At 39.5% G+C, this 50,974-nt stretch overlaps 2 protein-coding genes across 7 annotated transcripts; one reads left to right on the forward strand and one right to left on the reverse strand.

Moving 5' to 3' along the window:
- Positions 1 to 3,632: 3,632 nt before the first annotated feature.
- Positions 3,633 to 23,207, forward strand: LOC149846199 (acyl-CoA-binding domain-containing protein 4-like). 2 transcript variants are annotated; one of them, XM_089996242.1, is made up of 18 exons: positions 3,633 to 3,884; positions 4,282 to 4,352; positions 6,052 to 6,115; positions 6,201 to 6,272; positions 8,636 to 8,824; positions 8,950 to 9,027; positions 9,407 to 9,517; positions 9,678 to 9,744; positions 9,831 to 9,892; positions 10,394 to 10,533; positions 11,703 to 11,829; positions 11,913 to 12,027; positions 20,014 to 20,102; positions 20,661 to 20,744; positions 20,829 to 21,014; positions 21,142 to 21,297; positions 21,383 to 21,442; positions 22,742 to 23,207. In XM_089996242.1, exons 1-18 carry the CDS (start codon positions 3,720 to 3,722, stop codon positions 22,925 to 22,927), a joined length of 2,022 nt encoding a protein of 673 aa, XP_089852368.1. In that variant the 5' UTR covers positions 3,633 to 3,719; the 3' UTR covers positions 22,928 to 23,207. The 2 variants fall into 2 exon arrangements, with proteins under 2 accessions (XP_089852368.1, XP_089852369.1); XM_089996243.1 differs by lacking the exon at positions 6,052 to 6,115 and having other exon boundaries at positions 3,841 to 3,884.
- Positions 23,208 to 23,388: 181 nt separating this feature from the next.
- Positions 23,389 to 34,494, reverse strand: LOC149846200 (mitochondrial thiamine diphosphate carrier 2-like). 5 transcript variants are annotated; one of them, XM_089996244.1, is made up of 8 exons: positions 34,311 to 34,494; positions 33,511 to 33,644; positions 31,825 to 31,941; positions 31,467 to 31,578; positions 29,729 to 29,856; positions 26,279 to 26,431; positions 25,669 to 25,818; positions 23,389 to 23,716 (listed from the first exon to the last, which is right to left on the reverse strand). In XM_089996244.1, the coding sequence occupies exons 2-8, from the start codon at positions 33,625 to 33,627 to the stop codon at positions 23,498 to 23,500; spliced, it is 996 nt and encodes a 331-aa protein (XP_089852370.1). In that variant the 5' UTR covers positions 33,628 to 33,644; positions 34,311 to 34,494; the 3' UTR covers positions 23,389 to 23,497. The 5 variants fall into 5 exon arrangements, with proteins under 5 accessions (XP_089852370.1, XP_089852374.1, XP_089852372.1 ...); XM_089996248.1 differs by having other exon boundaries at positions 33,511 to 33,637; positions 34,311 to 34,415; XM_089996246.1 differs by having other exon boundaries at positions 33,511 to 33,670; positions 34,311 to 34,390.
- Between the last annotated feature and the right edge of the window lie 16,480 nt (positions 34,495 to 50,974).

A 50,974-nucleotide genomic window follows, 5' to 3' on the forward strand; every position in this document is an offset into this window, starting at 1 on the left:
CCAAGTCTGAGACCCAGCAAGATCCTAATCTAACTAGAGTCCAAATCCAAATACATTTAAATGATGGATTTCAAGTTAGCCAGATCCAGATTCAGTTTCAGCCGATCCCATCCGACTCAGACGCCAAACCCCGATCTGATTAGATCAGATCAGATTAAGTCGGATTCGGTATTGCCTGGACCCAACCAGAGTTCTACCCGTTAAAGTCCCTATTGACAGGTTCCTAAACCCTAATCTCAATAAACAGGGAGACTGATAGATATCAAGCCATTATGTCTAAATGAAGATCTGACAAGGAGCCAGACATAAGTTCGGGTTTGATTAGCCTGGTCCAAGTCCCAAAAAAAAGGTGCAAAACGACTGCTCAAGTCTGGTTTGTTTGCCTAGCTCCAACTAAAACATATATATATATATGTGTGTGTGTTTAACATGGTCGATTTAGTATGAATTGAATCTTGAATCATGTTTTTTCGATCAATTTAGTGGGAATTGAATCTTGAATCATGTTTTTTCATCGAAAAAACATGATTTTAGGAGCCAGTTTTTATGAGCGAGAAAAAACGATACCTTCATGGTCATTGATTTTGGATCACGGAAAAAACTTGCATACAGGTCAGATTCTGGCGATCCAAAAGATGTTTATACTAAAAATAACCTATAGATCACATCTAAAGTGTTAGACCTAAGAAAAAATACTTAAAACTATGATTTTTGAATGGGCCTAAAGATACCTAACTAAAAAAAGTGCCAACGGAACACACACACATATATATATATATATATATATATATATATATCACCCGTTGTGTACCCAGTGAGGAGGTTGTGAAGGTGTTGAGTTGAAGGCCCTGGATCAAACCCCGTTAGCGCACCAGTGTGTCCCTAGCTTTCATAGGTGGGCCACATAAGGCAGGCTGGTCATGGGCCCTACCAGGGGTTTTCCCTCGGGTTCCTTGTCATAAGAGAGAGAGAGGGATATATATCATTAAACCAGGTATGGGTTGGCCAGCTCAAGCCCACACTAAACTCACCTTGGCACATCTTCTCCACGTTAAGCTCAAAGCAAACCAATTTGATAGAGCTGGGTATGGTTTGTGAAATTTCACACTAGACCCATATCTAACCCAAGTTCCAATTGAAACCTGTGATTTTTAATATAAAAAAGATAAAATTGTTTTTTTATTGAGTGTGGACCACATCTGGTTCATGTAATTCTTATAGGGGTACGGTGTTCCTTATGGCAGACTTGTTTGAAACCGAGTCCGGACCTGCTATCAGCACCTTAAATTTAGATTTAGGTTTAGATCTTTAAACCTCTAAAATTACAACCTACCCCACGTGTTAGGGAGACAAGAATGGTGTTGAGAGTGGAGATGAGCTATTTTTAATTACATCCTCACAAGTATATGTTGAAGGTGCAAATCTGAAGTATGGTTGAATCCGGGTCTTACCTATACCATGATACTAGACCCAACAAAAAGATATTAGAAAAAAAAACATTTTACATGCAATAAGTTCAAACGGGTTTGATTTTATCTCACTCTGAACATAGATCTAACAAAAAATGCTTACCCTTTTGGGTATTGTCATTCTCCCTTTGTAAACAAATGGATCGGATCTTAAAAATCACATCTAAGTTAAGCTAAGTCCAGGTTGAAGGCCTTTCAATGGTCGCTAGGGAGATGGCCATTCTGCTGCTGTTCCGGTTGGATCGTATTCTGCAAAATCTATGGTGAAAGACCTAAATCTGGGCCCATAACTATAATTACTTCTAGTTATCTGACTACTTGTGCTGGTGAATCCGGCAGGCTCCACTAGGATGCTGATTGTTTGAGTTTGGACCAGATATCATGATATCCAAATACTTATAGTTGGATTTGGCAGGAAAAATCACATCTAGGTGCGGGTGGATGCCTCCTATAGGTTTCGAACTTATGGCATCCCATGGTGACATTTACAATGACTTTGGGCATCTCTTGGCTCAAAAGTCAAAGCCAGGTGCACTTGGGGTGGGTGGAGCAACATCAAGAGTTTTACTAACTGGGCGTCCACCAAATCACATCAGGAATTTGAATTAAACAGTAAATTTAAAAATATAACTATTCTTTGGGATTTTTTCAGCTTTTGAGAAACATTGTGATAAAATCACAATACTTTAAAATTGTAGCCGATGCATTCATTACATAGCCTCGTAGCAGACACTAAGGGTACGTTCTAGAGATGGCAATAGGCCCGGCCCGACCCGGCCCCGCCTCATTTGGACCGAGGATGGAGGACATGAAACGGGGAATGCACCAAAGATGGAGGTTAAGATCAAAACCCGTGCCCGGAAGGAGGTAAGGATGAACTTATTCTTGCCCCTGCCCGGTCTCACCCCATCCTTCATCCTTGTTAAATAAATTATTATTATACCCTTATGCATATTATAAAACTCTCTCTCTATATATATATATATATATATTCTTAACTCTAACATAAAACTCTTTCTCGAATCTCCCTCTCGCCTTCCTCTTTTTTTTCTAAGGAGTCGTGTGTGCTCTTATTTCTCTCATCTCCTTCGTCACCTCTTTTTAACGGTAAAAGGCGGCAACGACAGCAAAAAAAAGGAAAAACAGGGATTTGCCCCACCTTGCTCCATTTGAACCGAGAATGAAAGATATGAAATGAAGAATGGACCCAAAGATAGAGGTTAAAATCAAAACCCATGCAGGGGATGGAGGGCAAAATTTTTAGGCGGGGCATGGGTAGAGACATTGTCCCCCACCCCAATCCACTGCCATCCCTAATAAGTTTGGCTGTACCTTTCAAAAAACATGATTCAGAATCACTTTTAAATTTGCTTGAGACTCACAATCACATGGGATCTCATGTGATTTTGAATATCAAACAAAATTAGAATTAGGAAGTGACACTTTCTGACAACTTAGCTTTTTATGTTTGGCTGCTTATACAATTCAGATTCACTTTCTATTAAAATGAGAAAGTAAATAAGAATGATCTAACTGAATGTGCCCTGATATGATTCGAACTAGGGCTGCAAAATGATAGGATATGGTTGGATATCCGAGTCTCACATGTGTTTTTGGATATGAATCCTTTTAAGTAAAATCCGAATGTAGTTTCAGATTAAATCCATATATGTTCAATGAGATCACTCTCTGATTCGGGTCGGATTCAGATCAGTATTTTAAGTCGAATCTAGACTGTATCCAAATCAAAATCTGACCCAAATGCATTTTTTATATGTAAATAGCTTGTTCTGTTCTATTTTTTTCCGGATCAAGTATTACCACATATATTTTATATTCGGATTCAATCTAACCTCCTCAGATCTGATCCGAATCCAGATCCAAATTCGGATCTATGGTTTCGATTTTGGATTCGGATCTGAAAGGATCTGGCAGAACGGAAAAAGTATTCGGGTTCGGACCTCTCTTGTATTCAACCCAAACGCTTACATCGTTACGTCCTTTTTGGAGCTCATCTCGGAAAAGAGAGTGGTGTGTCTGTCGGTCATTTTGGACAAAAGTTAGGGGCCCAGGCGTCATTCAGGAAACGATAACGGAAGTTAAAAAAAATGCAAAATATTAGTATTTCATTTGTTTATAAATACGGGAGGTTTAGCGGGATTTGCCGCGGTCAGATTCTCTCTCTCTCTCTCTCTCTCTCTCTCTCTCTCTCTCTGCGATTGCTGGTCTCTGTAAGAGGGGGAGGAAGCAATGGCGATGGCGAGGGCGAGCTCCGGCCTCGCGTACCCGGAAAGATTCTACGCGGCGGCTGCCTACGCCGGATTCGGTGGAGGATCTCAGGGCTCCGGCAAGCCCACTGCAATTTCCCGCTTCCAGAACGACGTCGCCCTCTTGCTCTACGGACTCTACCAGCAGGTAAAAAAAATCCGATCGATTCGCTCGATTTCAATAGATTTATCTACAATTTCGCTCCGATCTGTGGCTTTCTTCATAGAATCTGCGCAGGAATTCCTTTCACTGTCGATTTCTTTAGATTTGTGGTGAATTAGTCGGGTCTCTAGGGTTTACGAAGCTTTTCTGGGCGTTTCTTGAGGGAATTGGTTGAGATCTTGGTACTGTGGATTTGATACGGGAGAGATCTGAGGGAAATGTTGAAACTCAGAGTCTTTCTCTTTGAATTTTTGTAGTGTTTTGGTGCCGGATATGAGTTTGGATTCTCAGATCTGGATCTCGCGCTGATTTTAGTTTTTTTTTTTACGTTTTTGCATGATTAGAAATGTGGAATTGAGTCCCATAGTTTTTCTCATTGTAGGCTACCGTGGGACCGTGCACAATCCCTAAGCCTAAGGGGTGGAATCCTGTTGAGAGCAGCAAATGGACGAGGTTAGTCTATGCAATGGTGTCTGTATGTATAAAAATGGGTTTCTGGTCTGATATGCCTGTGGGTTTGCATGATCTTCAGTGTCTGTGGGCGTTTCTTGAAATGCATGATGTGATGATTTAGATGTGCTTAAGTGTTAATTTCAATTAGCAATGAAACAATTACGTTCTGGTAACTGGTAGAATTGTAACGAAATGGAGGTTAGCTTTTCTTTTCTTTTTCCCTTTCCTCATCTATTTGTGCTTTGTTTTTGTTTTCCATGATGCGATGATGTGAGGAATGATGAGTTGCTATTTAACGGTCAGAAACTGATGGGACTGGTACCTAGCTGAGAGAGAATAGAAACACGGTGAGAATCATATGCCATATGATAAAAAGGAGACTCCATGGTGTGCAGGTTAATGATTAGGCATGAAACATAACCCAATCTTCTTACTTTACCTGAATGTTGTTTTAAAGTTTTGATGATCAAGAATTTGTCTTCTCATCTCTCTCCTTTCAATTTGGTGTAGATTTAGCGTGTGACCTCTACCTCTTGGCTCTCTAAACCAAGGTTGTAAGTATATTATCGTTACCCATATCTGTCAGGCCCAAAATAAGATAAGGATGGTAAAAAATTATAATTTTTTGTAATAAAGTTTGTTCAAAATTTTTAAAAAAATCATAACACATGAAACAGTGAAGAATTGATCAAAATATAACCATTACCACATATGAAGCATTTATGTCTCTATGAGCTGCATACGATATCATCAAACATCAACTATCTCACAAGAATAATGCAAAATATTAAATATCTTGCAATTAAGAACATTCCACAAGACTCATACTTTCATATTACATAAAAAAAGCAAAATAACCAATTTTCTAAACACTTGAGTGCTAAATGATGCTTCAACCGAGATATACCACTCAAAAAAATATTATGGCAATAATTGCACTCGATTTTTCACTCATTACAGGAATGCCCCATTGACATGCCGAATCATTTGATGTCATCTTACCCAAAATAACTCAATAATAAGTTTAGAATAGGGATTTTTTTATCTTAACCCACTTCCTTGAGTGAAAAAATGGTGGAAATGCACTCTTACTTAAGTAAACCGCAAAGGCCCTCTCCCTTGTGCATGGATCGACCCCCAAATCGCTCTCACGACTTCTAGGGTGCGTGGATACCTCTCTAATGGCCTCTACACAAATGGGAAAATCGGCCCTCAAGAGGTCTTTAAAACAAAAAAATATGATTCGACCAATTTTAAAGTGTGCTAAAGGTGTATTGGTAAATGAGCCCTAAGAGTTGGTGCATGAAATCTCAACACCTTTACCTTAATGTGGGGTTGGTATTAGTAAATGAACACATCATGTTCAATTAAATTTTGTAAATTATTTTCTGCGCAAACCACTATGACTTGGTTACATTTTAGAATTTGTTCGATTTCATTGGGTTGAATCTTGTTTGGTTGTTTGTTTTATTTTTCCTTGAGTAACATCTGTTTCTGGATTTTTCTGTGAACTTTCATGTGGAAATTTACTGTTGATCCTTCACAAGGATTGTCTGTTAAGGGTTTTTCTTGTTGTTCTTATGCACACCAACACAAATGTATATATGCATGTATGCTTTGGTAGTTATGGTATCATCATTCCTCTTATTCTGGTTATGTTCTTTTGAGTATTTATTAAGAAAACTACATTTCACTACAGCTGGCATGGACTTGGAAACATGGCACAAACTGAAGCTATGCGCCTCTTTGTAAAAATCTTGGAGGTGGTTATTATTAACAACTCAATCATTTTTACATATTATCTTTTGTTTTCAACAGTTGTTGACGATACAAATTTTTTCCTTATAGGAGGAAGAGCCAGCTTGGTATTCAAGGGTTCCTGAATTTGTTGTTGAGCCTGTTGTGGATGTGGAAATGAATGTGAGTTTTGAACACATGCCAATTTTTATAATCTTTTCCTCATCTTTCATATTGTATTTTCCACAGCTGCTAGTCAAGCAATACATTCTTCAATTTCCTGTGCTCATTTAATTCTCAAGTGCTCTTTCCATCATTATGTCATTATCTTCCTACAAAGAGAAACATCTTATGGTCATTAAGGTTGAGTGATGTCATCATTTGACCTCGTGATTGAGTTGTTCTTTTGTGGCCCTTGTGTATTATGAGTTGCTTTTTTGCACTCGTGTTTCTTTGTTCACAACGTAACATGTTACATTTGGTTTTGTGGAGAAATAAGAAAAGATCATATTTTGGATCATCTCCACTGGTGGCTGTTAGAAATACATATACAATAAGTATATACTTAACTATATATGTATATATGTGTGTGTGCTTATATATATAAACATACTCTTCTTAATTCAATTATGTAAGAGTATGTCTATATATAGACATATATATAAATATATATATATATAGCTATGTCACAGGGACTCGGCTAGCAGGGTGCTGCACCCGCGTCGACGCGGGTGCGGGTGTGGCACCGGGTGCGGTCAACCCGGCCCTGGGTGTGTTGACCGCACCCAGGGTCATTTTGGTCCATTTTTTTGTTTTTGTTTTTTTTTTTATTTTGCCCTATGAAATGGGCTGCGGATGGTCCATTTTTTTTGGTTTTTTTTTTTAAATTTGCCCTATGAAATGGGCTGTGGAATTTAAAAAAAAAAAACTGGGGAGGGGGGGGGGGGGGCGCTGGCCCCCTATAACCCCCCGCCAGGGGCGCCCCCCCGGCGGGACCTGCGCTGGGGGGAACCCCCGGACCCCCCTTATATATATATTACATTTTTGCCCCTGCCGCACCCCGCACCCGCACCCATGTGACATAGATATATAGTTAAGAATATACGGATATAGGTAGCACTTTATGTTATTTATTTTCTTGTATTTTTTATTTTCTTCTTTTTGTATTTTTTATATTTTTTTCTTTTTCCTTTTTATTTTCTGCTTTTTCTTTTTGAGTTGACTGTTGACCAGCCGTTGGGCTATCTCCCAATGGCTCTAATTAGAGCCGTTGGGAGATGCCCAACGGCTAGACCTCTCATATGTAAGTATAAATAAGGGGTGTTAGGCCCCATTGTACAGTGTGTTTCAAGTGAGATTTTCCTCACAATAAATCTGCAATATTTCTGATGTCTCTTTTGTGTATTTCATGACAGTTACGTGCCTCTTGTAAGTGAATACTATTATCAAGTCATTAGTAAACTTGATTAGCACCATTATTCGTGCTTCTTTTCGGTGGCATGCATAAAGTGAATGTCACCAGACCATCTTCAACTCCTTATCCCTCATTACTAGCATTCTAGAGCCACTGGAGTAGAGATTAGTTGACCGGACAGCCAGTTGGTATCTGATGAACAATTTCTTTGGGACACTAACACTCTCATTGAGACATTTACAGTACATTTGAGTTTGTGAACCCTTGTCAATGACTCCTAGATCCAGTGGTCATCTTTTCTGGATGGAGCATACATTGTTTGGATGTTCCCGTCATGTCCTTCCTTTTTTTTGCACATTTTTTGGCTTAAGGGGTACAATTAGAAAAGTTTTTCATGGTTGTGTTAGTGTTAAAACATATGTAGGGTCATGGGCAACACACTTCATTGGACTGCTAATATTAGTGGACACAATGACCCCAAATAATACCACAGATGGCTTACTGATAATATTACTCATTGGACTGTCAGTAATGTTATTATTGTTTTCACTTGAAGTATTCCTTTTTCTCTCTCTTTCTTTCAGTATACTGATGAAGGTTTCTTTTTGTTAAGTGCTGCTTGGACTGAGCAGTCCTGGGAACTCCGAACTTATACATTTTTTATTGCATCCTTGGCTTATGATTTTCCATTGTGGGTTGGGTAGCTCATCTTGACATGTGGGATAGAGTAATTTTGTTTCTTCTTCTTTGGGCTTAAAGGTCTCTAAAACACCCATAAAATATGTTTCTTCTCTATGTTGGAAATTATTGATATAGTGATCAATTGCAGTCCTGAGAACTTATATTTTTTTGTTGCATCCTTAGCTTGTGTTTGTTTTCACTAATTTCCATTGTGGGGTGAATTAGCTCATCTCTTGACATGTGGGATACAGTACTTTGTTTATTTTTCTTTGAGCTTAGTGGTCTTTAAAACACCCATAAATCTGTTTCTTCTCTACGTTGGAAATTATTGATATAGTGATCAAGTGCAGAAATTTGAGTTTATCACAATTTGTGGGTTTTTGTCAACTTCTCTGTTAGATGCTTCTTTTTTGTTGCCTTTTGTTGATCTTTCTGTTGCGAATATCTGCAGACTCTGACAGCAGAGCCAGTCACATCAGATAGGAACTCTTTTGAAGTTCCAAAGACCATTCCTGCTGAAAATGGGGGTCTACAGACAGAAGATAAAGATGTTGTTTCAGAAGTATTAAGGTCAGTTGGTGTTTATGACAAATGGATTGCACCCTCAATATCTGGTCCATTCCCAAAAGCTCGATATGAGGTCTGAAGACTCTGAACTCTAATCTAGTGAGATGATGTTAGCTTACAGTTATTATACCTCTATTATATTCTATATATATGTTTTTTCACTAATTCCTATGAGTTCTTGCTCTTGATCATTTTCAGCATGGAGCTGCTATAGTCCAAGAGAAAATGTACATTTTTGGTGGAAATCACAATGGGCGTTATCTTAATGATCTTCAGGTATCCCTACCATAGTGATCTGTTGGGTATTACATCATTCAAAATTTAGTGTGATGAGCAGCCTTCACATGTTACATGCTTGAAATCTATGTTTAAAGGCTTTGGTTACTGATTGAAGTAATTTCCATTTGATTTTTAAGTTTTCACATATTAGTGAAACATTAATGGAGTTTGGCAACCCATACCTTTTTTAGTAATCATTAGAAGGTGATATAGTCTATGGCGGACAGTCTTATGAACTGCCCTGTGGCTATAACATCATACATTTATTTTCCATTTCCATTACTGTCTATTCTGAAAACTTGCCATTGTTCTTCTGTTTTGTGGTCATTTAGGGCTTATAGTGCTCATGTGCTAAGTTCCTATGGGGCAATGACAGGTTCTAGACTTGAAAACGTTTACATGGTCAAAACTTGAGCCTAAGATGGCAACAGAATCTCAAGGATCTCCATCCTCAGTGCCCTTGGTTCCTTGTGCAGGTCACACTCTGGTAAGTTTTAATAGGAGTAATTCTTTCATGGAACCTTATTCTCTTAATATTCAGGCGGTTAACAGTCATTGCTTCAAGCAATCCAGTTTTATTCTATATTTATAACGTAGTAACTTTTTTGGTTTGGAATGATTGATATTTTACTCCTTTTCTCCTGAAGATAGCGTGGGGGAATAAACTTCTTTCCGTAGCTGGGCATACTAAAGATCCTTCTGAAACTGTGACTGGTACAAGTCCATCCATGTTTATGTATTTGCTTCATATATGATTCCAGTAACTTCTGCTCATCTTTGATTTTTATTTTTCATGGCAGTGAAAGAATTTGACTTGCAAACTTCTACCTGGTTGTTCTTGAAGACATACGGGAAGCCTCCGGTATGTAAGATGCAAGTTTGAACACACCATTAGATATTTTCATTTGATTGGCTATATTATTGAGGACTTGCGTAAGGAACTAAGTGAGCATGTAAATGTATTGTTATTTGCATTCAGTTTAGAAGATGCAATGAATATGTCCTCTATGCTGAAGTTGTTTTCTTAGTGGTCTATCCTTTGGTCTTCCAGATTTGAAAAGACTGCCACATAGCAAATTGTTCGACTGAAATTCTTTAGAAATCGTTTGCATTGTAAAGCCAAATTTTCTTTTCTATGACCTGTTCAATGCTTTCTTTTATATTCCTGGTCAACTCTTTGACTAAATAAGAGGCGTTTCACTTGCTCTGAAATGTGAAAGGTGTTATATTGCTCTGACAACTTATCATGTTTTTTTAACATATTACACACCTTTTAAAATGATGAATGTTGTTCTATATTCTCTTCTTCCCAACAACTTTTATTTACTATTTCCTTTTCTAACATTCTATATCTTCCACTCAGGTTTGCCGTGGAGGTCAATCTGTTACCCTTGTAGGATCAAGTTTGGTCCTGTTTGGTGGCGAGGATCATAAGCGGTCTCTTTTAAATGATCTCCACATTCTTGATCTAGAAACAATGACCTGGGACGAAATAGATCCTGTGTAAGTTGGCTCTCGGGACTTATTTAGACGCAAGATTGCTTTTGTCAACATCTGCACAGTGCAGATGCCTAATCTTTTTCTTTTTTTGGTCTTTTATGAATTTGTCGATACAGATGTGATCTACATGGTTTGTTTAGTAGGTATCGGCTTTTGGATTGTCTGATCACCAGCACATAAGCTGGTTTTTGAAGTGCTTCAAAAATCAATGTCCCACAATATACCACATTTTCATGACTCAAAAGATTGTGTGCGTCTTTTTTATTGAAAAAATATGACCCAAGAAAATGTTTGTAGCAAATGGACTGTGCTGGCATTTGCAGTTGTATTTTTGTAAAGAATCGACTGTTGGATCATCGTAATCGGATCAAGAAATACGATTTTTTATGCTTGAATATTTATGAAAATTTTAAACTGTTGATTTTCAACCCTCAAAAGATCCTTCTTATACATCTTAGTTGGATGATCCAAGAGTCTATTTCTATAAAACCAAGTGTCTGGATCACATCCGTATGGTGAAATTTTCGAAAAAAAAAAATCTATGAAAATCTTGGTTCATACCAGTAAACATATTTGGTTGGTAAACTTATTTTAGTTACCCTGTAATATAACAAAATGCATTTAATGTGTTTTATGTTTTCAAACTATGGAGTCGTTTATTTAATATAATTGAATATAACATAGGTCTGGCTCTGGACAAATATGGTTGGCGGTGTCATTGATGGTAATACACTTCTATGGGGTTCTGAAATTTGAGAAGGTAATAAAAATTGGTGAAATTCTTAAGGTCCAATATAAGCCTCCTGTATTAGCGACAGTATACAACATACACAACAGTGAGGCTTCCCACATGGAAAACATAAAAACTCTGGGGCACCTTTCTCTATCTCTGTGTATGTGTGTGTGGTGTTCCATGAGGGGATCCTCAGTATCACTATGAATGAACTTTTATGGAAGCACAGAATCTCCATGTAGCCATTTTAACAAACAATCCCCTCAGTAAAGTTTTCCCTCATACACTCATCTTGCATACTTCTAATGCTAAAGGTGGAATGCCATTGCGTACCAGACCATGTCGTAAATTTTACAAATTTTACCTACGCTGGTTTTAAAAACTATCTTAAGCATCTAAGCATAAGTAATTTGAAATTCTGTGATTCTTTATTTTGTAGGGGTGTACCTCCTTCACCAAGGTCAGGCCATGCTGCTGCTGTACATGCAGAGCGTTACTTATTAATATTTGGTGGTGGATCACATGCTACATGCTTCAATGATTTGCATGTTCTTGACCTACAGAGTGTACGAGGCATTTCAATGATTATTTCTGATTCATATTAAAGAATCTTAGCCAAAAATACTTATTGATACTGGGTTCATTGCAGATGGAATGGTCAAGACCAACATTACAGGGAACTATTCCAACTCCCAGAGCTGGGCATGCAGGTGTAATTGTAGGAGAAAACTGGTTTATTGTTGGTGGAGGAGATAATCGGAATGGTGTGTCTTCAAACTCCAGGCATTTAAGATTTATTGTAGTCATTCTATTCTTTCTTAGTACTTCTATTTTCTGCCCATCAAACCACATGCATACCTTCATGTGCTAAAGAGCTACCTGAAATACATGATACTGCTTCGTGTTAGTTGGTGTAATCAGTTGGTGAAAACCCTAAAGTGACTTTTACTTGGTGAACCTGTTTATATCAGCTATCACTTTTAGGCATTAGAAATGCCTTTATTGAATTTTACAATGAGAAACTGTTCCTGAGCAGTGGTGTTTTGATATATATATATATATATATATATATATATATATATATATATATCATGTGAAGTGAGTTGCAATTACATGAACTGCTTCTATAAGATTTATATGCATTCCTTTCCCAGAAACAAAGTCAAATTAGTGTCCATAAATGAATGATGATGTGAAAATTTCCAACACCGTGTGTGTGTGTGTGTGAGAGAGAGAGAGAGAGTAGGTTTTAGCTATATATTTTGTGAAAGTGTGTGTAATTATGTACTTTCATTCCTTTGGTAATAACATCTTATTACCAAAGGAATTAAACATATTTTTATGTATATTTTATATATTTTTTATTTTTTAATTAATGTACTGACTAGTTCTACTAGTCCCGCCTAGTCTTTTTTGGGGTGTACCGACTAGGCACTGCCTAGCGCTTTTGACTATACACACACACTGCTTTCACTTGGTCCACCCTTGGTTAGGAACCATAAGGCCATGGGGGTATCTGATGCAACTGCGTTGGAGGAGGAGTGAAAACTAATGGCCCACCGTGAATCGGTGTGGCTGAACTTCTTTATTAACTCAGAAATGTTCAATAAACAATGGGAATATGCAATAAACAGTAAAGAAAATCTAAAGGGAAAACAGTAATCAAATAGAGAATAGGAAAAGTTGCAGAAAAAGAAGTCGGCTGGGCTGTTTCAATCTTCAATTCCCCTTCACGCAACCCTAGACAGGCCTTTTAAAGAGTGTTTACTGGACCGGGTCGTGGGTCCAGATTTGGATCCGACCCACGATTCGGTTCAGTCCTTCTTTGCAGCTGGTTCTGGGGTGCGCGAGCTCCACCACGCCTGACGTAGGTGCGCAGGGGTACCTCCCTGCGTCGTGGCTCCGTCCCTGCAGGTGAGTCATAGTCACGGGGTCTTTCATCTGCCCTGTGTGGTGGATCGAGTGGCACGATGGGCCCAATCGGGTCCTGCCCTGCATCATTCTCCCCTGGTTGGGAAGAAGTCGGCTCTGTCGACTTGTTGTTGCCACAGTAAGCATATAGATCAGCCACGTTAAAAATAGGGGAAATATGCCAATCATTGGGCAGCTCAAGTAGGTAAGCATTCGAACCTAACCGCTGGAGGATCCGAAAGTGGCCATACTTCTTAGGACTTAATTTGCTATAGGTACCGACGGGAAAACGCTCTGGACGCAGGTACACCCAAACAAGTTGACCGACCTCGAAATGGACATCACGACGACCCTGATCTACGAAAGCTTTGTAGGTCTCGTAGCTTTCAACAAGTTTGGTCCGGACTTGTCTGTGAATGTCACGCATATATTTAACGGCATCAAAGGCATCCGGAGCTGGAGCTGAGAGATCTGACACAGGGGCGAGGTCAACGACATGGGTGGGAGACCGACCATACACTACTTGGAACGGAGATTTACCAGTGGACCGGTTAATGGAGTTGTTATAGGCGAACTCGGCTTGAGGCAGAACGAGATCCCAAGTTTTGACATTTTCGCCCACTAAGCTCCGTAACAAATTTCCTAAGGTGCGGTTCACGACTTCGGTTTGGCCATCAGTCTGGGGGTGATACGCGCTACTGAACTGGAGCTTAGTTTTCAACAGGGCCCATAACGATTTCCAAAAGTGACTCATAAAACACGTGTCGCGATCGGAAGTGATTGTGTGAGGTAGACCGTGGAAACGGGCAACATCTTTGAAATAATATGAAGCGACTAAAGAGGCATCGGTGATGCGCTTGCACGGAATAAAGATAGTCATTTTGGAGAACCGGTCAACAACTACTAGAATTGAATCAAAACGACGTGGTGTGCGGGGAAGGCCCACGATAAAATCCATGGACACATGCTCCCACGGTCGTTCAGGAATGGGTAACGGGGTGTACAGACCACTATTCTGACGATGACCCTTGGACACTTGACACACATGACAACCTTGGATAAACTTGACAACATCTTTGCGCATCTTGGGCCAAAAGTATCGTTCATCTAAGAGAGTGAACGTCTTATCATGCCCGAAATGCCCTGCTAACCCTCCTTCATGTAATTCAGAAATCAACTGAAGCCTGAGGGAGAAATTGGGTACACATAATTGGTTACCACGGAAGAGGTAACCATTATGAATACAAAAACGGGGGTCAAGGTTGCGAGCGGAGGAGGTGCACCCTTCCCAGACTTTGTGAAAATCAGGGTCCGTAGGGTATAACTCTTTGCATTGTTCAAAACCTATGACCTGCACCGACATAGTCATCAACAGGCTGTTCTTCCTACTAAGAGCGTCAGCCACCTTATTCAGGGTACCCGATTGATGCCGAAGCGAAAAGGTGTACTCTTGCAAGAAGCTGACCCACTTGGCATGACGAACACTCAGCTTTTTCTGACTGTTCAGGTACTTCAATGCCTCATGATCCGTGTACAAAACAAATTCCTTATAAATGAGATAATGCCTCCAATAACGAAGGGCTTGTACAACGGCATAAAACTCAACATCGTAAGTGGAGTATTGGCACCTGGCCTGAGTCAACTTCTCGCTAAAGAAGGCGACAAGCCTACGATTCTGGCTCAAGACGGCGCCAATCCCCACTTTAGAGGCATCACATTCAACCTCAAAGACTGCACTAAAATCGGGGAGGGCTAAGACAGGGGCACTGGTCATTTTGTCCTTGATGATCGTAAAGGCTTTGCTAGCCGCTGGCGTCCACAGAAAGCTAGTACCTTTTAGGCACTCCGTGATGGGGGCCATAAGGGTACTAAAATTCCTCACGAAACGTCGGTAAAAGGTGGCTAACCCGTGGAAACTACGGATCTCTCCTATAGTCTTTGGGGTAGGCCAATCGACAATCGCTCGGACTTTAGCAGGGTCGGCCTTGACGCCATCAGAAGACACAATAAACCCTAAGAACACGACACTGAATGTCATAAACTCACACTTCTTGGCATTGGCATACAATTTTTCCTTTCTCAAAATATCTAAGACTTGACGCAGGTGACTCAAATGATCAGACAATGAAGAACTATAGACCAAGATGTCGTCAAAGTAGACGACAACAAACTTCCCAAGACACGGACGCAAGACTTGGGTCATCATGTTCATGAAGGTACTGGGGGCATTAGACAACCCAAACGGCATGACTAACCACTCGTACAATCCATCACGTGTCTTAAATGCCGTTTTCCACTCGTCTCCCTCGCGTATACGAATCTGATGATATCCGCTTTTTAAATCAATTTTAGAGAAAATGGAGGCACCGGATAACATGTCAAACATATCATCTAAACGAGGAATGGGAAAACGGTATTTGACTGTGATGCGATTGATCGCACGGCTATCGACACACATGCGCATGGACCCATCTTTCTTAGGAGTGAGTAAGGCAGGCACGGCACAAGGACTAACACTCTCACGAATGAAACCCTTTTGCAGTAATTCCTGAACCTGTCTTAACAACTCAGTGTGCTCGGAGGGGTTCATGCGATAAGCGGGAAGGTTGGGTAGACTCGACCCAGGCACAAAATCAATGGCATGCTGAACCACCCTTGTCGAAGGTAATCCATCAGGAAGGTCATCCGGCATAACGTCGCGGAATTCCTCGAGAAGAGGGGCAACATCCGCGGGAATGGACACAGGTGAACTCATCACTGGCTTAGCCACCAGGGCATAGCAATAGCCATCTTCCTGGCAGTGGTCCAGGAAAAGCCGGTACGAGAGGCCTGCGAGTCGGGGGACTCGTTCGGGTTTGTCAACTGTGGGGAAACCTGTCTCCCGGATTGGTAGAAGGACGATCTTATGGCCATTAAAGATAAAAGAGTAAGTGTTCTTGCGGCCATCGTGAGTGGTCTGGCGATCAAACTGCCAGGGACGTCCCAAAAGAATGTGACACGCATGCATAGGGGCCACATCACACCACACCTCATCGTGGTAGTGTTCCCCCATGGAAAACCGGACTAGGCAACGCTGAGTGATGGGAACCTCATTTCCTTTCTTGAACCAGGCCATCTTATAGGGTTGGGACAACTTTTCGGTGTTGAGTTTCAAGGTAGACACCACACTCTCAGATACCATGTTCTCACATGCTCCGGTGTCAATGATGACATCACAAGCGTGACCTTCACAGTTGCATCGGGTCCTAAAAATGTTATTCCTTAGCCATTTCGATGGGGTCAATTCTCGGGGTGTGGTCAACACATGACGGATGGACAACAAACTTTCGACGTTGCCGTCGAACTCTATAACTCCCCGCTCATCCTCAACCTCAACTAATGAATTGTCCTCACTATCACTCTCACTTGCGGACTCGACAATTCCTTCAACCAAATGGGTGTTCTTGCTCACGGTCGGACACTTGGACGCGACATGTCCTAACTCTTGACACCTAAAGCAACGAAGGGTCGACTCAGTAGGTTTGGTCTTGGACCGGGTGTGGAAAGCTGGACCTGACTGGTCAGATTTGCTAAGGTCGGTCCTAGGTTTTGAATCACTAGGGGAGCTTGCTCCCCTGGTTGGGAAACTCGGCTTGGGTCGGCTGGGGGGCTCACTACGGGTCGTCCGATATTCCTGCCTCCGCTTCAGCTTGTCCTCGATGTTCATGGCATAACTGCTGGCTTGATCTAACGTTTCGACTGTGACACAACTAAAATCATCAGAGATAGCAGGGCGGAGACCCGAAATGTACCTCGTGACCTGCTGACGAGCTGTTTCCTCGATCTGCACACGCAGGGAAAGACGATGGAACTCCGCGGTGTACTCTGCTACCGTTCGGGAACCTTGGCGCATGGTCAGGTATTCCTTGTAGGCTCGCTCGGCGTGATCCGAAGGCACGAACTTTGACTGCATCAGTCTTTGCATTTCTTCCCACGACTGTACGCGCTCTAATCCCTGCCGCTCCCTTGATCGTTGTAGCTCCACCCACCATGTCTGTGCTAGGCCTCTCAATCGTGTAGAAGCTAACGAGACACGACGATGTTCAGCAACTGTGTGATAATCGAAGAAGAACTGCACTGCATAAGACCAGTCAAAAAACTGCTCCGCGTCGAATCGCCCCGCAAACTCCGGAAGATCCAATTTCACGCCATAGGTGGAAGAGTGGTCTGGTGGTCTCTGTTGTCGCGGCTCCACCATTTCTGCAGGATGCTCGTTCCAGAAAATGTCGTCGTCCCAAGCTGCTTCATTGCCCATATGGCGGTATTGTTCGCCGGGATGCTGGTGTTGTCGAACTCTCCCGATGGGGGGTCGGCGGTCGGGGCGCGCCGGTTCCTGCTGACATTGCCTCGGTCGGGTTTGCCCGTGGGCGGGTACCATCTGCGGCCGGTATTGTGGTACTGGAATGACGGGAAGTCCAAGGTTCGGGGGAGGGTTCGGTTGAGGTTCTGGTTCCGGACGGGTAGAATGGGTATAATATGGTTGTGGGTTAGGAGTATGGTGTTGGGCCGGATATTGGGTTGGGTTTTGGGACATGTTTGGGTAAACCGGTTGGTTTGGGTTTGGGTATCGGTATGGGTATGGGGCTTGATGGGTATATGGATGGGTTGACTCGCCCGATGGGATGTGAATCGGGCCCACTCCTACACTATTCGTCGGACCCAGATATGGATGGGAAGGATCGAGGTTCGAGTTTTGGGGATAATAGGCTTGGTCTGAACTCGATCCCCGATCCAAGAGATTATGGGTCTGGTTCTGACCCGGCTCAAATCCAAACTGGAGCTCCGTCTGGGTCCGATATGGGTCTGGGTCGGTACTGGATTCATTTTGGGGTTCGAAATTAATGGGTTGGGTTTGAGTCGGGATGAACCACACACCAAACCCAATTGGATTGGCTGGGTAAGGGGGTTCGGATCCCGGACCCGCTCCCAGGGACCCAAAGGATGGTCCCCGAGATCCAGGCCTGGGTCCTGCTGAAAACTGTTCCGGCCCGGACCCTCTCGGATTCGGGCCCATCCACACGGGTCCGCCAGGTTCCACCCGCTGGTTGGTCATCGCAATGCCTCTGCGCGCGGGACCAGGAGGGAGAAACAGTTCTTTCCCGGGTCGGGTCGCTGCGCTGGGGCTTGCAGCGGGGTCCTGCGTGCTGCTGGGTTCTTGCGGACCCAACCCGACCTGCGGCAGACCCACAGGAAACCGAGCCCTGGTCTGGGGTGCACTCGGACCCAAACCTGCGGCAGGACCCGGCGTGACGCTGGGTTCCTGCAGGCCCAGCCCTGCCGGCGGCATAGCCCCCATGGCTCGAGGCCAGGGCAAAACTGCACCCACGACGTGGGGTTGCCCTGCCCTATCTTCCTGGTTCAGATGGGGGGTACTTACTGCGCGTGACACTGTTGCTGTCGAACCTGGGAATGGAGGGGGGAACGCTGGTTGTTGGGTAGCAACACAGTCGGGCTGACAGGACGTCGGCTGGACTGCTGCTGCATCTGCTACGACCTCCAGCGCAACCCCCAGTCTTTGCCTTGAGGTCGCAGAGGGATCCACCGGCGACTCAAGGGCAGCGACTCGGCCTTCGACCCCATCAAGTCGCCGTGATATGGTTGCCACGTCCCGACTGATACGCGACACGTTTTCCTGTATTTTCGTCAACACCTCCATGACACGCAGCATTGGGTCTTCGCTGCTCGTCTCCTCACGCGCTTCGCCTTGTACCGGATCGGTTCCCGCCTCAAGAGCCATACCGCTGATGAAGGTGGAACGCCGGCTCTGATACCACTTTGATGCAACTGCGTTGGAGGAGTGAAAACTAATGGCCCACCGTGAATCGGTGTGGCTGAACTTCTTTATTAACTCAGAAATGTTCAATAAACAATGGGAATATGCAATAAACAGTAAAGAAAATCTAAAGGGAAAACAGTAATCAAATAGAGAATAGGAAAAGTTGCAGAAAAAGAAGTCGGCTGGGCTGTTTCAATCTTCAATTCTCCTTCACGCAACCCTAGACAGGCCTTTTAAAGAGTGTTTACTGGACCGGGTCGTGGGTCCAGATTTGGATCCGACCCATGATTCGGTTCAGTCCTTCTTTGCAGCTGGTTCTGGGGCGCGCGAGCTCCACCACGCCTGACGTAGGTGCGCAGGGGTACCTCCCTGCGTCGTGGCTCCGTCCCTGCAGGTGAGTCATAGTCACGGGGTCTTTCATCTGCCCTGTGTGGTGGATCGAGTGGCACGATGGGCCCAATCGGGTCCTGCCCTGCATCAGTATCTCATTGCATTTTCCCTTTGCTGATGTCAGCTTGTCCTTACAGGGGAATTAGTCGGTTTAAAGGGACCTAAATACCCTTCACTGCTATCTTCTGAGATGGTTGCTTGAGTTGTACCACATATTGGACCAACTAGAAAATGTGACATAATATGGAAAAAAATTTAAGGCTTTGATATTAGACCTTTTGTAAAATGTTTGTTGTACCTTCACAACTTTTGCTTCTATAAGTTGGCATGCACCTGGCACTGTTAGACATATTCTCATTCCAAATTGGTGATGCACCTGTGATTATTTTCTAATGCTACATATGAGTGATTTGACTTGAGTACTACATGTAGTGGTTATGAATACAAGGTAGAGTTTAATGGGGTAATCTCTATGCTTCCATAAACATAGTAACATGATGTACGTTTTGTACAGACTTAGAGCTGTGGATGCACCAAAACCATATTCAAACACTAGTCTCTAAATCTGAGCGAGTTCATTTCTCTGTCTCTCTCTGCATTGACACATTGACCTTTTGGGTGGGTAATTTTGCAGGGGTCTCAGAAACTGTTGTTTTAAACATGTCTACGCTCACATGGTCTGTTGTGACCACAGTCCAAGGACGTGTTCCCCTCGCAAGTGAGGTAAGCTCATTCCCCTCGATTGATGTGATCTATTTTGTGTAGCATTATGTTTGTAGTAAAAGATATGTGAAACCAGTGAAAATTTGTGCATATATTGTTAATGTTAGACTAACATATCTTGTAATAATAAATATTTGCCCACATTTTTTTTAATGGTTTGCACATATTGTGTTCCTGCCACTTTCCAAATATTTTTAACTTTTAAAAGGTGTCAGTTTCACACTAAAGTTGGGTCTTGGGTTAAATATTTTACATGAATCAAGGTTTCCCTGTTCTGGTCATGCTGAATGTGAAGAGGTTGAGTTTCAGGAAATTATTTGACTGTTTCCCTCAACCGCGGCTAACAATACCAGAAACACACGATCTGTAATTTGCAAATAAGCAAAATCCTTAATGTTTTTCATGAAAACACGGAATACCATCCCTGTGATTCATCTGATCCCCAAGGATTTATCGTTTTTCTAGATCTTCCTGATAGCAGTGACAACTTTCTTTCATACATATTTCTATTCATCACATGTTACTTGATGCCAATTTGGAAATTCTATGATGTTGCAGGGATTGAGTTTGGTTCTGAACTCTTATAATGGGGAAGATATTCTTGTTTCATTTGGTGGATACAATGGGCGTTACAGCAACGAGGTAAAATATGCTATAATATTCCTCCTCTAATAGCAAGCCTTCTCTGAAGGACATTTAATATGCATCTTCTGTTTGTTCTGTTAGGTTCACATTCTTAAACCAAGCCATAAGTCAACGTTACCATCAAAGATGGACGCATCGGCAACAGATAGTGTTGCCCCTCTGCTTCACACAACAAATGCAACAAGAGATGTAGAGTCTGAGTTTGAAACTACTCAAGATGGAAAAATACGAGAGATTGTCATGGACAATGCTGAACTAGATGCTCCGGTAATAAGATGCTCTTATATCATACTTTTTCTTCTTTTTTAGTTGGATGAGATCCATCATATGAATCATACTGGGATTGCTTTCAAATGTCAATTCTGCATCAGCTGAAGCTTGTTAATGCTTATAGAACATTATTAGTGAGGAAACCGGAGAGCGGCTTATTGCGTCTCTCAATTCTGAGAAGGAAAGTCTAGAGGCAGCCCTAGCCAAGGAACAGTTGTTGGCCCTCCAGCTGAAGCAAGACATAACAGAAGCTGAGGCACGTAATACAGAACTTACCAAGGCAAGATTCTTATTCTCTCTGGAGTTATATGAATTAAACATGGTCATTTGAATGTGGGAACCTCATTCTGGTATGTGTTATGCAGGAGCTCCAATCTGTTCGTAGTCAACTTGCTGCTGAACAGTCAAGATGTTTCAAGCTTGAGGTTTGTGCTTGCCATATTTAGATTTTTTTCCCGAATATATTGGCTCTAATGGTAGTTGCTTTAGATATAAGCAAAGAGTCCCATGTATACCTAAAATGTAATTGGTATAAATCGCAAATCTGAATACAAATGTGAAAACACATATTACCTTGTATGTGTTTTTTGTGTTTTTTGAAAGAAATGCTACAGGATATTAGATATCAGTAAACAAATCATTTCTCAATTTTAATCTAAAAGGATTTCCGATTCTCAACTGAAAATTTGGTGTTTTGGTTTCTGTATTCAGCAGCTTCCAGCTATTTGCCCACTATTCATAGCTTTTGTGATTTCAATTTGATCGAGTGTGAGAGTACTTATTAGCTCTACCATATATTTATTTAGCTATAACTCAGAGTCTCTTGAAGTTTTAACGCAGTTTGAACAGGCTGAAGTTTTAAATATTAGATTTGTTGTTGATCATCAGCTTAAGTTACTGCTGTACTATTTGTACATAAGCTTTTTCAGAGAGCAAGGTTTACTTATTTAACATTTTTTATGTTTCCAAATATAGAATGTATTTTGGGGTAAAATGAGATAGCTGAATGGTTAGATTGGCCTCTCATAATCTCACGCCTCGAATCCCATGTGGGATATCCCCAGCTTTAAAAAAAAAGGATTATGTTTTACTAAGGTGAGCCTACAGTCTGGTATCCCTTTGGTTTTGAAAATGCCTATGATTGAAGATTCTCTGTCAACTTACTCATACATGTGCCCAACAGACCCAAAAAGAATGAATTTGGTCTTGTTGGCTTCAGAGCTGATTTGCATTGTAGAATGAGTTATGAAATTATGCAACTGCTGGTTTTGATGATGCACACCAAATGTGTGCTTAGATTCTCATATGCTGTAACAACACCAACCTCCACCAAAGTTGAAATATTTTCACCTGACTCCCTTGAAAATAAGAAAATATTAGCAAATAGGTTTCCCGAAAGATAATTTCTTGTGGATTTTTTCAGGCATTATTCATTAGAAGTGATTCATCTTTCCGTCTTGCTATTGAAAATTGGTTTCCTGTCTAACATCTTTACCTTGAGTGTCATGCATTGCTAATCTTCCAAAACTAATGATCATTGTTGGGCCTTCTAGATTTCAGTAAACCAAGAGAACTGTGGTCATCTGAAATTTGTGTTTTGCTATAATTTTTTTATTATTATTCAATTGGGATTTATAATAACAGTTATAGCGAGGAAGACATCTGCTAAGGGTTTAAAGACTCCCTGAATGCAAGTATACTAAAAAACTATTTGGGTTGAACAGGTTGATGTTGCCGAGTTACGGCAAAAGCTTCAATCCATGGAAACATTACATAAGGAAGTAGAACTGCTTCGTAGGCAGAAAGTTGCATCTGAACAGGCTGCGTTGAGTGCAAAACAGAGGCAGAGCTCCGGAGGGGTGTGGGGATGGCTAGCAGGAACTCCCCCTGACCAAAAGACCGATGCTTGATCAATCATCCAGCCACGTATCATATATATATATATATATATATATATATAAAATGTTTCTGTATCCATTTTTTATTTTTAGCTTTTTACAGCAAAAAGGAAATAAGAGCCAAAGTCCCTTTTTTCCTCTTTTTCTTCAGTGATTACCATGAAGCTTTTGGTCTTATAATTGATTGTATTTTCTAGTACATGAAGGTTGGAAGTGTCCTAAGGATATCTAATTTCTTGATTCTTAGAATTGTTTTATAAGACGAACCTATCAATTGTTTTTTTTAGTGAAATGAGTATTTTTTTGTGTCGTCCGTCTAGAGGGACCTGAGATTTGAATCCATACAGACCGGTTGGCAAAACAAATCGCAGAACCCAAAAGGCCAAAATTGCTATTGTTCTTCTCTATACAAACAATAGACATCCTTCTGTCAAAACTAATGCTCTCCTCTTTTTTAAGAGCCCAATGAGCAGTTTTTGCATGTCTAAAAAATTGCCTCTGGAAGAAATAAATAGAATCGGCTGTTGCTGTTACAATGGACTAAAAAATTTGAGACGAAAAAGAAAATGGTGGTAGTGGAGATCAGGTGAATGCAGACTCCAACCAATCGGATGTGTATTCATACGCAACAAAAGTTACAGCACCTGCAGGAGCTGCTTTAATTATTGATGGGAAAATGCCCTTGTAAAGACCTGCCCAACCTTCGGCTCTTGTGATCCTTCTTAGTGCATCCCACATGTTTCTGTATGCATGATTCTCAACTCGTGCCCCATATTTTGGATGTCTTTGTAGTCCTTCAATCTGCAAGATGAAACACCAAATAAAAATGATGTATCAGGCAGGCAAAATTATTGATCACGAGATACGAAAAAGGGGCGTTGACTTATTTGGTTCGATCTCATGAGATTTAGAAAGTGAATCTCTTTAACAATACCTCAAAAGCAACCAAACAAGATTTTTTGGAACATAACCCCAAAATCAAGTCTCATTGGCACAGAACCCCAAAAGTGAGATTTAAAAATTGAATCTCTTTTGAACATTATTTTCACTTTTCAAAAACACAACCAAAAGTACCCTTAGAGTAATAGAAGAGGGTGTGCAGTGTCATCATCAACCACATTACCAACAACAACAACTACGCCTTCATCCCAAAACAATTGGGGTTGGCGATATGAACCAAAAAAGAAAATCATTCTGGGTCTTCCACATGAATCCTTCTCCTCCAATCATTTCTATCCAATGCCATGTCCTCGGTGAGGTTCAAAGCATTCATATCCTTTCCTATCACCTCCATCCATGTCTTCCTATGCCTACCCCGACCTCTTTTAACTAATATATTTTCTTATTTCTCCATCCTTCTAACTGGAGCATCATTAGGCCTTCGCCAAATATGTCCAAACCACCGTAAACGATTCTCTCTCATCTTATTTTCAATGGGTGCAACGCCTACCTTCTTACGTATCTCCTCGTTCCGAATCTTATCTTTTATTGTATTTCCACACATCCATCTCAGCATACGCATCTCAGCTACACTCATTTTTTGAATGTGATGTCTCTTGACAGCCCAACATTCCGTACCATATAGTAAAGCGGGCCTAATAGTCGTCCTATAAAAGTTTCCCTTCAACCGCAATGGCATTCTACGATCGCACAACACTCCAGTTGCACTTTTTTTCATTTCATCCACCCAACCTTTATCCTATGATTTACATCTCCATCAATTTCTCCATACTTTTGAATGATAGATCCCAAATATTTGAAACAATCATCCACCGGTATTTCTTGCTCACCAAGCTTCACTACACTCCCATCTCTACTTCGTTGCTTACTAAACCGACATTCCATGTATTCTGTCTTACTCTTACTCAACTTAAAACCTCTTGCTTCCAATGTCTGTCTCCATAATTCTCACTTAGCATTAACCCCAGCTCTAGACTCATCAATCAAAACAATATCATCAGCAAACAACATACACCACGACACATTTTCTTGAATTGATTTCAGGTATACCTATCGAGGCTTGGAAATGCTTGGGAGAGAAAGGTTTAGAATGGTTGACAAATCTTTTTAACAAGATTTGGCGGACAAATAAGATGCCTAATGAGTGAAGGAAGAGTACTTTGGTGTCTCTGTATAAGAATAAAGGTGATATACAAGATTGCACAAACTATCGTGGTATAAAACTCATGAGTCATACTATGAAACTTTGGGAGAGAGTGATTGAGTCTAGGTTGAGGAAGGTTGTCATGATATCGGAGAATCAATTTGGTTTTATGCCTGGAAGATCAACTATGAAAGATATACATCTTCTTAGACAACTTATTGAGAAAAATAGAAAGAGGAACAAAGATTTGCATATGGATCATCAACCACATTCCTGTAAAAAAAAAGAGAGAATTTGTGGCCCCCATAGTCACAAATCTCATTCTTGGGATATTCTTGGTGAGGGAATATCTTGGAATATTTTTCAAAAAAATGTGTTTTTTCTTGAAATAAAACCGGGAAACTCTTGGCAAATTAAAAATAAAATAAAAAATACATATTTTTAAATACTAACACCATTTCTTTTTTTGTTACTTTTCAATTTTTGAATGACAAATTTTCCGATATCATTTAGAAAAATGCACTCCTTTTATATTAACATGTACGATGACAACTTGATTGTGTAAATTATGATGATGAAGAACCAATATGCTTCAAAAATTGACCATACATAGTACTCCATGAGTAACATTACATCAAAGATCACTTACCTGGAACCTCTTCTTAACCACATCTAGAGGGTGGCAAACAGCTTTGGAACATGCGCCAGCAGCTAAACCACACAGGAAGAGCTGAAAGCTTGAAAGACTGTCATCTGTCCGGCTTGAGTTTGGCTGGGAAGATTCATATTGGTTCCACATCTGAAAACATCAAAGATATAGAGCTTAGGAAGGCATTGAAAGGGACTTGGAAAAGCATCCATCATCTCTATGACAATGTCTGCATCTCTCTCTCTCTCATATGCATGTATAAAACCTAACTTTACTGGAAGGACAGGCACCGTGACACTGTGAACCAGGGGTTTGTCATGTTTTATCAACCATGCAGAACAAATTGGCGTGAACACCACCAAGTTTCACCAAGTCTAAATGTTTCTAGATAGTTTTGATCGTTTCCTTTTGAAAAATACACAGAGTCAAGTACATCCAAGGTTGAACAATTTGTTAAAGAACACAACACAAAGAGGGAGATTTAAAAGGATTAATTTCAAAAGATCCTTGGTCCCGGACACCAATGTTTGAATATACATCTGGCTTGAATAATTTGTCAAATAGCAGCATGACAAAAGGAAGTTTTGCAAAAACTCATGCAGAACAATACCTTGGCCCAGCGTTTGAATGTATCATAGGTACCAAATTGGAGACCAGCATAAGGAATAATTTCAACAAGGGTTGGAGATAGTCCAGCATATAAACCCCGAAAACCACGTGTGCTTACAATGTCAACAAATGCAGATCTCATGTTTGAATAGACCTAAATCAAAATACATTTATTTCATTTCAGAATCCCTGAAAGCAATTAGAAACGTAAAAACTATAGAGAAAAGGTAAAGAAAAGTGATCAGACAAAATGATCAACGAAATGATATACACTTTTGATTCTAAGAACTACAGAAAAAAGGTAAAGAAAAGTGATCGGACAAAATTATCAATGAAATGATGTACACTTTTGATTTTAAATATATATAGTGTCATATGCATCCTCCAATATTGTCACTTGCTAACCAAGCAACTTACATATCAATGTCAGTCCAGCCTACAGTACTTACCAATTGCGTTTCAAATTGAGGCTCTTTTCATACAGAAGGATTTTTTTAATATCCATAGGGAGACTTTATGCAGCCAAACCTAAAGTTTTCTGAAATATGGTAGATTGACAATCAAATATGTTATTCCAAATTCTTATATTATTCTGTTCTGGGAGAAAACCAAATTATTTCAACACTAGCCTTGCAATATGTCAACATTTTAGCAAAAATTCTCACACACGCACGCGCACACACACGAACGAGCATGCACACACATACACATGGATACTGTCAAAACTGGCAGAGCCTATTTTCAATGTTAAGAAGTTTATTGGCCATAACAAAATTTGATATGCCATGATAGGTCTTCCACGATTGTACAAAATTTGGTGCCATGGTGGGTCTTTCATCAATTGTCACCACACAGCATTTTAGCGAATTTTCAAGAAGAAAAATGTATCAAAAGATGGCTTACATACACAAAAATAAAAAACAAACCATAGAATACACCTTTTACCCCCAGCAATGAAAATTAGTATAAAGAATTGCCACGGTATTCCAGAATTTGTTATGAGGAAAAATTTTTGGTGCTGTAAGCATCCAATAAAGTTTAAAAGACATGTAAGCTCATAACTCTCTCCACAGACAGGCACACACACACAGTTTCCTTAGGTTCAAACCAAGAAAGAAACCGGAAGTAAAGAAAAGCTTAGTCCCTCCAGATAAAAACGGGAACTACAAACCCTCCCCCCCCCCCCCCCCCAAAAAAAAATGGCTTTCATTATGCTTCAGGATTTGAAGCACAGGCTAAGATGGTTGAATCTACAAACCAAATTGAATTTGGGTCAACTATTTTGCTTACCACAATATTTGCAAAAGGATCAAAACCATGATATAACAAGAACTAGCTTCCTACGTTCAAAACTCAAAGCTTAGACTGTTCTTTTAGAAAGCTATTTTTTATTTCTTTTTTGCTCTTATAAAAATCAGTTTGTTCTATAAAAAAAGAACAATAACACTTGGAAACCCCCAAAAGTTTATTGAATTTCAACAAATTTATGATACACCCAGTAACAAGTATACTGAAATTCCCACTTAAACCATGAGGTTGAAAATATTAGAAACCATAAAGGAAACCATGCCAGTTGGACACTTCTAATAATTTGCATTTGACATCATAGTAGGATCCAGGCTGAATTTTGCATTTCCTTTCCACTGTACTTTAGAATGTTGATTTTTCACAGCATTGATAACATATATGGTTTGGGGCCAGTCCAAGTGTATAGGAGGACCAATACATTATACCGGTTTCAAGCTACCACAAAGTTCAAAATAGGTGATGGCAGGGCTTAACCACTAGATTCTCTAATCTTTATCATGACACATGATGGGTCACCTAGTGCACACTATGGTCTAGTAGTCAAATTGATTGTGCACTAGTTTAGGCATCTTCAGGCACCTACTAAGCCATGATCCAGTGACCATCAGCATAATCATGCATTGGGTTTGAGCTTCCATTTAATTTGTTACTCCGTAATATTCTTCATGATCATTTGAACCCAGATGTGTGGCTTCAGTGCAAACATCAATGATCAATCACTTGGGTTCATTCAATCAAAAGATCCTCTAAAAAATACAGATAGTTGTGGCCACTTTTTTTCAATTACTAATTCATGACGTTAGCATTTTTTTTTCATTTACCAATTCAACAATGATACCACTTGAGTTAATTAATACTATGACAACCGCTATCACTCCCAACATACTGAGCCAACCACTAACTAGCTATCAGCCCAGTGATCTTCGAATCTACCATTTGCAATATCTGATCTTGATGCCCTTAACAACCATACTTTCAAAGAGAAATTTTGGGCATCGACCATCATTGCAATCAAGAAGGCGTATGTCTGGCATAATGTGTCAGTGAAGATACCTACTAACTAGCATATGGGCACTTAACACCAGAAACCAATGGATGGTGTATTTTCTCAATGGAAGCAAACTTTAATCAAATAAACTATTGTGAACCCATAGGCTCATAGCACTGAATAAAATATATTTGACTGCATGGACTTTAGCCTCTATTCTTCAGCATACAATAATCAAGACTACAGATTTCATAAAATTCATTGAACAAAAGTTTTAAGGTCACTAAATGTTAAGATAGGAGACTGAAACACACAAAGGCATGACTTCCAATAACAGGCTGAATCACTGTGGTAAGGGTCATCATAAATCCTTTAAGACGAAGTTTCCACTGGCTGACTGACAAAATAGAACACCAATCATATGACAGCAATATACAGCATGACTGACACGATCAAGAAAAACTGGAGTTGAGGCTCTTGACTTCATTATGTTGCTGTTTTCTCATTCCTCTCCTAATCTTGATGTCTTGCTGAGAGAAATAACTGGTATACTGAAAATATTTGCTGGTAGTGGTAGACTAATGAAATATGTGTTTTGGACTTTCCACAAGAAATGGTACAGAGGAGTTATCATGGCTTGAGAATGAGCCTTGAAAAGCACTCACATCATCAGGATCCATTCTGCGATTTCTATAATATTGACAGTGTTCTATAGTTTTACTAATTTTTCTGAGAGCTAAAATGTTTTAGAAAGTTACAGTGCATCCCTCAACAACTACAGATGTAGGGTAGGCAATACATAAAAAATGTCACTATGCTAGTCCACATGCCATGGAACAGAAACACTGACAGCACAAAAGGAGATATCATTTTACTAGATCTAAAATGGAGTCCGCTGTAGGTCACTTTTTTTTATTAAAAAACAGTATGTTTTCCAGCTGCTTCAGTCAAATGCACAGCTCTTTTTGTTTTATTTTGTTCATCTAATATCAAATGCAACAAAACTCATTAGCGTGAAGCAATCCACTCAAAATTGACAGCTCCAGGAACCATGGTGTTTCGAAGTGCAATGTGCTATTGACCTATTGTTGGCTCCAAATTTAGAAACTGGAAATCCACAAAAACTTGTAGTAAAAGATTCTTGATGGAGCATACCTTTGGCTCTCCCTGTGAAGCCAAAATGGTTCGCAAAAGATCAAACGGATAGGATCCAATGGTTGCTGCACACCCAGCCAAAGAGCCACTAACATAAGACAAATATGGACTCAGACGAACATGATCCACTGTGAAGAAGTTACAAAAAGAAAATCTAATCAGCAAACTATGAAAAACAACAAAAGGGTAAAAAGAAGAAGCCTGAAAGTTAACTTACAAAACAATGCTACTCAATATTTTTTTATATGAAGATTGTTTAGACAATTGACATAGACAACAATCATGTACCTATATGAAAGCAAGCACCTGTGCACAATGGACGCAGACTCCCCCCTCCAGAAGAGAGAGAGAGAGAGAGAGAGAGAGAGAGAGAGAGAGAGAGAGAGAGAGAGAGAATCCAACACACCATAAAGCCTACACTATATTCAGAATATAATAACTCACACTTATTCTGCCTAATTACACCATCCTGCAATGTGCAAAGTTATATAAGGATGTGTTCAATTATTTGTTTATCTGGGCTTGATTTTTTGGGGTTTCTTACAACTTTTTCCATCAATCATGGGAAAAAACTGTGAAGCAGTTGACTTTCTCAAGTCTACAGCATTGACAACAAGAGTCACTTTTCGCTCTTGATACATAGACAAAGAAAAGCTGTGTATTTCTACAAGCACCTAAACCTTCGCCGACGCCATAATCTCCTACGAATCATCTGCTCATGCTTCCGCCGAAAGATTCATCATTACAAGGCACATAAATTCCAGGTACAGAGTATGTCCCCTGATGAGCAAAATAAAGTACATCACTAGACACAGTTATATATACATATATATATGAATATATAACTATAATTTAACAGTGTTTAGATTACGGATTTAGTTACAGTATGATGATAGTTTTAATTGTCTATAGAGTCCACTGAAACAGATCAATAGTATAGTTTTGCCTATCTCATAGTTGTACCTTTAATACCAAAATCCTGGCTTTAACAGCTGTAGAAAGGAAAGTGCCGAAAGGCTTTTGTCATTTTGTGGCAATTTAATATATTAATAGGTGCTGTTCATTAGGAACAGTTTTTGTATTTATGTTCCTTTTTATTTTTCTTTATTTTATTTTTGTCTTTTTTTGTATTGTTCATGGGCTCTATGGTCAATGGTCAAAACTCAAAAGACCATAGAGACGTTGGGACCATCCCAACGGTCATATTTATGACCATTGGGACCATCCCAACAGCCATATTTATGACCGTTGGGAGCTCCCAACGTCTCTTTTGGGGCTCCCCAGGGCCCTATTTGTGCATATATAGGGGCTGTTTGCTCCCACTTATTTTTCATGCTTCTCCCAAGCATATGATATCAATAATATATATATATATATATGTCCTTGTGTTATTTTTTGGCTCATTGTAAGCCATTGTATGCACTTTTGTGCTTATGTATTGTCCCTTAGTGGGCTTGTCTTTTGTCTTCAAACACTTTGTATTCGCTTTCGCTTACTTCATTACAAACACGTCATAGGATAATTCAAATATATTTCAGTTTTGGGTCAGAAATACACTGTAACTACTATCATTAATCTAAACATGTTATCACATAGTTTTAAAATATTTTAATTTTAGGCAGAAAACACCCCTATTTTCTGAATATGATCACATGCAATAGAAAACAGAGCTGACTCCAGCAATCGTTTTACATAGCATACGCTCATAGGTTTTAACGTAATTTCCATTGAAGATAACCTGATTTAGATGAACCCGCTGCAAAAGTCTTCAACATGTGTAAGACCGTAAACTGAATTGCCGTATAGGGCATAACCATAAGGAGTGCAGGGACATTGCCTCTCCAGAACCCCTGCATAAATAGTAATCTAGGTCTAAATGTGGTATAAGAAATAAAGAAGAAAAGAAACAGTTCTCTGCATACAAGAACACAGATTGTGAACTTGTCCAAAACAAAATCAACGGATCCATAACTCTTATTGTGTTTTGAATAAAAATGATCATATCAAACCCCAAAAATATGTTCAATATAGTCCAATAGTATAGGTAAATGAAACTTTTCATGATATATAATACTAACTTAAGAAAGGACATATACCGGAAGACCTTCTTCCCGAAAGATATCTTTTGTTGCTTGTAGAACTCCAGTATACTTAGATGCCCCATACAATTCCTTATGAAGAAAAGCCCACGAAGAGGTAGGTTCAAGTTGAACCTGTTAATCATTATCAATACAACAAGACAAGTTTCTGTTAGTCATATATTCTACTATAACAAATGCCAATAATGAAAATGATAAGTGAATGTATGCATGTCACATTGTTAGATCTTCTCAATCATCATACTGCATTTCAAACCAAGATAAATGGATGGATACAGTCTCGCTAATTTTCATCCAACACGTCAGGACTAATTTGTTGATTAAAAAAAAACAAAATAAATTGATCAAATCAAGTCTGGATGGAATGCTACAATCCTTTTATTGACATAATTACCACAACTACCAAAAAACTGTCCAAGCTGCCATACATGGATTGTACATTAATGATTAAAACGGCACATAAGAATTAACGAAATCCATTCCTTAAAAAGAAAGTCACAATTACTAAGAACAGAGTTTTATCTTCTTCTCCATTGGTGCTGTACAGCCATGCAATTGATGCTGGTCAAGGTTTCAAGCATTGGTGCCCTATCTCAAGAAAAAATGAATTAGGTGGCTGTACAGCCATGCAATTGATGCCGGAGGACCTCTTCACGCCTAATCAAACAACATAGCTCGCAAAACAGGAGCCAACTACCTGTAAGGATAATCTGCCCAAGGTGCCTGGAACTCTAGACTAGTTTGAAACACTAAGTATTGATCAAAGAAAGCTGAGATGCACGCCATGGTCTCTAACAAAAAAAAAAGGACAACGAGAATAAAGAAACTTTGGCTTCACACAGTTTCTATTACAAAAATCATGAAGAGTCACAATTCGAGCTTCTTCCTATCATTTCCAATAAATTGTCATGCTTCTTATGGGACTGCATAATCTAGTAATCATCATATTTGTTCAACCAATGACTGTGACATTCATTTATATTTTTCTGAGAGCACAACCCTCATTAAAATTGCTCGACGAAGCATAATAATTAGCATCCCCCTTGTACCTAGTGTTTCTCCCTCTGTTTACAAATCCAGGGAAGGATTTTCTACAAGACTTACAAGTATAGAATGTAAACCATAATCAACCTCAATCCTATACAATGTACAATGGTGTCTAATAGAATCCATCGCATCACTAAAATATGCATGCTAGAATAGACAATAAAACAAGGAAATATCATGTTTCATCCACAAGATCTGTGCATCATAGAGATGGAGAGCACAACATGGGGAATGGATGGAGGTGATTGGATCATGACGATATCAAGAGCAACTATTTATGGTACTATAATTTTCACAAGCCTAGGTGATCAAGATGCATTGATAACCATAAATTGGCCACATTAAAAACATGTAATAGTTTAGATAACAAGAGTGTTCCCATGAAAACAAGCATTAAAACACACCCACTTAACACAAAACACGGGGAGAAAGAACCATTATGGAAAAAAGCGAGCCCGCTAAAGAGTAAACCACAAGGCAGGAGGTCAAATTGAGAGATAATAACAAAGAGAGATTGCTAAAAAACAACCCGTCATATTCAAGAGAGCATACATTGAAGCAATCCTCGTTGCAACTCTATAGGAGAACAACACAAAACAATTTAAAAGAACGACATGTACTAAATGAGCAACAGACCTGAAATCTTATCTTTATGACGTCTAACGGCGATGTCAGCGTTCGCGAGACGCCACCTGCTATCGCCCCGGCGGATACATCTATCAACGCACGCTTCAGTTTCCCAGGCTCTTCCATTCACCAAAATCTAAAATCTACCTCAAATGTCAAAACCAAGCACCTAAATGAACCGCTTCAAACCATCACCAAAAGAGACCACAACAACAACAACAAAATAACACTAAGCAAGTGCAGAACCAAAACGCACCAAATTCACCTACACAAATTCACCTATTTTTCGATGCTTCGAGATTGAAGGAACTACTGAACGAGAACAAAATCCGAAAGGCAACCCCTGACCTCTGACCGATCAAACTACCATCGATTACATTCCGACTCCCTTGTTCCTTAAATGGCAAGAGTATGATCACACAATTCTCACAACGTTCTTGTTCCTCAAACGCGGCGCCGTTTCTCCTTGCTCCCCAATGTAAAAAAAAAAACTCTCCTAAACACAACCGAGCCTCATTGTTCAGACAGCGATTTCAGATATCCGTCCGAAATCAGCATCGACATGCTTCACGTGCGCGATTTACCAGCAAGAAAGGACACCGGGAAAGGAGATACATAAACCCTAACCCTAAACTCGAAATGGCACAAGAATCCAGAGAGAGAGAGAGACAGACAGAGACAGAGAGAGCTGTGATCTTAATCCTACCAGAAGAAAAAACGGGAAAAAATCTAACCCTAACCCGAAACGGAACCAATACCAACAAAAATCATCATCAAGAGAGAGAGAGAGCAGAGTTTTGGTTATTCACCTGGATCGAGGGAAGGAGGGCTTCTCCATTGACGAGTGTACGAATTAAAGCAGAAGAAGAAGACGATCAACCTCCCTCCCTCTCACAACCTCCCTCCCCCTCTCCCTCAACCTCCCTACCCCCCCTCTCTCTGTCTCTCTCTCTGCCTGCTCGAGAGCCAACAGCAAACATCCAACGACTCCCCGACTCTCTCAATATAAAAAAGAGAGGGAGAGGAAGAAGGTAATGGTGGATGGCGTAAGTTACGTTCTTGCCCTTCATCGAACCAAACAATTACGATTCTACATCAACATCCGAGGTGCAGCTTTACTTTTGAAACCACCCAAAGGTCAAGTTCATTCACAACATGCTGCCAGCTAAGGCAAAAGGTTTTCATGTTGACCGCGAAACGGGTTAACTTTTTTGCGTATGACGACCACCAGGTTTCAGGTTTCAGCTATGGAAAATGGGAATATCCTGGATATGTGGGATAGTGCGGATGGCCGTATGGCTCGGACCCTACGGAACCCAGCTTCAAAGGCCAGAAGGGTAGTGTTTTGACTCTGGTTTGTAAGGTTGCAAACGGTCCGATCCAGGAAGAGGAATTTGCAAAATTTGGCTGTATCATAACTGACCCAACTCCCCAATGTATTTTGAGATCCAAAACCCGACCCGTTTGCATCCCTACTGGGCTGGGCTGGTAAGAATGTCAATAGATTTGGGTTGGATATCTGACCACGTCCAAATTCCGTTTAGTACTGGTGGCATCTGATTAATAATCAGATTCGGATTCAATATGAAGTTTGTCCTCTCACAGCACGAGCGTTTCACACCCGTGAGAAAAGGCATGTTTTCCATCTTTTATGGTGAAACAACGGGACCCTAAGGAATTTCCCTACCTCATTCAGAAAAATGTGAACACACGATTCCTATTAAACGAGTCCCTACTAGGGGTGGCAATCGTGTCGGGCGGGTTGGCGGGTCGACCCGATGGGTTGGCGGGTCAGCATACCTCAACCCGAACCCGACCCGTTTATTAAACGGGTCGGCTGTGGCAAACACGAACCCGGCCCGTTTAATAAACGGGTAACCCGACACGACCCGCCAACCCATTTAATAAATGGGTTGGGTCGGGTAAACGGGTTCTCAGGTTCGCAGGTCAGGTTGGCGGGTTGACTGGTCGGGTTGGCAGGTCGACGGGTTGGCGGGTTGGCATACCCCCAACCCGAACCCGACCCCGACCCGTTTAATAAACGGGTTAGATGGGTCGACCCGTTTATTAAACGGGTTGGCTTAAGCCCAACCCGAACCCGCCTAAGAGTCGGGTTGGCGGGTCGTGTCAGGTTTTGCCACCCCTAGTCCCTACATGAGTGTGGTGTGAATTCAAATTAACCTAATTTTGGTGGCTTTCACACCAAGGCGTGACTTTTTCTTACCCTTTGAACCATTTTCCCACAAACGGTCTCTAGTCTTGGCACAAAACATGGTGTCCTTTCTCCCTTTTCAAGTCAAATCTACTTACAACAACCCCATACTAATAATAATTGAATAATAGGCTCAAAACTTCTAATATCATCCAAATATATCCATTTGATACCTTTGAATGTAGGAATCCAAAGTTAGACTTTGGGGAAATATTAATCTTTTTTCTTCTTCTTGTTCTTATCTTATATGGTCAAAGCACCTTTCTTCTAGATGGTCTAAGCAACCCCCATTCAACCCCATCCAATTAAGATGTTGGTTTACACCCTTAAACAAAGATTTATTTTTAAAATTAACAAACTTAATCATTTATTTTAATAGTCAAAGGAAAAAAAAAAAAAAAACTCGTCACAGCCTGCACATTGGCTGGCCTCTGGTTGGTAAAACCCTTGGGGTCCTCCCAGCTCAATGGAGAGTACACCCAACTTTGACCTTAGACACCACATGTGGGTTTCGAACTTGTGACATTTCATCTAACTTAGTGAAATTCACGAGTTGCTCCTAACAGATTAGCCCTTGTGAGCTAAACTTGTACATAAACATTGCAAAATGGTTTCAACTCTCTGTGCTTTGATGATACAAAATAGAAAACAGGAAAATTTCCATTTAGGAGTCGACCTTCTCCCCCTAATTCTAAAAAATGGGCCACATATTTCTTAATTTCATTGAATGGGTCACAGGTAGGGGTGGGCAACCGGCCCGATGGGCCAAGCCGACCGACTTGGCCGACCATGGGCTGGGTTTGGGCCATGATTTTAGGATCGGGCCCATTAGGTATCGGGCCAAAATTCAGCCAGTTATATACATGGGCCAGGCTATCACGTCGGGCCGATCAGCCTAAGTTATTTAATAATTTTTTTAATAATATAGATTTTTTAAAAATTAATTACTACATATTAACTTAAATAACTATTATTATTTACCTAATTAGTGGCATGAGAACTTGCTATTTATTAATTATTATTGTTTACCTAATTAGTTACACTAATTAGGAATTAATTGCATGAAAACTTGCTATTATCTCATTAACTAATAATTTCAGTCAATCATTTATGCATTTTAAGATTGTGTCAGGTCGGGCTGGACCCGGCCCGCTTCACGTTGGGCCATAGGCTTCTCTTTAAACGCAAACCCATTAAGAACCTGGCCAAAACCCGGCCCATTAGTAAACGAGTCAGGCTGGCCAGGTCAACGGCCGGCCGGGTCCATTAGTAGGCCAGGGCAGCCTGATTCCAACTACTCACAGGTTTCCTGAAAACTGCCCAACAGAGAATTCAGCTTAACCTAGGACATAATGGAAAAACATGATTTTTTTTAGTTTCCTACAATATCATTTGAAATTGATAATTATTTATTTACCTTCACAAAAAGAAAAAGGGGTAGGTATTTGTCATTGAGGGTATTATTATCATCTAACTAAATTTAACTGAGTGGGTCTCTGTTTTGCAATTTCAGAAAAATTGATTTCACTATAAATAAAATTTAAAAATGTGAAGCCGGTTTTGGGATTAGTGGAAAATGGTTGTCCTTAAAAGATTTTTTTTTTAAGAAAATGCTGTTGTGCTGTCGCCAATGACTGGTCGTTATCCTTATCCCAAGTAAGTGGGCCCCACAATTAACCCAGTCAGCTACTGAGATTCTATGGGAAGGAACTTGGATAGGTCAGAAGATAAGGATCAATCATGCCAAATATGTCAACGGATCGTGTTTGGTTTGGATTCAGGTTGAACCAAACCCAAACCTGATTTGAGATGATGGTATCATGTCCATGTCCAGACTCGGGTCCAACCGAACCCACCAAAAGAGAAATCATACCTGGATCTTATAGGGATTATATGAACCAAACCGGAACCATACTTGATAAAATAATAATTTTTATTTTTTTAATTGAAAAATTGCAGATCGAAGTTGAAACTCGGGTCTGACATGAGTCTAGTATGAAATTTCACAAACCATAACCGGATCCATATATTAATCGGACCCTTAGGTTCAATGAGATTCTAATCGGACTTTCTTATTTATCACCAAACTCTGACCCTATAGGGTTTGGTATGGGTCGTGTCTGAGTCAAACATGACCCGTTGACACACCTAACGTCGATGAGTTTTAGTATCACGAAGCTCTACATCGTATTAGATGCAAACTAAACCTCTAAGTAGGTCTGGTAAACTAACCGAGCACCTTGTCACTCTCGCCGCGATATGAGTCTAGCCTCTACATCTCAATTCATTTGTGAATGGTTCGTACTGAACCATGAGCAGATCGTTTAGCTTAAACAAGTCAAGCCCGAACACGGCCCTTAAGAGGGGGTGAAAAAATAGTGAACCAATGCATGAAGATTGTGGGTTTCTGCACTTTGTTTTTTTTTTCAACAATCGATAGGATTTTTTTTTTTGCATTTTTATGAGCAAATTATTAAACAGAATTAAATTTGACAAATGAAAGATAAAAATTGAAAAGGACTAAATTATGCCAATATTTAGCTTTTTTATAAGCTAGGCTAAATTTTCTTTTTTGGTTCATATCGCCGACGCCAATTGTTTTGGGATGAAGGCTTAGTTGTAGTTGTTGTTACCTTTTTTATAAGCTAGGCTAAATTTTATCTTTTTCCTTTTTTTCCATTTTTCCAAAAAAGACGCCAATGTTTGTCACATTGGTTTAGTAGGGAAGCATCCATTATTCGAGAAATTCATCATTCATAAGAATGCAAGTAGCACTCACATTCCCATCTTATGCAACAATATGGGTGATTTTTTGTGATAATTTTAGTAGATTAATCCTGAAAATATGCTAATATTTTTCAAATATCACCACTTTTTTAAAATATCTTGATAGTAATGCAATATTAACATAATAAATATTTTTTTCAACTGTTAAACATTTTTTCCTGTATTTCCAATAATTTATATTTGTTTATATCTTCCGAGATTTTCTTAGGAAAAGCTAACAAATTTTCAAAATTACCATGAGGTTTCCCCTCACATAGATAGGAAATCCTGACACCGAGGCTTGTGACATTGTTCCCGCCATTAAAGTTCTAGGCAAGCAATTAAAATAAAGTACACTGTGGTTTTCCTAGGAAACTCAGTGAGTTTCGTATGAAAACCGTAGGGCAGACCTAGTGCAATCACATTGCACACTTTGAGTGTCCACTTGACTGCCCTTCATCTCTAGGGTACAACCTGTCAGTTGAGGGGCCCAACAGAAGATAGAGGGCATATCATGTGAGGGGGGGGGGGGGGTGTTTGGTTTTTTTTTAAAGATAATTTTACTTTCTTTCAGAAAAAAAAAATGAAATATTGAAATATAATGGCTCGGGTTTGTACCTGCTACTTAACTTGGACCGAACTGAACCAAAATGAACTTTCAGGTATAGACACATAAAATGCCGATCCGAACTTGACCCAAGTAATATGCAGGCGGGTCTGGGTTTTGTTGCTAGATATTTGATTCAACTCAGCTTTTCTGTTGGATATTTGACCTAACTTGAATGTTTTTATATATAGTTTTAGTAAAAGTAAGCTTATGAAATAATACGGATCTGGGTTTGAGATTTCATTTTCTTGATCCAGCAAAACTCGGGCCCGAACCTGGATCCAGCAACTTGTTATTTGGGCAGGTTTCCATACACCCTGATGGGTCAGATACCTGACTAATTAACAGCCCCATGCATAAGACTGTCACCTTCTTGGTTTGGGCTGACTATAGTTTGCCACCTGACATAAAATAACCATGATTCAAAACACACAGAGGTATCCTTTGTTGTATGGTCGAAGTTGGGGCTGCCCTTGAGTGTACAAGGGGACCTCAAAAGCTTTACCAACCGTGGGCCTACCAATGTGCGGTTGGTGATAGAAGTTTTTTTTCCCTTGGTGTAGACCTATTTAACAAATATCGCGAAATTTATAAAAAAATCTTGTGATAATATCATGCAAAATTGCCTGAAAGTTTAAAATGACAATTTCTAGCGAGATTTTCAAACCGTGACAAATATCGCGATATTTACAGTTTTAGCATATATTTATCATGAAAACCCCTTAGATTTTTATTTTTAAATGTGTTTGATTTATATTTTCTTATAAAAAATATTTTTTAAATTTTTTTATTGCCAAAATTTATGAAAATTTTTAAAATCTCTCAAGTTTTTTACTCCTGAGATTTTGCCGTTTTTAACTTTTGTCACTATGGTGTAGACCCCTCCCCATTTTGAAACAAAAAAATAAAAAGAAAATTAAGGTTGATGAAGAGGTGACGAAACAGATTTATCAACTACATTCTTGTGAGAATATAGTTGAAACTACTAGATAGAAAGTCAAATTTTCATCTACCTCCTCTTCCATCTTTCACATCAAGGAAATCAAACAAGGAGAGTAGGGGTGTCATCTTGTCGGGTTTGGTTCGGATCCAGGTAGAATTGGATCTGACCCCAATTTTTGGGTATGGTATCGGGTCCTGACCAGGGTCTAATCGAACCTATCATAAGAGAAACCATACACGGACCCAATAAAAAATGCATGAACCGGGCCATACTTAGTTAAATACTAACTTTTTATCATCTTTACAATGAAATTTTGTGGGTCTTAATCGAAACTCGGGTCGGGCCTGAGTCTGGTATAAAATTTCACAAACTATACCTAAATTCATATATTAATCAAACTTTTGGGTCCAGTATCGGGTCTTAATCGGGGTCTTCACCTGGACTCTACAAGATTTGGTACGAGTCCGGGTAAACCCAACCCATTGACACCCCTAACCGTTGGGGGATCCAAGGCTCCTGTTTCCTTCTCATGAAAAAAGGAAAGGCCTATAAATAGAAAATTTATTTTTTTAATTAGAGAGGCAAGTGTATCATCCACTGTAGATGATATACCTTGCATCAAAAACAACAATTATGGTCAGCTATCAATTTGGTGATAACATGGTCCCTACATGATTCTTGCATCATTCCTCATCTTTAAAGTTTCATAATCTTCTTTAACCTGTGCACGCCAACCAATGGCAGCACAACTTGCAGGAAGGCAAGAATAAAATTGATCATTGTAGAGAATAAATTAATGGATGAAGTATTTTTGTTTTTTTAACAATTAAAATAAACTGTCTTGCTCACCAAGTTTTTTTTTTTAAAGGCAAGCTCGGGTTAGGCAGACCTTAAGAGATGACAAAAGGATTCGAACTTGGGCCTTCAGCTTGGGACAGGACTCGGCTTGTCACATGGGACACCACCTCGGTAGTCTTGCTCACCAATAGGGATGGCAGTGGACCGGGGGAAAGCGGGGCCCCGCCCCGCCTCGCCCCGTTTGGACCGGGGGATGAAGGGTATGAAACGGGGCGGGGGTGGACATGCACTTTTCCCCGCCCCACCACGATCCCCGCCCCAACCCCACCCCGACCACTTTTCCCCGCAATATCCCCGCCCCGCCCCGCCTCATCCCCGTTTGGACCGGGGATGAAGGGTATGAAACGGGGATGGAGGTGGGGGTGGAGGATAAAATCCATCCCCGCCGCGGAGGCGGGGCGGGGGTGGAGGATAAAATTTTGAGGCGGGGCAGGGGTGGAAACCTTGTCCCCCGCCCCGCCCCACTGCCATCCCTACTCACCAAGTAAATAAGTGCAAAACCCTAAGTTTTGTTTTTGGTTAATCCAAGGAAAAAAAAACCATCACCTACCGCACCAAAACCATCACCAAGTTAATAAGTGCAAAACCCTAAGTTCGATGTCCATGGGAATGAGGACTACCACCCTAGCTGCTCCTCCGATGCATCCTCGTTAACCCTCAATGTTGTCAGTATCGGAATCGGACCTGTATCGTTTGGCAAACCATTCAGGTGAATCGGCTGATACCGATTTTCTCAAGTGAATCGTTCTGAATTGGCAAAAATTAATTAAAAAATATTAAGTGTCAATTAAAGCATGACACATGTTAAAGCTATTAAAATATTAATTTTAAGTTGTTTTTACATTTATTAAAAAAATATCTGTTAGGTCAGTATCGTACCGATTTTCTAGCATTACAATTTATGCCGATACACATCAATACTGACAACACTGTGTAACCCTCCCCACCAGTTGTGGAGCTAAAAAAAGGCCAAGGGGAGCAAGTGCCCACCCCAACCTTGAAACATCCAATAAGAGGGTTTGAGTCAAGTGAGCCCACCCTTACTCGTGTATATATATATATATATATATATATATAGAGAGAGAGAGAGAGAGAGATATATATATATATATATATAGAGAGAGAGAGAGAGAGAGAGAGAGATTGATTTGAACCTAAAACGTCCCACCACAAAATCTCAAGTTGATTGTTGGTGTCAACCATATTCACCATTGGCATCCCTTTTTCTTAGGTTTTGCAGGTAAGTTTTGATTGTTTTGAATATGTGGTGTTGGGATACTATACAATTCACATTTGCAATCCAAAAGGATCATATCAGCTTTGTTGGCTATGTTTCCAGCCTGGATCTCAAATCGGAAGGAGATCCTTAGATTTGAGATCCAAGAATCTAAGAATGGACCTCTCCTCATATATATATTTATATATAGCTGCAAAATGCTTAGGTACTAAATGGGTGGTCAATGGCACTGGCCGTTCAACACAAAAAAAATGTCAAAATGATGAGTTTTTTTCGCCCAACAAGCATTAGCGACCATAAAAATTGTTGTCGAACCAGCATTAGCTGCAATTTTTGTTGCTATGCCCATTTTTTTGCCCAGAACATTAACGACGATAATTTTGTCATCGCTAATGCCCCTTTGACAGAAAAACTCATCAAATACACGATTTTTTGTTTTGTTTTGTGCTGGTCCTCCATCAACAACGGTTACCTATGGATTTCGCAGCTACCAATCACTATATATATATATATATATATATATATATATATATATATATATATATATATATATATATATATATATATATATATATAGAGAGAGAGAGAGAGAGAGAGAGAGAGAGAGAGAGAGAGAGTTGCACAACCCTTATGTGTACAACTATCAAGGGACTCATACTGGTCGTCCATCACGGCCTTGATGAACAGCCAACTAAAAAAAACACTGAAAACAGCATTTTTTGCGTTTTTAGGCTTTAGTGGCGGTCAAAAATCACAGATAAAGATGTTAAAATGCGCAAAAAACATGTTTTAGCAAAAATTTTTAACTTTTTTTGCAATGGCCGTCCATCAAGGCTGTGATGGACGGCCAATGTGAGTCCATAGTTGTGCACCAAAGGATTGTGCAACTACCACTTTTTATGTATATATATATATATATATATATATATCCAGAACCATCTTGTCATTAATTTGAATTGCCTAGAATCTCAGCACGAGGCACATGCATCGTGACAAAAGTAAAAAACGGCAAAATCTCAGCAGCCAAAGACTCGTAAAAGATAATTCTTTTTATAAATCTTGCACTTTTCAGCAATCTCCGCAATAAAAATAAATTTAAAAAATTAAAAATAAAAATAAAACATGCAGTTTTTTATGATAAATAGCTGATAAAAACATAAATATCACATTTAAAACACAATATTTATGTTTTCAATTAAAAAATTTGCAAGAAATTGCTCTTTTTAACTTTTAGGTAATTTCTCACGAGATTTATGAAAATCTTACGAGATTTGTCACTATGGGCACATGCCATATCAGTGTGCCCCCACGCCACCTCTTACCTCTTATGGTGTTATAGCTTGGCTTATTTTAGACAAAGAAAAATGCTACTAAATAGATAAAGTACGAACATTGATCAATCACGTAAGGTGTTATGGCTTGGCTAGTTTTTGTAGCTAGTCGAGCCCAACTCGTGTTCATGAGCAAAGTTTGGGCTGACTCATTAAAAAAAAACAGTTTTAAAGGTGAAAATAATAGTTACTTGGTGTAGAGCTCAAGCTGTTTTTTTTTCACAGAGAAAATACATTTTTCTTTTTTGAAAGGCAAGCTGGGATTAGGCGGACCCCTACCAGAACAACAGCCGCCCATGTGGCTGAGGGATTAGATTCTATGCCTTGAGCTTGACACAGAACCTGGGTTACCACATGAGATACCACCTCAGCGGTGCCAAAATTCAAAGCTGAAAGCAATACGATTTTTTTTCTATAAATATTACTTGTACTTCAACTGTTTATTAACAACCAAAGATATGATCCCACTAAAGCGGCCATTCAAACAGGATGATTTCATTCTTGGTGGTGGAGGGTATGGCTGCCATGGTGGTGGCAGCGGCGGCAGCAGGTACCCCGCTGGCAGTGGAGGGTATGGCTGCCCTGGTGGCGGTGGTGCATAAGAGCCTGGCACCGGGTACGGCACGGTGAAGAATGACCCTACAGGGTATGCTACCACGGGAGCATCTGATTTCACGCCGGCTCGGCTACGAGCAGCGCCTGGTAAGCCAAGGCGGCGGACGAGACAAGCTCGCCGAACTTGTAGGAGAGGTTGAGGACGCCCTTCAGCCTCCCGCCCAACGTCTAGACCTGGTAGCTCACGAACTGGGCTGACTTCGGGTCCGCTGCATCAAGCAGCTCCCTCACTGGCACGACGACCTCGTCGACGTCTTTGTCGCCGAGCGCCTTCTTGCACTAGAGGAGGACGTGGAGGGTGAAGGATCGTGATTACCGAGTCAACAGGGGGATTGAGATCAGTTTGTAAATAGTCTGCTTCAAAGGGGGTTTTAACTCATGCTTGTATATTGGTGAGTAATCTCTCCTCCAATTTATAGAAGAGGGTTGTTGGGAGTTTACCTCCCTCTGAGTAGCTGTTTACCGAAGCAACTGTTACGTTGTTTCACCTGGAGCTTATTCAGAATGAAGAGATCATTCTGGATAAGGTCCTGATCCAGGGCAGTTTCATCTATTAAAGGAAGAGTGGGTCCTCTTCTTTCTTTAATGGGTGAATGTTCCACTACAACAAAGTAGTGGATTAGCGATGACCTCATTCTGTCGCTAACTGGCTTAGCGACGGATAGCTTATGTCATATTTTTTTTGACGCTAACTGGCGACGGAATAAATCTGTCGCCAGTTTCGTTGCTAATTGCGACAGAATAACGAACGACGGATTCCGTCGTAAATTCGTCGGTACTAAACAACGGCCTCGGCTTGGCGACGCATTTACAGCCGTCACTAAATTATATGTATAGCGACAGATATATCAGTCGCTAATCTGTCGCAAACAAGAAAAAGATAAAAAAATTTATTTGAAAATTAAATATCGAGAACGCTACAATTTATATTTCCTGTACAATTTATATGTCCTGTAAATAAAAAACAAAGTACACATAAAATTTCATATAAAAAGAAACTAAAACAATTAATCGTTCCACTTTAAAATTAACAAGTTTACTTATTTATAATTCAACAATTACATTTTTGAAACAAAAAAAATAGAACAAATTCAATACATTAATCTAATCATCGCCAAGATTTTGTGTGTCTTCTTGTTCATTGCCTTGATCTGTCCCTTCAGCTCCGCTACGCTGATTATCGCTAGCAACCTACACAAGAAAAGAGCAGTCAGTATTGATAAACAAAATATATTGAAATAAATTATACACTATATGTGATTCTATCATATTCTCATATGTGTTCTAAGGCAGTAAAAAAACTCTATATGTGATTCTATCATGCTCATATGTGCTCTAAGGCAGTCAAAAAACTCTATATGTGATTCTATCATGAATGATATGTGTTCTAAGGCAGTAAAAAAACTCTATATGTGATTATATCATGCTCATATGTGTTCTAAGGCAGCCAGAAAAACTCTATATGTGATTCTATCATGCTCATATGTGCTCTAAGGCAGGCAAAAAGCTATATATGTGATTCGATCATGCTCATATGTGTTCTAAGGCAATCAAAAAACTGAATATGTGATTATAGTATGCTCATATGTGTTCTAAGGCAGTCAGAAAAACTCTATATGTGATTCTATCATGCTCATATGTGCTCTAAGGCAAAGCAAAAAACTTTATATGTGATTCTATCATGAATGATATGTGTTCTAAGGCAGTAAAAAAACTCTATATGTGATTCTAGCATGCTCATATGTGTTTTAAGGCAGTCAAAAAACTGAATATGTGATTATAGCATGCTCATATGTGTTCTAAGGCAGTCAAAAAACTGAATATGTGATTATAGCATGCTCATATGTGTTCTAAGGCAGTCAAAAAAACTTTATATGTGTTTCTATCATGCTCATATGTGCTCTAAGGCAGGCAAAAAACTTTATATGTGATTATAGCATGCTCATATGTGCTCTAAGGCAGGCAAAAAACTCCATATATGATTATACTATGCTCATATGTGCTCTAAGGCAGGCAAAAAGCTATATATGTGATTCGATCATGCTCATATGTGTTTTAAGTCAGTCAAAAAACTGAATATATGATTATAGCATGCTCATATGTGTTCTAAGGCAGTCAGAAAAACTCTACATATGATTCTACCATGCTCATATGTGCTCTAAGGCAGGCAAAAAGCTGTATATGTGATTCTAGCATGCTCATATGTGTTCTAAGGCAGTAAAAAAAACTGAATATGTTAAGGCAATCAAAGTTACATGAAATCTAACGACATGCAATATATTGCATGAAACTTTCATACCTGAGAGGGACCTGCAATCGAAGTTCCCCTGTTCAGCAAAAAACTGTTGAACTCAGCTCGGAGAACGTCGACGACAGTTTCATGGAAGTAGTCACACATTGTGTCCTTAACGATTTGACGTACATCATCACCGAAAAGAATAGGATGGTGCTTGGAGCTTATGTCGACGGAAGAAGTCTGTGAGCCGTAACTGGAAGAAACAATAACAGGTGAAGTGTTCATATTACTCTCAAACCCGAACACACGACCCTTTTTGGGTTCACCTGCTACAGTCACCCATGCTGTAGGATCAAATGATGGATGCTGAGTAGCATCATCGCCATATCGCTCTACCATCTGTTGCTCATATGCCTCATACAAAATAATGTTTAAAGTATGCATTAATAATTAATGATAACATTATGATAACTTGCATATTGCAATGATTATTAATAGAATAAATACATACCGTTGTCGTTCTCGCCTTCTCTGATACGAAGTCTCCCATGGTCTTCCGTTTATGTGTTTCAACAAACACATCCTTATATGGTAAAATGTCTCCTTTTTTTGCTTCCTAGGAAGTTAAATGATAAAAGATTTAGTTAACAAGTTTGCAATAATACTTATAAAATTAATATTATATATTGATGAGTTACCATTTTCTTCAGGTGGCTCCCAAATGTCTTAGATACACCTGTGTGTAGATGGGCTTCGGGCTTTTTTGCTCGATTTTGTGCAGCTTTCGCAGAGCGATTTTGAAATGCATCCCCCGCCCACTTGTCGCACATTCCATCCCAATAATCTCTCCTGATAGTAATAGGGACATGGTCCTTCCACTGTAGTGGATCATCTATTCCGCCAGATGTTTTTTTTGCTGCAGTCTTTATATTATGCAGCATGTCTGCAAATCGATTGACAGCCACCCTCTGCCACACATTCTTTGCATCATGTTCCTCCATCGTAGTCGCGAAGCGATTCGAAGCCTATATATATTTTCAAAAAGTTAGTAGACATGATTATAAAAAAAAAATTAAATATGAAACACATTAACTATGATAAACAACTGTATACCGTGAATAAAGACTACAATCTGTCTATCACCTCTTTTGGATACTCTTTTCATTGAGCGACTGGTCTTGGTAGATGTTGAAGAAGCGAATTATTAATCTCGTGTACTACTTCTTGTAGCTCAAACCTCGTGCTGTATATGAATTGGTACACAGTAAATATCAATATAAAATATTTATAAGATATGCAATAATTGAAAACAAAATACTTACGGTCGATTATCGATATACACTACTCGAATGAGTCTTCTTGTGCCAAACTGAGAAGACCCTGCATCTTGTGTTGACTCCTAACTTGTGTGATCAACTGGTGAAGGTGGGTCGTGTACAGACAAAACATCATCTGTAAAAAAATATGTTAGAAATTCTCAGAATGCGCATTTCAACTAATCAAGCATCCAATTAGTTAAATGATATACCTATCACAGGAGCCCGTGAAGATGAAGGCTGGGCCTGGCTACTACTGGATGAACGACTATTGTAACCTCCATGAACCATATTCTAACAAATAACAAATGTCATACAATACATTCAAATAATTCACATCAAGTATTACAATACATTCAAATCATTTGCATCAAGTATTGCAATACATTCAAATGATTCACAACAAGTATTACAATTCATTCAAATAATTCAAATCATTCACATCAAGTACGATACAACTCATTCATTCACATCAAGTATTACAATACATTCAAGTCATTCACATCAAGTATTACAATACATTCAAGTCATTCACATCAAGTATTACAATGCATTTAAGTCATTCACATCAAATATTGTAATGTATTCAAATCATTCACATCAAGTATTGCAATGCATTCAAATCATTCGCATTAAGTATTACAATACATTCAAATAATTCAAATCATTCACATCAAGTATTATAATACATTCAAGTCATTCACATCAAGTATTACAATACATTCAAGTCATTCACATCAAGTATTGCAATGCATTCAAATCATTCACATCAAGTATTACAATGCATTCAAATCATTCACATCAAGTATTACAATATATTCAAATCATTCACATCAAGTATTGCAATACAACTCATTCATTCGCATCAAGTATTACAATACATTCAAATCATTCACATCAAGTATTGCAATGCATTCAAATCATTTGTATCAAGTATTACAATACATTCAAATAATTCAAATCATTCACATCAACTATTGCAATACAACTCATTCATTTGCATCAAGTATTACAATACATTCAAATAATTCAAATCATTCACATCAAGTATTGCAATGCATTCAAATCATTCGTATCAAGTATTACAATACATTCAAATAATTCAAATCATTCACATAAAGTATTGCAATACAACTCATTCATTCGCATCAAGTATTGCAATACATTCAAATAATTCAAATCATTCACATCAAGTATTGCAATACATTCAAATAGAGGTTTGTATTACAAGATTTTGCTCACTAGCTTGAGAATTATTCCTCGTCACTTGTTTGATTTTCATATTCTTCTTCTTCTTCTTCTTCTTCATTGTTTACCCATCCACTTGGTATATCATTTGGATCACATTCTTCTATGAATGTTTCATCGACCAATTGAGATATGACATGCATATCATGCGCAAGATCGTGACCATAAGAGAAGTCATAGATATCATTTGATTGATAGTAATCACTGTCTTCAGCTAACTTGTCTTCCTGTAACTGATCATACTCAGGGTATAGTTTGGACTTCACCTTGCAAACTGCCCACCATTCATTTTTATCTCACTTTTTTATACTCGGATATGAAGTATAATAAACCTGTTGAGTTTGCGAGGCTAATATGAATGGTTCATATGTTCCAAACCTTGATTTATGATTCACCTCCACAATGCCTGAGGCTTTGTCGAGTCTTGTTGCAGTTGGATCAAACCAATGACACTTGAATAAAGTTACCCTATTATTTATGCCTAAGTAAGTCAACTCCATTATTTCTTCTATAACACCGTAGTAATCATGTTCATTTTCACCGTAGCTGCTACCCTTGACACACATGCCACTATTCATCGTTGATTTTTTTATACCGTAATCTTTTGTATGAAATCGATAACCATTTACGATGTACCCGTTGTAGCATTGCACAACTTTGGTCAGACCATTTTCTAAATCACATATTCCTTGATCTTTAACATCACCATGGCGAACCTACGCACAAACATAAACAATGATTGTGATCACGACCAATTAAGTAACTTAGTGTTGTTTACAAGTACAAAATTTATGTTAGTGTCCTTACCAACTGTTTCAACCACTCCACAAACTTAGTTTCACGTTCTTTTTGTACTTCTGCATCAGTGAGATATGAAACTTCTCTTCGCAACTCCAGATCAAATCGTCTGCAAACCACAAATACTTATATTACCGAACCATGTATGCACGTATAGAACATAAAAGGATTTATAATTGTATTGTGTCTACATATACTTACTCGATGTATGGGTCGATCGCTGAGCAATTAAAAAGAATATAGATGTGTGATGCGTCTTGCTCTTGATCTGTCAAGAGCCTTAATCGACAACTGCTAAATGCATGCCCAAGTGGTTGAAATATCGACAACTTGTCAGCTACAGTTACTTGTTTTCTATCATCGTTACGAGGCGGGCATGTGTAACGTGTTGGAATGTGAGGTTCAAAGTACATAGATGAGAAATTTGAAATCTCTTCTAAAGTGTACGCCTCACAAATAAAGCCTTCTACTCTTGCTTTATTACGAACCTTTTTTTTGAGGTCAAACATGCATCTGTCAAAAATATATATTTCAAATTTGAAATATCTGTCATTAAAGAGACAAATATAAAAAACATATACCTTTCAAATGGGCACATCCATCGATATTGCACAGGGCCACCAACCCTTAGTTCATATGGTAAATGTATAATCAAATGTTCCATAACATTGAAAAATGATGGCGGAAAAATCTTTTCTAGCAGACAAACATTGGTGATGACAAAGTCCTCGAGATTATTTATATCAGATACTATGACTTTCGATGCGCACAATGTTCTAAAAAATTCACTCAACTCAGATAATACCCCCCATATAGGTTTGTCTAACATATCATGGAATGATAGGGGTATTAATCGTTGCATGATGGCATGACAATCATGGCTCTTCAACCCATATAATTGTCCATCGTCAATCTTCACAGCCCGAGCAATGTTAGAGACATATCCATCTGAAAATCTCAATTGTCTCAACCATTGACATACATGCTTTATTTGATCAGGTCCAAGCACGTACTTTGCCTTAGGTTTCAGTACTTTGCCATTATACTCTTTAAGTTCCAATTCTGGTCTTTTACATATTACTTTTAAATCCATAGGGGCCTTCAGATTATCCTTCATTTTCCCTTTAACATTCATTACTGTATTGAACACATTATCAAACATATTTTTATTTACATGCATCACATCCAAATTATGTCGTATCAATAGGGTCGGCCAATATAATAGTTCCCAAAAAATAGATTTCTTTGTCTAATTGTGATCCTTCCCAAATCTATGGAAGGGTGTTGGACTGCGGGCATCTGTTAA

The sequence above is a fragment of the Nuphar pumila genome, chromosome 2 (genome assembly GCF_984573655.1).
Source record: "Nuphar pumila chromosome 2, dmNupPumi1.hap1.1, whole genome shotgun sequence".
NCBI classification, from domain to species: domain Eukaryota; kingdom Viridiplantae; phylum Streptophyta; class Magnoliopsida; order Nymphaeales; family Nymphaeaceae; genus Nuphar; species Nuphar pumila.

Bases quoted from the DNA above. Each gene is read 5' to 3' on its own strand.
- LOC149846199 (XM_089996242.1), top strand. From the start codon at position 3,720: ATGGCGATGGCGAGGGCGAGCTCCGGCCTCGCGTACCCGGAAAGATTC. The intron at 9,518-9,677 runs GTAAGTTTTAAT...TTTCTCCTGAAG, and splicing joins CTTGTGCAGGTCACACTCTG to ATAGCGTGGGGGAATAAACT. The intron at 20,103-20,660 runs GTAAGCTCATTC...ATGATGTTGCAG, and splicing joins GTGTTCCCCTCGCAAGTGAG to GGATTGAGTTTGGTTCTGAA.
- LOC149846200 (XM_089996244.1), bottom strand. From the start codon at position 33,627: ATGGAAGAGCCTGGGAAACTGAAGCGTGCGTTGATAGATGTATCCGCC. The intron at 31,942-33,510 runs GTCTGTTGCTCA...AATGATTAACAG, and splicing joins TCATAAAGATAAGATTTCAG to GTTCAACTTGAACCTACCTC. The intron at 31,579-31,824 runs GTATATGTCCTT...CTATTTATGCAG, and splicing joins TTCGGGAAGAAGGTCTTCCG to GGGTTCTGGAGAGGCAATGT.